Here is a 71,742-nt window from a genome sequence, read left to right as displayed (position 1 = left end):
AGTGGGCCAGTACTTAAGCCTTTGAACCTCAGCATAAATTTGAGAATCATTTTATCAAAGGTCTACAAAATAATAAGGTTGGGAGGCTTCCCTGGTGGCGCAGTAGTTAAGAATCCTCCTGCCAATGCAGGGGACATGGGTTTGAGCCCCGGTCCGGGAAGATCCCACATGCCACAAAGCAACTAAGCCCGTGCACCACAACTACTGAGCCTGCGCTCTAGAGCCTGCAAGCCACAACTGCTGAGCCCACGTGCTGCAACTACTGAAGCCCGCATGCCTAGAGCCCATGCTCCACAACAAGAGAAGCCACCTCACTGAGAAGCCCACGCACCACAACGAAGAGCAGCCCCCACTCACCACCAACTAGAGAAAGCCCGCGCACAGCAACGAACACCCAACGCAGCCAAAAATAAATAAAAATTAAATTAAATTAAAATTTAAGAAAATAAATAAAATAAAATTCTATTACTATTGGCCTTGAACTAGCAATTTTGGTAGCAATTCACTGCCACTAAGAATAAGCAAAAGAAGAATAAAAAATTAAATTTAATTTTAAAAAAAACCTAAGTGGTCAGCCATTCAAATAAACAGTAATGTGTTCCTATGAGTTACTCAACAGCTATTTTCCTATTAGGCTCTATGTTACATCCAAAACGCTATCACTTTGTAACAAAGAGAGGTCCATGTAATAAGACTTTCACACTGTAATCCCTAATCAATTCATCATGTTATATCCATTTCGTTTTATGAAAACATATATGTATCATGAGTAACCTTCTAGCCTTCTGGGGTCATATTTTCCTTAAGATCCAATGAAAGGAAATCAAGCCCCTTCTTTTATGATAGGAAGTTCAAGTCCCTCCTGTATGTTTGAGGATTCCCGTGAGGGACTTCTACGTTTTGGTTATTGTCACGTGTCACCTCTCACTGGTGACTGCTGTTCTACAGCTGCTCTCTGAGAACCACTGACCAGCTTATTGCTACAGCTTTCCCTGCTCACTTCTCTCAATTTTCCTTTGCTAACTAATGTTCATGCCAGACAGAAGGCTTTTAACAAATTTCACGGAAAGTATAAATTACAACACACATGAAGAAAATCTGAAATTATAGATTCATCATCAGAGCTCCGTCAGTTCATCAGCCAAGGGAGCTCCCTTTGGCCATTTGTTTTTCCCTTACATTCTCCTGGAACATCTATTCAGCTGAGTCCTTTCTTTTGTCTTCTAACTCTTTACCAGACCCAAGGAGACTACCAGGAAAAAATAAATTATTTGACTTCAAAATAATTCTCTGAATTCCACCCCCCTTCTCCAGAAGGTGGAGCTTCATCCTCTCCCTCCTGGAATGTGGGCTGCACTCAGCAACTATCTTCAAAGAATTTTGAGTATGGAAAGGGAAAGAGTAAAAACTCAAATCTAAGTCTCATGCACCCACTAGATACAAATGCAAAATTACATGGGAAACACAGATGGGGAAGCATACACTTGCTATATGATATTAAGAAATCACTGTTGAAATTTTTAGGTATAGTAATCATATCATGGTTATTGTTTTAATTTTTTAATAGATACAAATGCAAATTAAATGGGAAATACAGATGGGGAAGCATACACTTGCTATATGATATTAAGAAATCACTGTTGAAATTTTTGGGTATAGTATCATATCATGGTTATTGTTTTAATTTTTTTAAGAGTCATTACAGAGCTACATACTGAAATATTTACAAAAGAAATGACACACTGTTTGGGGACTACTACAGAATAATCTGTGAGGGAAGAGACCAGATGGGGGTACAGATGACATAAGAGTAGAGCAAACTGTTCAAGCTGGATGAAAGTCTATGGGGGTTCATTTTACTAGTCTTTTAACTTGTATTATGTCTTAAATTTTCTATAGAAAATTTAAATAAATTTCTGCTGAGATGTACCCTCCCTCAATGAGAACCATTTACATTATTAAACAGATTACTTTGTATCTCCATTTGACTTATTTGCATTCTGACTGCTTTTCTCACATTATTAAAAAATACAAGGGGCTTCCCTGGTGGCGCAGTGGTTGAGAGTCCGCCTGCCGATGCAGGGGCCACGGGTTCGTGCCCCGGTCCAGGAAGATCCCACATGCCGCGGAGCGGCTGGGCCCGTGAGCCATAGCCGCTGAGCCTGCGCGTCCGGAGCCTGTGCTCCGCAACAGGAGAGGCCACAGCAGTGAGAGGCCCGCGTACCGCAAAAAAAAAAAAAAAGAATATTATAATCGTAAAACCATGAGGCATTTTGATGATCTTACTAAAGCCAAAGTCTGTTCAAAGATGATTTGCTGTCACCTTTGACACAATCTGCTACCAACTTTAAATATTTATGGCAGGAAAAGCACATTTCAAAGTCTGCCTCACTGAGCAGCCTGCTACATATATAAATACAAAGGAAAAAAGGACAGGCATCAATATACCAATGGTGGTCTTCTCTTTACAGCGTGGTTATTTTCTACAGTATTCACTTGTTATTTTATAACCAGAAAAAAAAATTGACACACAAAACAAACAAAACAAATACATACAAAACGAAAAAGAAAGATTGTGCAAAACAAGCTAATGAGAAAGGAAGCCTAGAGGAAGCAAATCAGTGACCCCAAAACTACAGAAAAATCCAGTGTTATTCTAAAAAGATCTAAAAAGTATTCTTCGTTGTGAAGCAAAGATATTTCATTATCAAGCCTCAAATGAACCCATACAGAATATTCCTCGAGACTTTCTTGAGCCTATTCTAAATTTACTGAGTAGGCTTCTGATTACAAACTCATTTTCCCAGTGCCCTGATGCTGGAGAAAGGGCTGCCCCATACAGCACACGTTAACATGGTATTTTAGTCATTAGTAAAGGAAACCCCCATGAAAACTGATCAGCATTCAGAATTACACATCAGTTCCTAGTGTGTTTGTTGGGAATAAGTTCCTCCTTAAGGGACTGGTATAATGCTGATGTACTGATGAAACCAAATTTCTGGGCCCGGAACACGGACCCTAAAGCTTGAGCACCCAACTGAGATCCCGCTCCAGAGTCTCTGAGCTGATCAGTTGACCATCACCCCCAGTGATATCCACCTTTCACTCATGATCACCCTCCTTTAGTCTGCAATAAGGATTTGCTGTAAAAATCTTACAGTCATTCATTCACTCATTCACCAGCACTTACTAGGGCCCTATTAAGAAGAGCCTAGGGCATCCCTGGTGGCGCAGTGGTTGAGAGTCCGCCTGCCGATGCAGGGGACACGGGTTCGTGCCCTGGTCCAGGAAGATCCCACATGCCACAGAGCGGCTAGGCCCGTGAGCCATGGCCGCTGAGACTGCGCGTCCGGAGCCTGTGCTCCGCAACGGGAGAGGCCACAACAGTAAGAGGCCCGCTTACCGGAAAAGAAAAAAAAAAATGACTGGGCTATCATGTCAACCTATTTCACGGAAGACTGTAAAAGAATAAGAAGGCAGAAGGATATAACAAGGTACTTTAGAACTCCTAGATTAGTAGAGATGAGAGTGTGTATACGAAAAATAAATGAATGATTTAGAACAGAGAGAACACAACCAAGATGAGTGAAAATATAAAACTATACACAGTCTCTAGTAATGAATTCTACTGCTCAATATGAATTGTGAGCTGGTGAGATGGAATGCAAAGTGGAAAAAGTTCTTCCACAAAAACACAATAGGACTGGGTTCCAGGACAGCCTAGATTGGCCGTGAACCTAGATTAATCAAGAAGTACCCTTAACTCAGAATTCAGAAACATCTCTCCCCCAACCCACATGGCTAAATTTGGAGAGAAGCAGCAGGCAGCTAGACGCCCCTCAGGGATATTAATTTGTTAAATTTCCCTTGTCTGTAAACAAAACCAGCAATTCCTCATACCACTCTGATGCCGACATAACAGAAAACACCACCCTAAATTACCGGCTTCCTGCTATTCCAAATCAGAGAAACAAAGTAACTCACTTCTCCCAAGGGCACAAACAAGGGTCCCAGATTCAGCTCCTCCAAGCTGGCTCCCATTACTCCTTCGTCCTAAGACAGGATCATTCTGAAAATGAGTCATGGTCAATTACGCGTCCTTTTTTGTGGTAAAATATACATTACATAAAACGTACCATTTCCACCATTTTTAAGTGTAGAGTTCCGTGGCATTAAGTACATTCACATCATTGTGCAACCCAAATTCTGCAACTTATCCGGGGTCCCCAAGGATTCTTTAGGCTGTATGTTTTCATTTGCACAAGAATATAGTTTTGCTCCACACTCCACAACCTTCCCATTTTCTAGGGCTCATTCCTAATGAGAGACTCGTATTTTCCATACCATAGAATGCCAGTGAATTCCATTATAACCCAGGTGCAAAACTTAACCGATTAAATTATCCTTGAAGACCAAGTTAAGTCTCAGGCCCTATGCATTCAACTTGGCAAGCTGAAAGCAACTATTGCATCTGCCTGCCTTCTAGTGGAATGCAGACTTAAAATCCCTTCTTTTCTGCAGACTTTTTAACGTATATATTAACAACTTTATTGAGATACTGCTGACATACAGAAATGATATATTTAAGGTGTACAACTTAATGTTTATACATATATGTAGTGGAAAAATCACCATCAAACTAAGTAACTTATCCATCACCTCTATATACCTCTACATAGTTACCTGTGTGTATGCATGTTGATTTAAGACCTATTCTCTTAGAAAATTTCAAGTATTCCTCTACTCAATAGAAAATACTCAACTAGGGAGGAACTCTTCATTTATATCACCACCATCGCTATGGTTCTATCGGCAGCCATATAAGGCAGGGGGAGGGAGGGGTCAAAAGGTAAAAAGAAAAAAAAAAAGGAGTCATATAAAATTAAAGACTTCGCTCAAATAACTAAAACTCAATTAATTTTCACAGTAGATATACAGCATCTATCAATAGATATATAGCATAATAGCTTTTGCTTCATCAACAGATACAGAGCATAACAGCTTTTGCATGAACTTGCTACATACAGCTTATCCTTGCAACCACCAACTTTCCACCATCCTTGCCACTTATTAATTGTTCAAGATAGGCATTCGAGTGTACCTAGGACTTCCATAGACTATCACAAGGCAATCAATATGTCAAATTTTATTTAATGACAAAACTGCACTTGACCACTATAACTAGCTATTCCTTATTTTTTCTTTAAGGCCTATACATGTTAAGAACACCAGTTGTGCCAAAGGAAACTATCAATTTCCCCATGAACTTGTCAGCTCGTTTATTAATAAAGGGATATATTGTTTTGTAAATGAGGAAACACAGGTGTCTCAATTTCCATTCTTATCTCCCATGGCTAAGCTGCCAAAGAGGGTCTCTCTTGCCCACACGCTCAGTACAACGGCTAGATTATCATGAACACTCAAGGACTACTGACTGGAGATTATCATCACGGTCCTGGTTCATTCACCTCCCGAGTTTCATGCAGGGGAAGTACATCTGGATGATCCTAAGAACACAGCTTGCAGGATAATTACAGCACAGACAGAAGAACCACCAAATGAAGAGCCCCAGCAGCACGGGAGTGGCAAGCTCTGCTAAACAAACATACTGAGCATTTTTAAGGCTGTAGTTATATTTAAACCGATTTGCATTACAGTTCATTTCACAGAAATTACTTCCTAGACTCAGGACTCCCTTGTGAAATAGTTACCAGCACTACAAATTTAAATTTCTTATTTTGAAGCAGACCAATAAATAATGAACTAATCACTGAACCATCATGTCTTCATACAGACCTACATCAAACCAGACTGGCTTATCTCACAGGTTGCCAATTATTTTACTAAAAATTAACATATGCCCCATTAGGGGATAACAGAGAATTCTGCTACGTAACAAAGCTACAGAACACAGGATTAAAAAAGCAAGCTGGCCGTTCCTGTGACACAAGATTCAAAATGAACACCAGGAGTTAAGATTCTCGAGAGAACTAAATGGTAGGGCTCAAACAGTGAACCTGGTGAATAAACAGGCCAGCTGGGTGGGAGAATTCCCATGACATTAATAGTAGTATCTGCTTCCTCTGAACCGCTTTCTCAAGCCTAGAGTGTTCATATCTCTTCTTACATTAGAATTGATAACATTCCTCAGAGCCAAGTGAGGACAGAGACCATCTTGTCAAATTCTAGTTAGAAGCACTAAGACAGGTCAAAGTCACGCTGTTGGTGAGGTTTGTAACAGTCCTCAGCATCACAGTCATGGGCATTAAGTGAACACTGATTTAAGATAGAGGCCCAGGCACCATAGCTATGGACCAGAGCAGCCCTTCCCAGAGATCCTGGCCTGAGTCGACCCATCACCATCATGCATGAGCCATCATGACAAGGTACCCACTGTGTACCAAGCACTGAGCTCAGAACTATGTGTAGTATGTAATTTAATCCTGACAATTCTTTGAGTTAGGTAGTGCCATTCTCACTTTATAGATGAGGAAAGCAAGGCTTCGAAAAGTGAACTTGCCAAAGTCACTCAGTATGTCACGGAGCTCAGATATGGACCCAGAGTTTGACTCAAGAGCCCTGTTCTTAACTACTATAAAATCCTGTCTTCCAACCTGCTGTAGTTGGTACATGAGCTAAAACCCATGCCACTCTGAGAAGTCGAAAAAGCACTGGTCAGAAAAGTCAACAGACTTAACTTTTTCATCAGCTCATGCTTCCTACACTTGTGAATTTGAGCCTTCATTTACTCATTTAGAGAAGTACCACTAAAGCCTCTCTCCACTCATAGGTTGTTGTATAAGGTTAAACAACGAAGTCAACGAAATTATGAGGTAATTCTAATCTACAGTCCAGTGATTTCTGTCTGTAACTCTCACATTAGGATCACACTGCTATGTTGATATAATGGCATATGATCGAGTTAGGATGGAATCTGAGATCAGCACAGAAGTCTTTTAGTCCAGTGGTTCTCTAGGAGACGTGGGTCACCTGCAGGCCCTGCCCCATTCTGATTCCTTGTTTTAGGGGGCATCTCTGAAGGAGATTTGTTGTAGAGACAGATGATCCTAATGGACCCTCTGGCTGAGGACTAAACTATCTACTGTGCTCTAAAGTACATAAACTTAGGAGTTAAGATATTCAAACCAAAATCCTTTCTCAAATAATTGCTGACCATTAGACCTAGGGCAGCCAACTATTTACATTCTACAAACCTAGCACCGTGGCTGCCTTGCGGATAATATCTATTCAATAAGCCTTAAGTTATTACTACAGAATCACTGTCTGGTGGCTTACTTGAATTTCTTGAATATAGCAAAGAGTAGCTATTCCAGAGCTCTGATAGTTCAGTAACTATAACTAACAATGAGCCCAATTTGCTTCTCTGAGCCTATCTCCAGTTATTCTATTCTTGACTTGTAAAGCAAAAGAGAATAAGTTCGCTTCCTATTTAACATAAGGAACGTAACCCACTCCTAATGGCATTATGAGCATTTAAACATTAGGCATACCACCTACAAAAGAAAAATTAAAAAACATCATCTTCCAGTCATTAAACTACTAAAGAACAGATGGTACAAAAAGGGTTGCATTTCAATAGAACTAGCTTTATTTTTTTTTTTTAAACAAAAGAAATGGTCTAAAAGCAAATACAGATATGTACCAAGGGATGGATGTGATCTGGTACTTACAAAGGAGCTGCTGTGTCATAAATGAAAACAGCATGTTAGGAGAAAAATAATTTCCAGGTGCTGTGTGCTTGAATAATCGGGAGATGCAAGTGCACTGAAGGAAGGTGCTCTGCCCAAGCAGTCAGCGTGAGCCCAGGGGAAGAAAAAGGAAAACCACCAGAGGTCCTTCCAGAGAACTACATGGTGGCAGCATGAGAACTGGCATCAACTCACAGTCTTCTCATTTTCCCCATTTTCTATAATTTTCCTCTTCTTCTCATCTGTTTTTTTCTTGAAGATGTTATTTCGGTAAAACTGAAGTTCTCTGATGCTTTCACTAATGTCATCAAGTGCCCTACAAGCAAACATACCACGCAGAGTTGAAACGTCCGAAACCCAGAGGAGATGGTCACCATTTGGCAAAGCGTAACTTTTTATAAATAACTTAAGAACAATAAGAGCTACTGTAAATGCAACTATCTGACATCATCAAGAAGTGGAACATTTCAGCATAGCAAACTTAAGTGCTTTGTTTTTTAAAATATGATTTAAAAAAAAATTCTAAACTATAACAGATTAAAGTTTACCAAACTGTTCCATAAGATAGTGAGGTGTTCCACAGGGAAAAAAAAAAAAGAATTCCGGGGTCAAATCAATTTAGGAAAACCTAGATTAAACATTTCTTCTTTTGAAGTTTTTTGCAAAGCATTTAATGTACTGATGTGTTGTGAATTCCCCAGAGGAGGTTGTACTATATACACAGTATTTCTAAAACTTAATCGACCACCTGTGTGGAACGCATATTAACAGCTCATGGCATGGAGTTTGGGAAACACTGCACAATACTTAATGACGTCCTGCACAAAATATAATCACGTACTCGAACGTAACTCGTGACTCCAGCATCATAATGAACATCAATTATCAGACAGTATCTAACCACAAAAGAGGATCTACCTCCTCTCTTGTGGTGATTTGTGCTATAATCAGTGGCAGCCTGCCTCCATCTAACAGCCTTTCTTCTCCTCCAACACGCTGTTTCTCATCTGTCGTAGTCTGAGAAATCAGGTAACCAAGATTATTAGAACAGTGTGCAAGTAAATCAATCCGCTCTGATTGTCAAGGGCCTCTTCCAGAGACCAAACTGCACAAACTTTAGTGCAAGAGCTTTAAGACAGTTATTTCTGTGGTTAAGGCAACAATTTTGCTTTCTTCCCAGGTCTCCAATAACCGGCGGAGAGCTGAAGCTGTCAAAAATACAGCCTCTGGCTAAATCAAGGTACCCCACATCTTAGCCACAATACTGAAATCCAAAAAAAGATCTGAAAACCCAAGGTTCTTCTATAGCCCACTATGTGGCAAAACCCGACCAACCTTGATGTGAGGCTATTTATAGTCATTAGTTATGCCATTTGGTGCGAATATCTGTACATTTCACTGTAGAAACAGCAATGTGTTCGATTATGAGGTGCTTCCTCAGGCCTTGCTAGGGGTATTACTACCTTTCTAAACCCGGAAAAATCCTGAAATCCAAAACACATCAAGCCCCAACTGTTTCACAAGAGGTATCCCAGACCTGTGTTATTGTGCTGTAGTCCATGAAAGCCCTATGAAAAACATTAATGCCAGGCTCTTTAGAGCAGGGACTTGGTCTTCCTGTTTGGCTAGAACTGTACACGGTACACAGTAGGGGCTCGGTACATGGCTGAAACAAATGCCAGCTGCTACATCTCCCACCAGGTTTTATGTCCTTTCTCAGAGACTACAACACCAAAACGTGAAAGAGGACTCTAAATACACAAGTTCTTTAAATTCCTTGTGTACTTCAGCCTAAGGTTGCAGACATAGAAAGAAACAATCTGAAAAACTACGAAGTGTCTAAGTGAGGCTAACTGTGTTGCACAACTGTACACAAAGTGTTCTAATTTTAAATGACTACAAATCCATACGCTTGATGGGAAGAAAATTATACTGCTCATTACTAGAAAAATTAGACCACTTCACATACCTACAAACTAAGTTATCTACAAGTTTCAAAACAGCAATAAAGACATTAAGACCATACATATCTCACAATGGCATGTTAGAACACTGACCAGAATTCCTGATAATCTTAGCAAGAGAAGGTTATCTTTATGTAGTTGTCCTTTACTTTTCCCCCAAGGGAATAGAGACATTATTTCAAGCAGTCAGGAATTCGGGAGTTATGTGCGTGTCAGACGGCCAAGCACTTGGAAGGACCCAAACTTACCTGTGAGAAGCAGCCTTCTTTGGTGCAAATTCATATTCTTCTGGATACCAGCGTCTACATACAGCAAAAATGGAACTCTCAAAGGAAACTGTCTCAAATACACTGAATAATTACGTCCTTCAAGTAGCTTAATAACTTTGTAAAAGGCATTTGGGTTGTGACTATCGAGTTACCTCCCTGTCTGGGACTCCACCTTCCTCCCTTTCCTCTCTTCATACTATAGGTTCTCTTTGGGCAAGATCAACAATGTATAAGATAACTAAAGCTGCGCACTCCAGCCCAGTCCTCTCCTGCGCTTCTGTCATGGATATCCAACTGCCGACTGGACATCTCCACCTAAAATCCACCAGACACTTCCACCTCCACACACACATACGGTCATACTCATCGTCCTCAACATCTCCCTTCCCCCATCGGCCAAATCTACTCTTCCTCTTATTTTCCCTTTATCTCTGATCAGTTCCATCATCCACCTAACCACCCAAAATAGAAAGGCGAGGAATCACTTTATACCTCCCTCCTTTTCCTCATGCCCCCATTCAAGCGCTCAATGCCGTGCTACTGACCCTCTCAAATGCTCGGCCTCTGCTCTCTGCCGCCCACTGCCATTTCCCTATAGCTCCTTCTTCTCTCTCCAAGATGGTGCAGGGGTCTTGCTCATCTCCCACCTCTTTTCTTACCACCTTCTAATCAGAATGATCTAATCACATCACCTTTACCTTCCAGCTCCTGCCTATCTTCATACCTCTGCCCATTCTCTGGAAAGCTCACTCCTCACCCTAAATACCTGGAAAACGGCCACTTTTCCTTAAATCTCAACTTGAAAGCTATTTTCTCCGGGACGTTTTTGCTAACTCCCTATCTCCCTCGCTCCAGCTGTCTCTGCTCCTTCACTCGTGCCCGCAATATTCTACCCGCACTTTTCCCTAACAGACGTCATCACACAGTACGCTTCTCAGGTGTGTTTTTTACACATCTGTCAATTCACTGGACTCTAAGCACTTGAGGGCTCTGCATCTGTATGTTCCCAGCACATAGGCCAATACGTGGCGCAGAAACTGGGAGCTCAATAAATTTTCCAGATTAGTGAAATTTATACGGAAGATTTGTGATGTTCTTTCTCCCAATTCTCACCAGTTCAAGAGACAATGGGATGAGGAAGTTATACACCCACCTGGCCCCCTCAGTTCTACACCTTTATTCAATTACTCTACAAATTCTCAAGGAAGACATGCTAAATGAGGCAGTTGAATGGATCCTAAATACAGCCCTTACCTGCACAGCTCTTTAACAGTGCTCACGTCAATTATTCTATAATGAAGATGTTTCATGAACTGGGGCATGTATTTGTCAAGAAACTTCTTATCTGCATGAACTGAATTTCCTAGAAAGACACGAAGCATACCGCATCTGTGTATTTCTAGTAGTATACAAAAGGACATAAAAATTCATAAACTGTATTTAATTGGAGGTGATTGTTTTAAAGAATTCAAACAATTCCTCAAAGCATCTCAAAACTTCGAAATTAGGTTTGAGGGTATCTGATTAGATTACAAGTGCAGATTTCAGAGTATTTAGACAGTTTAACTCATAATAAATTTGTAAATGGCCTCTTTATGGACAAAAGGATGAATCTAGCATTCCACATACTTAAAATAACGCTCAAATCTGTAACTTCTTTAGATAATACCACATGCACAAATTTTCTCCCAATATCACAAAATCTACACCACTAACACTAAAAGTTTAACTGTAGGTAAACTCATAAGTAGATAAGCATTTATTTACATTTCAATTTCAATCAACCATAACCACATTCATGTTTCCACACAGTAATTTATATTAAAAACACTAAATTTTAAATAAGAACTTTAGAACAGACGCCAGCTGCATTGGCTAGGGGGAAAATTTATACAATACATGCTATAGTACTTAAAGTCAAAACTTTTTAATGACTATTTAAGGAAAATGTTAGTTATTATACCAGCTTACATATACAAATACAAACACACAACCACAGGACATTAGCCTCCCTTTGACAATGGCAGTCCTTTCAAAATCCTAGCAGAACTGGCCTAGTTTCTTTAAAAAGTCAATGTCACAAGGGGAAAAAAAGATAGGTGCGCATTTTAGATTAAGAGACTAAAGCGACATGATAACCAAATGAAATGCATGAGTCTTGACTGAATCCTGGTTAAAAAACAAATAGACATTTCAGATGTGGACTAGATATCAGATGATGTTACTGAATTGTTTTTAATCGTCTTAAATGTGACAATGATATTGTGGTTACTTAAGAAAATGTCCTTATTCTTAGGAAATGCTGGGTGAACTATTTAGGGATGAAGTGTCGTGATGCCTGCAATTTACTTTCAAGTGTCCAAAAAAATAGACAGATAAACATGGCACGAGGTGAACAACTACTAGATCCAACTTTTCTGTATATTTGAAATTTTTCCATAATAAAAATAGGTGGAAATTTTTTATTGAGTTAATAAAATCTCATTGTCAATCAATGTCAAAATCAATAAAATCTCATGTCAGGTTTCGGGGCATTTTCCCCGATATTCATGTATAAATTATCCAAGGAAATTTGAGCAACAAAAGTAAGATGGATAATCCCAATCAGGGTTAAGTGGAAGGCACGATGATCCTGGCTGATCGTTCTGGAACCGCAGTCTCTTGAACCACTACAATGGAAGACTATCTACAAGGCAGACATAGGACTGGATTTTACCTGCAAGTGGACAGAGCCCCGGAGGAGTCTGCTGTCGTACAAAGGACAGAAATTCATACTCTGCCTGCTGCAGTGTCATTGTACTCTCCTTCACTGCTTTGGTTAGACCAGACTGCAAGAGAGAATCCCCAGCCCCACCAAGACACATGAAGTCAGTTTTCAAAGGCATCCAGATAGGAAACTTCACTTCTAAAATGGGCAAATATAACCACAGATGGACCATTTACAGAGCTCAAGTTCACACTGAAACTGCCATCGCGGCACCGATTTTTTTCTTAAAGAATCCAAGTCAAATAAGCTATGTTCCTGATTGTTAATAGCATTTCCACACAGTCAGAAAAGATGGTGCTCAAAGTCCAAGGATATAACCTCTGGGAAGAAACAACTTAACAGGAGAGCGGCATTCTCCCTTCTCTGAAAGTTGATGTCTAACCTTATCCAAAAGACTGACTTGAGCAATACTTGATAATCCGCAATGTGCTCGTGACAGACTGAATGCAGAAGAGGAAAAAAGAGGACATTCAGGAGAAGATGGTCTCGAGAGGTCCCAAAGATGAAAAGTGAACAAGCAAGCAGTTTCCCAGGCTTGCCAAGCAATCTTCCTCTACCCCTTTTATGGTAATGTTACCTTCCCATGATGCTCCTTACACCAGTCTGACATGCTGTCCAGTAACTCATCTGGCTGTTTTATAATCAGGTTAGGACCCTGTGGATAGGAAAAGCTGTTAGTCATCCAGAATCAATGGGGATAAGCTTGGTTTCTGAGTTTAACTGCTTTAAGAATTACATATATATACTAGAAAAGGGAAGAAAGGTGAGGGACTTTGTTAACTCTAAAAGTGGTCCTCATTCATTCCAGCACTATTTATGACAGCAAAAAATAACGAACAAACACACACATAACACAGCCGAAAACTGAAAAGCCTATCAACAGAGGACACAGGTATCCACCAAGGGTCAGCAAACTATAGCCCCAGCCTGTGGCTTTTTTTTTCTTTTAATTGCCAGCAAGCTAAGAATGATTTTTACATTTGTAAATGGTTGTAAAACAAACAAATATGGGGCAGAGAGGTACGTGGCACTCTAAGCCTACAATATTTAATATTTGGTGTTTTTTAGAAAAGGTTTGCCAACCCCTATGAAAAGTGTCTATACTGCCAAGTGAAAAGAGCAAATTGCAGAACAGTGTATGCATGCTTATGAGTTCACTTATACTTGTTTTAAAAACAACACACATTGGGCTTCCCTGGTGGTGCAGTGGTTGAGAGTCCGCCTGCCGATGCAGGGGACACGGGTTCGTGCCCCAGTCCGGGAAGATCCCACATGCCGCGGAGCAGCTGGGCCCGTGAGCCATGGCCGCTGAGCCTGCGCGTCCGGAGCCTGTGCTCCGCAACGGGAGAGGCCACAATAGTGAGGGGCCCGCGTACCGCAAAAAAAAAAAACAAAAACAAAAAAAAAAAACACATTTGTATATGCATAGAAAATACTAAGAAAATACATAAAAGTTGGGAAGTGGGATGAGACAGGAGAAGAACAGCACAAAAAAACAACTTACTATACATAATATTTTGCATAAAGCTATACTGTTTACTTTTAACAGTATTTTCACATTAAAAAGTTCAAAAAGTAATTGGTGACACGTGAAAGATTAAAAAAAAAAAAGTGATGCTGTAATTCTCAGCTCCACTTAATAGAACATTCAACTGTGAGTCAGAATCCCAGCAGTAGCAGAAGCTCAACTTGTGGCATTAAAGCAAGTCACCTTTGGCTTAGTTTTACCTTCTGTACCATGGAGATAACAGCCCCCGCAACCCCTTCCCTCACGGGGATGTTAACAGGATAAAAGAAATTACAGATATGAAAGTTCTTTGAACTCTCTGGGGAAAAAAGATTCTCTAAATTCAAGGTATGGTTACTACTAAAGCGGTAAAAGTACTTTGCAATTAGTGAGAGGAATGGCAAGAATTTGACTAAAATATGCCTGACAACTACAACTAACAAGGAGTTTTAGCCAAACAAGAAAACTGGTGACGGCAATCTCCATGAAGAAGAAAAAATTTGCTCTGATAACCTATGTTGTTTTGGTTTTTTTTTTTACTGAAGTATAGCTGATTTCCAATGTTGTGTTAATTTCTGCTGTACAGCAGAGTGATTCAGTTTTACATACATATACATTCTTTTTTATATTCTTTCCCATTCTGGTTGATCTCAGGATATTGAATATAGTTCCCCGTGCAATACAGTAGGACCTTGCTGTTTTGATAACATATTTTTTAAAAAACCGAAAACCTCATATTGCAAAACACAATTCTAACAAACCACGATGGAAAAAGCCAACGACTATCAACTTAAGGCTATTTAACTTACTCTAGATTCCAGTTTGGCACACTAAGCTACTTACAGAAAAATTTCCAGGTGGGATGTCTGTTCTTCTAGCATAAAACATTTTCCTCAGACTCGTATACAAGAATAAAACATATATTCCACAGAACTGACACTTCAGTGCTAACTGCCCCTAAGCAATTTTTTCTTTTTAAACATCCTTATCCTCAAAAGAATAAAGATGCAGACACAGAGAATGGACTTGAGGACATGGGGAGGGGGAAGGGTAAGCTGGGACGAACTGAGAGAGTGGCATGGACATATATACACCACCAAATGTAAAATCGATAGCTAGTGGGAAGCAGCCGCATAGCACAGGGAGATCAGCTGGGTGCTTTGTGACCACCTAGAGGGGTGGGATAGGGAGGGTGGGAGGGAGATGCAAGAGGGAGGAGATGTGGGGATATATGTTTATGTATAGCTGATTCACTTTGTTATAAAGCAGAAACTAACACACCATTGTAAAGCAATTATTCTCCAATAAAGATGTTAAAAAAAAAATCCTTATCCTCATTAGACTGGGTCTATTTACAAATGCCACCCTCATGTGCAGCTGTGTGACTACAGACCCCGATTTCCTCCAGGGTACATATCAACTAACTGGTCCATTAAACTGTCAGTATTTCACATTGTATCAACAGTCTAAGGGAAAAACTCTTCTTCAGACAAGGGTAAGCAGGGCTGGTAAATAAACACACTTCTCTTCACTATTCATATCTAGGAAATTCCAAGTGACAGGAAAAAACAACCAAACCTAAAACTCAAGGTTTATATAAAAGTTATTTTGTTTGTTTTGTTTTGGAAAAAAAAGAGGTAGTTGCTACAGTGAGATACAAAGTCTCACGATTCCCCTCCAGCTGATGTATCAGGAGGTACTCCAAGATGTATGCCTGGTACTCCATGAAAGTAGCAATTCATCTAAAATGGTTCCTCCCCTCTCTTACCTAACCAGGAAAATAAGTAGAAGTCTTAACTGTAGACTTGTGAAATTTATCCAGTGCCAGTAGCACATCGATCCGACCCTCTGGAAACTTACTTTAACAAAACTGTCTTTCCCCAAAACATCCCTGCTGTGTTCCTATTCTAGAGTTTCTCACCACCTCCAAATACTGCTGACAGTTAGTCAGGGCCCAGGATTTCACCCTCTACCAATCAGACGTTCTCATATGCTTATTAAATGCTTTGGGAGTGGCCAAAAGGCAACAGGTGTGTTTTATTTGTTCTGCTTAATGTTTCAGTTAAAAGCAGCATGTTAAAACCTTAATCATGCCCAATATGTCAACAGGAGGATAGTTTATGATTCTGTATCAACAGAAACTCTAAAATCTTAATATAGATCTAGACGAATCACAGGTCCTAGCTGAAAACGTAGAAACTGGATATATGGAGTTATAAGCTAAGCTATATATAAGCTAAGATGATGATATAAAGAAGTCAACTTTGGCATGAGTCACCAATCCTGGTGGGACCACAGTCGAGTGTCTTATTGGTTGGGAGCACTTTGCTCAGACTGCTTGGGTCAAACTCCTGGCTCTCCCAATCACTAGCCAGGTGGCCTTGGGCAAATTACCCAACAACTGTCTGCCAACGCGTCTCTCTATACATAGTGAGTATAACAGTACCTACCTTATAGGTGCTGTGAGGATTAACAGTGAATACATGTAAAGCACTTAGAACTGTGCCTGGCACACAGTAAGCTCTTAGCAAATGATAGCATTTATAGTTCCTAATTTTGGGCAGTACTATAGAAAAATACTAGGCTCTGAGATGGATTACTTTGGTTCTAGTACCAAGCCCACCATGACCTAGAATATTATTTTGGACCTTAATCTACAGGGACCTCAGTTTTCTTATTTTTTAAATAAAGAGATGGGGGGGTGTGCACCAATCTTTAGATTTCCAAAGTACACTCTAAACAGTATGGTTGTATTACAAGGCATAACCTACTTCAGCCAAAATGTTGAGATCAGAGTCAGTTATCAGACAGGCCATCTCAATAATCTGGTCCTTCTCAATGTCCAATCCTGTCATCTGCAATAAAAAATACATCACACATACAAAACCGTCTTTCTGGCCTACTGTATCCAAGTTTATTTAACAGGACATCCCTCAATCACATTCAATTTATATCCCACAGCCAGGATAAAAGAGACAATGATGCTCCTTGAGCAAGTCCTCAAGGCACTCATTATGAGTTATTTATTCAATAAACATTTACCAAGGGCCTGCTACATGCCAGGCATCACAGTCCTACTCTGGGGCCGATGCAAAGTAAGCAAAATTGAGTGCTGACAGCGTTCAATTTTGGAAGAGTTAGATAACTAACATTACTACATCTCTGCAGAGTTTACAAAGTTTTTATGTTAATTGCACCACTTGATCTTCATCACAATCTAGTGTTATGATCCCCATTTCATATATGAGAAAACTGAGGCTCAAGGGAGAGGGGAGTCCTTGGCTGAGTATGGAAAACCTAAAGGGATCAGAACTGGGTTGTAGTCCCAACCCCGACCTTCACTAACTGCGCGACCTTGAATGAGCTGAGTCCTCTCTCTGGGCCTCAGTTTTCTCCTTTAGGGAACGTGGGGTAAGGCTGAGTCATCCCCGGGGTCCCGTCTAGCTCTAACAACCTAGGGTTCTGGGAGACTGGGGAACTGGGGTCTAGCACAGCCGCTGTGCGCACCCCTACCCCCGTGACCCTGAGTCCATCAGAGGGTTAGGGAGGTCCACATCTGGGCGGAATTGGGGGCTAGGGCAAGCCATATGGATGACTCCACCCTCTGGAAAAGAAACCCCACAGTCCGGCACAGTCCCCAACACCCGCAGGACTCCTGCCCCCCCCCCCCCGACCTGCCCCGCGCCGTCCACAGCCGGGAGGCGCTCACCTGCCACACCTGAGACCCAGACACTGCCACTCTCCCCGGACAGGCTCGTCTACTCTGTCCCACGCGCGAAACCTCACTCGCCTCCCCTCACGCCCCACCGCCCTGACTTACCTCCAGGTCTACCCAGACCATCCGCTGAGCCATGCTCTCCCCCACCGCCATGGCTGCGCCAGCTTCACGGACACCCCACGCCCCGAACGGCCCTCGAGTCCCACCCACACCTCGCAACAGCCTGGAACCCAGGGAGCCGCCTAGCATCACCCGGCACAAGCCGCCACGGCCCCAGCCTCTCAGCCGGCGCTGGCGCAGGCGCGATGGTCACTAAACGTCGCAAACCCGCGGGGAGGTGCAGGAGCAAAAACCTCAAGTCCCAGCATCCAGTGCGCCGGCTGGCCCTGAACAGTCCGGCTTAGCTGCCGAATGGGATGATGGGACTTAGAGTCTTGCCTGCTGTTGCGCCTGATATCCCCGCCCCCGCCACGTGTTTTCGGATGTTACTGGACGCGCATGTTTTTCAGAACTAAGTTTATTCGTTTTCAGGAGTTATTTCCTGAATTTGGATTAGTTGTAAATCGCCTAGTTGAGGAAGAACTCTCTTAGTTTGTTAAGTCGAAAGAGACCTGGTTACCTTTTTTTTTTTAATGTATCTTTTTTTCTTTTTTTCCCCCTTCTTTTTAATTACTTGCAACTCCACACACTGGGTATTTTTCTCATTTACATGAAACAGCAGGGCGGTGTGCTTTTTTTGAGTCCAGAAGACGATTTCCACTATCAACAAGTCCTTTAGAAATCCTTAAATGAGATCTTATCCAAGAGATCACTTAGCACGCTGTAGGTGCTGACTAAAAAGTCCCTTTCCTTCATAGGCAAAGGGTTACTTCTTATTCCTTACACGGGGGCTTGCCGTGGTCTGTGTTTCAGTTCAGCTGTTAGATGTCAGTGGTAATGACTTCCTAGTCCACCCTTACAAGTTTTCAAGGTTAAATCTCGTCCGTGTATAACGAATCTATGCAGCAAATTAAATTAAAATGAACTAAAAACAGCTTTGCTCGCTCTGCAATCTGCTTTGGTTTTGATCAAAGTATTTTTAATCTCCACTAACAGCTATAGTTTCCATTATTTCCACGAGTAGAGATGGCCACCAACAAGATCTTTCGACCCTGGAGTATCAAATTGCATTGAGTCTCTTAAATCTTTGGCTATTCAGTGGCAAGTCGAGGTGCTGAGTGCGACATTGTCACAAACATTTGGTCTCAGCCTGGAATTACACCCTCTGTGTATTTTTCTGAAAGCCGTATTGCCACTAATTACAGAGCTGGTGGTCCACCGTATAGTAATTCATACCTCTTGAGCTGGTTTTGTGAGAGAGAAACTTTGTTGCCTAGTAAGAGCTGTAAGAATAATGCAGTGTCCTGGATTTCACCTTCAACTTCTCAGGTATACCCAGCCCACCACCTTCCAGGTCACAGAGGAAATCTCTTCTAAGTGTCATCAAATCGTGTGCAGTTTTATGTATACACACACACACACACACACACACACACACACACACACACACAATGGTATATATTCTAACTGCACTGCCTGATGAGTCACATTGTTTTGCTTTAGCTTTTTACTCACTTGTAGCCTACTTTATAAGAAATAGTCTACAAAAAGTAAAAAAAAAAATTAATAAAAATAAAATAAAAAAAGAAGTAGTCTACATTTCTTTTGTAGTTTTTTCTTTGTTTTAAACTTGATTCATAGAAAGTAGAATCAGTTGAAGTATATAAACTTTTATCAATTGTGCTTTTTATCCTCTGGAAGCATTGATAAATTTTCAAAGAACACCTTTTGTTTTCAAAGTTACTACTGGAACATGGATCAGTTTTATCACAATTTACAACTTAGGAAATGCTATTTACATTAAAGAACTTGTATCCTGAAAACATGCTCGTAATTTAAAAATATTGGGGAGTTAAAATTATGTGTGGACTTCTTTGAAACAAGTTTTCATAGTAATGTACTTTCATTTTAACATAAAGACACACTTTAAATGAATGGTATTATAATGTAAGGAGATTTATAGTTTATTGGATTTTGTGTATAATAACATTTGATTGGTAATCTTAAAGGTTATTGTCCCAAAGCAGAACAATGTACGCATCAAATTCACAAATCGAAACCATGTAAATAAGAGGGAGGGCAGGGAGTTCGCTGGTTAGGTTTCTGGGCTTTCACTGCCATGGCCCTGTTTCAATCCCTGGGCAGGGAACTGAGATCCTGCAAGCCGCGTGGCCAAAAGGAAAAGAGGGAGGGCAGACAGAAGAACATGGGGCTCTAGAATCTGAAAGCAGCCTTGTCCCACAGTGGACTCATTTCGTTCCCTTTTCCTTTCACAACAGAATTTATCTTAAAGCCACACCACTCTGCTCAGAGACTTTGCTTTTTCAATTCTGTCATGAACCTATAAAAACTGCTTTTGTTAATTAACAAGGGTAAAATGCCGATAAATCTTGTTCTCTAAAATCATAGGCTATGAGAAACTTTGCTGTTTGAAGTCATTTCAGAGAGAACAGCTCCTCTTAAAGAATCTGGGCCATGTGTGTCACTTTGATACAGAGAAACTACCTCGATTTCCAACCCAGGGGCAGAGATTCAGATAAGAGGTTTCCAGACACAGCATTCCACATTTATCTTAAATTTATAGTTTCTAAGGAAACAGGACCTGAGTCAGCTTTTCAACACTGCTGGTAGTCAGACTGTGATGTTTCTGGTCCCTCTGGGCTTAAGGTCACAAGGGTGGAGGTAAGCACAGCAGCTCCGCTAGACCCCCACTTGCCCAGCCTCAAGGGCCCCAGGTTGTTAGAGCTAGATGGGACTCTGGCGATGATTCAGCCTTACCCCACATTCCATAAAGGAGAAAACTGAGGCCCAGGGTGAGAGAGGATTCAGCTCATTCAAGGTCATGCTGTTAGTAAGGATCTGAGTTGGGACTACAACTCAGTTCTGATCTGTTTCTAACAAGACATGGCCAAGGCTACACAAAGCCTCCCCTTATTTAAAGATCACTACTTCTTTTTTAAGCGTTTGTGTTGTTTTTTTTTTACTTTGTGTGTGTGTGTGGTAAAATATACATACATAAAATTTCCCATTTTAGCCATAATTAAGTCTGCAGTTCAGTGGCATTAAATGCATTCATATTGTTGTGCAACCATCACCACCATCCTTCTCCAGAACTTTTTCATCTTCCCAAACTGAAAATTCCATACCATTAAATACTAATTCCCTGTTTCCACCCATGCCCCTCTCAGCCACAGGCCACCACCATTTCACTTTCTGCCTCTGTTAATTTGACTGTTCTAGGTACCTCATATAAGGGGTATCATACAATATTTGTCCTTTTGTGTCTGGCTTATTTCACTTATCATAATGTCCTGAAAATTCATCCAAGTTGTAGCATGTGTCACAATGTCCTTCCTTTTGAAGATCAAATAATATTCCATTGTATATATTTACCACATCTTGTTTATCCACTCATCACTCAATGGACACTTGGGTTGCTTCCACCCTTCGACTACTGTGAATATTTACATGGATTTTAATTTTATTTTTTTATTGCTGCTTTCTTACCCGGACTTCCCCAGCCCTGCTTTGATTCTCTCACCTCCTGGGCAGAGATTACTGTGATAATCAAAACAGAGGTAACCCCTACTTCCCCTGGTTCTTCTTTAGAATCATCCAAGCCCTAGTTTCATTTATTTATTTATTAATGTTTTATTTATTTTATTTTATTTATTTTTGGCTGCGTTGGGTCTTCGTTGCTGTGCGCGGGCTTTCTTCTAGTTGCAGCGAGCGGAGGCTGCTCTTTGTTGCGGTGCATGGGCTTCTCACTGCGGTGGCTTCTCTTGTTGTGGATCACGGGCTCTAGGCGCATGGGCTTCGGTAGTTGTGGCGGTGAGCTCAGTAGTTGTGGCGCATGGGCTCTAGAACACAGGCACTGTAGTTGTGGTGCACGGGCTTAGTTGCTCCGCGGGATGTGGGATCTTCCCAGACCAGGGCTCGAACCTGTGTCCCCTGCATTGGCAGGCGGATTCTTAACCACTGCGCCACCAGGGAATCCCCAAGCCCTATTTTTAAAAGTCTTTCCCTACTCCCTCTTAGGAGAGACCCCTGGTTCCTCATGTTGATTGTGACAGCAAGTTCATAAACCTAATGTTGTTACAACCTTGTCCCCAGTGAGCTTTATCTGATATGCTTTATCACCATCCTATTAAACTTGACTTTAATTTCCAGGATACAATAATTTTTATACTTGTAGAGGACTAGCACAGAGCCATATAGTAATGGTAGTAATACTAGTTAGTAGTCATTCTGGCTGTTTCTCTTTGCATCCGAGCAAAGGTTAAACAAAACCCACCATCACCACCATTATTTCTTTTTGCCTTTCTCCCTTCCTATTTCATGTTATCAGTTTCTCCAGGTTTGGGGTTGGTTTTCCCCATGAGCTTTGTAGGCAGTGGGTCCTGGAGGCTATTGGACAACAGAGACTCTTTGGTGAGGGAAGGTCTGGTATCCTTAGGGGCAGCCCTGGCTGGTTGCCCAGCAGCAGTGCAACTGGGGACCAAAGAGGGTGCTCTGTGGTCCCCCCACCAAGGCCAGTCTCCTTACCCTGCTCCTGAGCCAGCCCTTCCTGATTAGCATGAGTAATCTGATCCTTGCTGGTTATCTAGGGTTTCCTCACACTCCCTGAAAAGTACCTTCTGAGATGTTTTGGCCTCATCCTCCCAAGTGCCATAAAAGTTAATAGATTTTTCATAGATATTTTGAACTCTAAAAAGAAAAAGAACCAACCTGTAAACTGTCCTACAGTTTTTAAATGTCCTATAAAGCATTTTTAAATAGGCAGTAAATACCTCATGAACACCTGTTTGGTGATAGTATCTCTTCTTTTCCTGCTTTGTGATACTTTGTCTTGAGAAATGTTGACATCATGTTCACTGCTGATAACTGATAACTGTTGTTTACTTCCTTCTGGTGATATTGGGGAGGAATAAAGGATGCTAAATCTTTTGCCTTTTACACTCTATCACTGTAAAAAGTTCAAGCCAAATATAAAATATGCCTTGTAGGTCTTCCCTGGTGGCACAGTGGTTAAGAATCCGCCCGCCAATACAGGGGAAACGGGTTCGAGCCCTGGTCCGGGAAGATCCCACATTCCGCGGAGCAACTAAGCCCATGCGTCACAACTACTGAGCCTGTGCTCTAGAGCCCACAAGCCACAACTACTGAAGCCCGCGTGCCTACAGCCCTGCTCCGCAACAAGAGAAGCCACCGCAATGAGAAGCCGAAGCACCGCAACGAAGAGTAGCCCCCGCTCGCCGCAACTAGAGAAAGCCCGTGCACAGCAACAAACACCCAACACAGCCAAAAATAAATTAATTCATAAAAAAAAAAATTACGCCTTGTACAAAATGGACACTCTATAGGTTTTCATGAAATTTGATGTTCGTCTTACCTCAATGTAGTCCAATAAACATTTTCTATGATACATGATATTTAATACTGAATACTTAGTATGTATCAAACACTGTGCTAGAATGCCAAAGGAAAAATACATTTATTAAGCTGACATTATACCAGAGACTAGAAGTATTTAAAATATTAATGGTTCATTTTAGGTTTAGAGTTGTATTTTTCTTGTTGTTGTTTTAATAAATTTATTTATTTATTTATTTTTGGCTGCTTTGGGTCTTCGTTCCTGTGCACGGGCTTTCTCTAGTTGCAGCGAGCGGGGGCTACTTTTTGTTATGGTGCGTGGGCTTCTCACTGCAGTGGCTTCTCTTGTTGCAGAGCATGGGCTCTAGGTGAGTGGGCTTCAGTAGTTGTGGCACGTGGGCTCAGTAGTTGTGGCTTGCGGGCTCTAGAGCACAGGCTCAGTAGTTGTGGTGCACGGGCTTAGTTGCTCCGTGGCTTGTGGGATCTTCCTGGACCAGGACTCGAACCTGTGTCCCCTGCATTGGCAGGTGGATTCTTAACCGCTGCATCACCAGGGAAGTCCCTGTTTTTTAGTTTTTGTTGTTGTTGTTTTTGCAGATAAGGAAACAGCTTTAATTTTTCCATCTGTAAAATGGATGGTATGAAGACTAAATAAACACATAGAGAATATCTAATACATTATACAGTAGGTGCTCATTTAATGTATTTTTGTACAAAAATCAGGAGATACAAAATTTGATACAAGGGAGATCATGCCAATGCTTTAAAGAATTAGAGAGTCATACTGGGATATAGGGGAGAAGGATTCATTTTGACCAAAGAGGTGCAGGATGGAAATTGGATTAGATCCTGAAAGAAGAGAACTTTGACAACACATATTATGGGTAAGAAAATCCCAGAGAGATAGAACATTTTGGATCTAAGCAACTAGAATGGTTAGCCTTTATAGTGAGAGAGAAACCAGTTGAAGAGAACAAATTACAGAAAGAACAAGTAAGAGTTGATGAGTTCCGTTCTGGAAAGGTTGAAGTTTCACTTTGGACAGGTTCGAGTTGCAATTCAAGGGACACAACTAAGTAGAGATATCTAGCAGGCTGCTGGGACAAGGGCAGGGATAGAGACATGCACTTGGAGGTCATCTACATAGAGGGAGTAGCTGAAGGCTAGGGGAGAGGAGAGTGCAAGTTGTCTGCAAAATACCTTAGGCCCAGGCCAACCTTGAGGATTTTAAGTTTTTGCAAATTTAAGAATCTAATTAGCATGTAAGGAGGATCCTCAGCTTGATTTGTGTATGTTGGCACCTATTGAATAAACTGGTGTAGCAAACCTACCAGAAGTTTGTTTCTTGGAAGGGTAAGGAGTATCCTGGGAGAGAAATCAGCTAACAGAAAAAGCAACCAGAAACAAAGAGCACAGTGCAGCACAAAAGCTGACAAAGTAAGAGGAAGAAAAAGAAGAATTCTGACAGAACAGCAACTATCAGTAGTAGATTTGTCTCCTGGCTTATTCCCTACTTGATTCATGTCTAAAGAACAGAGAGGTATTCTAAAATAGCTTTTTCAATGAAAAGCACATTAATAATGGTATCACACAACCCTACTTGAGTTCTCTGCTAGCACACACACACACACAAAAAGCAAAACTGAAGCAAGACAGTTATAGAGATGGGGAGCAGAGAGGAATGTTTCTTCTCACTCCTGATATTTCCTTCCATGTGGAGGAAGTACCACTGGCATAACAGTTCTGGCCTCTTGTACCCGGCCTCTCTTATTTCTCCATAAAAAGTGGGGTAAAGTTTCAAGATTTAGGACAGATGTTAGACATGCACAGCCCAGCACAACAAAGGCAGTATTTTGGGAGTGGGTGGACCTGTTTAGGAAGCCTTGAAATACCTGGGTAGGAGATTTTGCAGAGAGCTGAGGTCCCGCGTTTCTCAGGCAGAGAGCAACAGAAAGTTGTTTCCTTCTGTCAGTGTGACCTCATTTGCACCCACACAACAGTTGAGATTTAACCACCTCCCTGTGGTACCAGTTGACCTGGTGATCTCTGTCTTGATAAAAAGCTTAAATCAAGTAGTAATTGTCATTGCAGCCAAACAAACAATTCTATAATTTTGAATAGTCCAGTGTCAATGCCACATGACTGGACAAAAGACTATGAATATGAATATTCAGTGTGGGCCATGTATAATGAAAAAGAGAATAGGCTGTGGAACCATACTAGCTGAATTCAAACCCAACCTCAGCTCATTTCTATCCATACATCCTTAAACAAGTTGACTCTAATCTCTCTGAGATTCATTTTCCTCCTTAAAATAGTAATAGCAGGACTTCATTTGAAGAATTACTACAAAAGTTTGAGGTAACATGCATAAAGGCAGCACAATGCCTTGCCCATGGTGGGTGCTTAATAAATAGTGTAAATAAATCATTGTATTATTACTTAATAAGCCCACTCCACTCACCATTTACAAGCATGGATCATTTCTGATCATGTAGGCAGTGTTTGAGAAAACAGACTGTGGCAGAGACTGATCGTTATCTAGCAAATATGCAGCTATCTTTAGAAGCATCTTCATTAATAACATGTTTCTTGGTTTTAACAGGGCACTTTGCCGTCCTTGTGGCTGGGTATAGACATGTGACTAAGTTCTGGCAAATGATATTATGGAATTTCCAAAAGATTTCTTCAGGGAATTGATATAAGTTGGAGGTGTTATTTTACCCTTCCTGGTTACCTGGAATTTTGATGTGGTGGTGAAGGCCCAGGTTCTCTCTTGGAACATGACGTGATCTTGAGCATGGAACTAGTGGTGAGGATGGTGAAATAGAAAGATGGGAGCCACCTTGGTCTCTCTGTGCATGGTAACTTAAGGGAACTTCCATACTAACTAGAAACTTGGTATAGGTGAAAGAAAAACCCCTATTATGTTAAGCCACTATTTTTGAACTTTTGTTTTTTTGTAACCTAATGTAATCCCTGACTCTTAAAGAAGAAGTGGTGGGTAACGAAAGGAATTTAGAAAGACAGATAACTGTTGGTCAAAATGATAGAAAGAGGTTCAAGAAAATGCAGCATTACAGATGCTGAATAAAATTATTTTAAGGTAGGACCAAAAAAAAGATTAATGTAAAATTTTCTCTGCCATTTGAGCCATTACCCCTGCCCCTTTAGTGTGCACTATGCATCTGCATTATACATTAACCAGATCTCCTTAGAAGACACAGGAATGTCTACTAGCCAAAAAAAAAAAAAGGAAAGAAGCAATTTTCTCCTAGTGAAACCATGCACCTCAGACTGGGACTTGAACCGATGAGGCCAGGACTTGAACCCAGCCAAAACCCCATGGTCTTCCAACTGAGATCATACACTTGGTTTCAGGACTTAATGAAGCTCAGGTTCCTGATATCTCATCGCAGAAGGAATTCAGCGAGAGACAAAGTGATAGGTGAGAAGTGAATTTATTTAGAGAGAAACACTCCACAGAGTGTAGTCCATCTCAGAAGGCAAGAGTGGCATCAGGGTATGGGGTTGTCAGTTTTCATAGGGGTGGGTAATTTCATAGGTTAATGAGTGGGAGGAGTATTCCAGCTATTTCAGGAAGGGGCAGGGAATTCCAGGAATTGAGCCACCGTCCACTTTTTTATCCTTATGGTCGGCCTTAGAACTGTCATGGGACCTGTGGGTGTGTCATTTAGCTTGCTGATGTGTTACAATGAGCATGTACTGAGGCTCCAGGTCTAGTTGAAGTTGACTTGTCTGTCATCTTGGACCCATTTGGTTCTACGCAGTTTATGTCATGTCCTCAGACTATGTCATTCTTTCAAAGGTTGTGCCCTGCCCCCTTCCCTCCTGTTTCATTAGTGCCAGCAAGGTAATGTTACCAAATCGAAGCTTGTTGAGGCAAGGAATAAGACTTTATTCGGAAAGTCGGGCATCCAAGAAGATGGTGGACCAGTGTCCTAGAGCACCATCTTATCAGGGTCTGGATGTTAGTTTCTTTTATAGAGCAGAGATGGGGAGGAGGTGAGGAAGTAAAGTAAAAAGGCCATAAGTCTTGCAAAATACTCCTGGTTTTGGCCAGCCTCAGGGAGAGCATGTGTTATTTCTTCTTTTCTGCAGCCATTTACAGGTGAGCAGGGTCAGGGTGTTTCTCTGTGAGCTGAACAAAGGCACTTTAGTTTAACATTCAGGCAGAGGAGCAGGGTTCCCTGAGGCAGGCCATTATGTATGCCTATAGATATAGACAGAATAAAAGCAATGGAAAGCAAAGGTCAAAGTAAAAGAAACGGATCCAACATGGAGTCAGATTTTGTTCTTCCCTGTTACAGTAACTCCTTAGGTGATAACATTCCTTCCTTAATCCTATAAGGGATCACAATGATCACTACTCACCTTTTTGGACTATGTAAACTGTCAATATATTACTTTGACATATAGCCCTTTGATGTATATCCGTTTGTCTCAAAAACTTATATGACTGTGCTTTGACCTCTAACAGGTGGAACAGTCCTCAGAGCTTTCTGAAAGACTGTATCCTGGGTTATAATGCTCAGGTTGGCTCAAATAAAACTATTTCTTTCTTAGAATGACTCTTGATTAATTTTTTTCATTGACACAGAAAATAAAGGAAGAAAATTTTGAATGAAGGTGTGAAGCCATTGGTATCAATCTCGGGATGAGGTCTGCAAGATGTCATTGTATTTGGTCATTAGAGCACAAAATTCTGCTGCAAACTTGAGAAACAAGTAAGAGAATCTGAAAGTTGAGAAAGTAGGTAATAAAGGCCCTTTCTTGATATCTTGTAGAGAATGGAAGAGAAGTAGTAACAGAGAAAATGGGTTTGTTTAAAGAGTACAAGCTGATAGGAAAAAGGTCAAGAAGTTAAAGGGAAAGAGGTGGAGAAAGGCGTGAAGCTGAGAAAAGGATACAGGCAAAAGATTCTGGGAGAACAAAACATAAAAGCACAGTTGTTGAGATGAGCCTTAGAATGATCATTTTAACAAATGAAATCCTCTCCTTTGAATGAACACTGTTTTTCAAAATAATTCAATTGTCCTGACAAGATTTTTCAAACATAAGTGCTGACAACAGTAATTTTATTTCTACATGGTAAATCAAGTACCATCTTCAAACCCTTGCATTGAATTTTAAATACCCATAACAACACAGTATTTAATTTTGAAAGGGGAGAAATTTTGCAATAACAATAGCAACAACAACAAAACTTCATGTGGAAATATAATTGTTGGGAATATTGTATCATTAGCTTAAATCAAATGGCCCTTCCATTTTTTAAAATTGTCATTAACAACAAATAAACTAATATATCAGAAGTATGTTCATGAAATCAGACCCTCTTCAGAGCTTATCATTTACTTTTGAATTTTAGTCATCTTGTGCCACAACTAAAAATTTTAATGACCTATTTGTTTCATCTAATTGCACACATTTGATTTTCTTTTACAAAAATTATCAAAGTGATACTGCTAAATTTAAGCATTGCTTTTGTTAGGGGAACCATTGACTGAAACCGCCTGCCCTGGCCAGGCACAATAGTAACCACTTGCATGAGTCATCTTACAACAGGATGTCCTGGTAAGGAATGAGGAACTAACAAGCTACCACCAACCAGAAGAATTCAGGAAAGGTCAAAAAGAGAGAGGAGACGCCAGTCCGTATGTCCTACCACCCTCCCAGAATTCTTCTCACTGGAATCTATCTTGATTAAGCCATGTGCGCACCACCAGGAAGGATCCTGAGGTGGAATGATTGGCCAGAGACAGCCTGGAAACGAATCCCATTACCATAAAACCCGAGACTGAGAGCAACGTGGCAGAGCAGTTCTCCTGGGTTCCCTGACCCTGCTGCTCTCCGCCTGGGCGCCCCTTTCCAATAAAGCCTCTTGCTTTGTCAGCACATGTGTCTCCTTGGACAATTCATTTCTGAGTGTTGGACAAAAGCCCACTCTTGGGCTGTGGAAGGGATCCCTCTTTCTGAAACACTTTAACTGCAATCTCTACAAATTCCTCAGTACTATCTTGTTCCTGGCATTTATTGTATCTATTTTGCTTCCTATAAAAACAATAAGACATATGTACTGTATGTACCTCACATTAGAGAACACTTTGATTACTAATCCCAAATATCCTAAACAGAAAGACATCTTCCATTTCCTAGCAACTAATTTTGCACTGACCTTAAACTAGCCTTTGCATTCCATTCTAAAGGGAAAAGAAATAGACTAAAAAATTAATATATTATTTTCACTTGTATTGGCCACATCTAAACTGTTGTTTCTGTAACAGGGAAGAGCTAAATCGGACTCCATGCTCGATCTGTTTCTTTGACTTTAACCTTTGCTTTTCGTTGAGAATCCGCCTGCCAACGCAGGGGACACAGGTTCGAGCCCTGATCTGGGAAGATCCCACATGCCGCGGAGCAACTAAGCCCATGTGCCACAACTACTGAGCCTGTGCTCTAGAGCCTGCGAGCTGCAACTACTGAGCCCATGTGCTGCAACTACTGAAGCCCGCGTGCCTAGAGCCCATGCTGCACAACAAGAGAAGCCACCACAATAAGAAGCCCGCGCACTACAATGAAGAATAGCCCCCTCTCACTGCAATTAGAGAAAGCCCATGTGCAGCAATGAAGACCCAACACAGCCAAAAATAAATAAATAAAATATATAAATTTATTAAAAAAGAAAAAGAAGTAACTCCTTAAAAAGAGAGAGAGTCATGGACATATACACACTAACAAACGTAGTAAGGTAGATAGCTAGTGGGAAGCAGCCGCATGGCACAGGGATATTGGCTCGGTGCTTTGTGACAGCCTGGAGGGGTGGGATAGGGAGGGTGGGAGGGAGGGAGACGCAACAGGGAAGACATATGGGAACATATGTTTATGTATGACTGATTCACTTTGTTATAAAGCAGAAACTAACACACCATTGTAAAGCAATTATACCCCAATAAAGATGTTAAAAAAAAAAAAAAAGAGAAGGGATAATATTTTAAAATATTAATGGCAATCCGAAACTAAAATCCACGTGATTGTGATAAAGCATTGGAGTTGGTCTGTATGCTGGTAGTGAGAGAGAAGCACCAAGGAGAGTGGCAGTATACTAAGGGTGTTTTCTTGGTGGGGTGCAGGGGAGTCAGAGATAATACTGTTGTGGTGGTGTTGCACAGTGTCATCTAAGCTGGAACTATGGTCCCCAGAATTCCGGTACATGTCTAGTTTCCATTTAGCTTTCGCATTGTATAGTCAAGAATTTGACTGGCCTTTGGTCCTGGTTTCTGGGAGGGAATCTCTAGATTCTCAGAATTTCCCAAGGGATAGGTGTGTCTTTGTTATTCATGGCTGTCGAGCCCCTAGATAGTTCCCGGACGGGGCTGGCCATACTGGAAAGATCAACCATGTGGTTAGAGGGTTAGGGCTCTGAGCCAAGTCATACCAATTCTACCAATTCAACCTCCATGGGGTGGGGGGCGAAGGTTGGGGGTTGGAGATTGACTTCAATCACATGGCCAAGAATTCAAGCCATCATGCTCGGGTAATAGAATCCCAATAAAACTCTGGACTCGAAGCTTGGCTAAGCCTCCTGGCTGGTAATACACGTTGATATGCCAGGAGTGTGACGCTTCCTGACTGCCTGGGGAGAGGACACAGAAACTTCCCATTTGAGACCCTCCCAAGGCCTACCCTATGTGTCTCTCCTTTTTTGTCTGGTTTTGATTTGCAGCCTTTTGCTATCATAAGACTGTGGCCATAAGTATAGCTCTTTCTTGAGTTCTGTGAGTCATTCTAGTGACTTATCAAACCTGAGGGGGTAGTGGGAACCCCCAAATTTGTAGCCAGTTGTTCAGAAGTGCAGGTGGCCTGGGAATCCAGGAGTCGCAGCTTGTGTCTGAAGTGAGGGCAGTCTCACAGAGGACTAAGCCCTCAACCTGTGAAGGTTAGCCTAACTCCAAGAAGTCAGTCTCAGAATTACAATGCAGTTCACAACAAGAGAAATGTGCTGGAGATCCAGAAGCCATAAGGGAAGCAGCAGCCATATATTCCACACTGTGGAAGCTTGGTGGAGGGTGCCGGGCACTGTGGTACCTCATGCATGTTGTTGCTGATCTCCTGGCTCACCTTGTTGGTGTGGGGCAGCACCCAGCCTGCAGGCTTCAGGTCATACAAGTCATCTAAGGTAGAGAACGACAGACAGATACAGGCTCCATTATTTTCCCCCCCAGCAGTTTCCAGTTTGTCCCTGCTCCTGTTCTTGTTCAGCTTTCCTTCCCAACTGCTGGGCTGGCTAACTTATAATGACTTCAGGCCAGTACCAGAGGCAGGCAACAAATTGTTCCACCAGCAATCACAATTGCGTCAACTTGAATCCCTATAATAAGTTCCTTATTCATTAATGCTCTTACTTCTGCCTCTCTGATTTTACCTTGACTGCCACAGCTGTTTCAGTCTATCCACTGATAGAAAATTATAATTTTAAATGTGATTGTTGAGAACTTAAGAAGAAGCACTACAGGAATAGAAAAACTAGTGTTGTCAATCCTGACTTCATGCTACAAGCTTTAAAAAAAAATGCTGATAACCACTCTCCTCCCCGGAGATTCTGGGGTAAAGTTTAGATGTTAAATTGTTTTCTGAAAGGTTCCTAGGTGATCCTAGTATGCATCCAGGGTTATGAAATGCTGCACTAGAAGGAAGAAAAAAAGCAAAGGAAAGGTAATCAATCTTACACACACACAAGGAAGTATAACAGAAATAAATCAAAACATATCTTAATACGAGAGCCACTCCTAAAATCATGAAGTATTAAAAATTAACTAATAGACTGACATAGCAGGCAAATATTAATAAAAATAAAGATGTGATATAGTAATATAATAGATAGAATTCATAGTTAATAGCATGAAAATGGATCAAGGATATTTACATTGATAAAAGTTATAGTACGTGTAAAGAAATGTCGTGTTTCTCTTTCTATCTGGCATAGCTTCAGGATACATAAAACAAAAACTGGGAGACCTACTCAGAGAAAATAACAAATTAAAATCATCTCTTTTAGAATTTAAAGATCAAGAAGAAAAAAAACATACAAGGTTTGAAAAACATAATTAACAGGACTTACCTACCATATTAGAAGCATGTTTAACTTTAACCCTACACAACTGATGTTCTCTATTCTTCCTGTAATAAACATCAAAGTCCCTGACATGCTGAAGGCTGGAGGCTAGTAAGCTACTCCTGTATGTCCACCCATGCTTGTTCTTTTTTTTATCAGATCGTGTTACCTCCCTGCTCTCTGGTACTTCATCACTGTCTGGTATTCTTTTTTTTTTTTTTTGAATTTTTGAATTTTATTTTTTTTTTATACAGCAGGTTCTTATTAGTCATCAATTTTATACACATCAGTGTATACATGTCAATCCCAATCGCCCAATTCATCACATCACCATCCCCACACCCCTGCCGCTTTCCCCCCTTGGTGTCCATATGTTTGTTCTCTACATCTGTGTCTCAATTTCTGCCCTGCAAACAGGTTCATCTGTAGCATTTTTCTAGATTCCACATATATGTTTTAATATATGGTATTTTTTTCTTTCTGACTTACTTCACCCTGTATGACAGTCTCTAGATACATCCACGTCTCAACAAATGAACCAATTTCGTTCTTTTTTATGGCTGAGTAATATTCCATTGTATATATGTACCACATCTTCTTCATCCATTCGTCTGTCGATGAGCATTTAGGTTGCTTCCATAACCTGGCTATTGTAAATAGTGCTGCAATGAACATTAGGGTGCATGTGTCTTTTTGAATTATGGTTTTCTCTGGGTATATGCCCAGTAGTGGGATTGCTGGATCATGTAGTAGTTCTATTTTTAGTTTTTTAAGGAACCTCCATACTGTTCTCCATAGTGGCTGTATCAATTTACATTCCCACCAACAGTGCAAGAGGGTTCCCTTTTCTCCACACCCTCTCCAGCATTGAGCTGTTCCAATCTGTTGAGTTGTTCCAATCCTGCTTATGCTAGCTTTTTTTTTTTTTTTGGTCTGCGTTGGGTCTTCGTTGCTGTGCATGGGCTTCTTCTGGTTGCGGTGAGCGCAGGCTATTCTTCATTGCAGGGGCAGGCTCCTCATTGCAGTAGCTTCTCTTGTTGTGGAGCATGGGCTCTAGGCGCACGGGCTTCAGTAGTTGTGGCTCGCGGGCTCAGTAGTTCTGGCTCATGGGCTCTAGAGCTCAGGCTCAGTAGTTGTTGCTCACGGGCTTAGTTGCTCCTCGACATGTGGGATCTTCCTGGACCAGGGCCCAAACCCATGTCCCCTGCATTGGCAGGTGGATTCTTAACCACTGCACCACCAGGGAAGTCCTATGCTAGGACTATGTTCTTAATTTAAATATTATATAAACCAATAAAATATGAATGTGAAAAATAGTAGTTGTTTCTAGAAAACTAAGTTGAATACTTTGAAAAGATCCAGTAAGGATATATCATTATAAAAACTTCCTGTCAGATTAAGTGTGTGCAAGACAACTGTAAAAAAAACAAAAAAAAGGATGTGAATTCTAGAAAACTTGAATACTTCACAAGTGTTTTTCAGACATCTATGGAACCATCATGAGAGCTGGGAAAAGAAACATCAAGCAGGCATCACTTTGAGCAGGATGAAACTGACAGGCAGGAGGGTCAGCCAGGAACGATGGATGTGGTTTCAGATTCTCTCAGCAGCCCCTGGAGAGCTGGGCCTGGGCTGTGGGTTCAGTCCTGCTAGCTCACTGCCAGGCAACCTAGAAAAATCCTGTGATCATCCATCTAGTGAACTGGTTTGTCTCTCTACAAGTTTTTATCACACAGGCCACATTTTCTGTTCACAAGGCTATAAAATTAGAGGTCACAATAGAAGCATGGAGAAAAAAGTCATTTAGAAATAACTAAATAGAATCTAAGTAATTCAAGTTAGAGGGGAAAAAAATCAAACATAAAAATACAGACCATTTAAAATGAAGAATGGTCACTGCACTATATATCAAATCCCATGGATTAACTTACACTTCCAGTCAAGAGGGAGTTACAAAGATTAGAATTGCCTTTCTGCCTGAAACAATCAATACACAAGCAAAGACAATGGACGTCAGGTACAAAGGACAGAGATCCCTGAGAAACAGGAGATGAGTGGGGTGAGCTCTATGATGGCTGCAGCTTCCTGCCTTGAGAAAATTTTCAGGCTGCAGTGTAGTAGGGGGGCAGACAGGCAGAGCTTGGCAAACTCCAAGTTGAGGAGGTAAAGCTGAGTGTTCAGGGAAACTAAGGTCACTAAGGTCCATTACACAGTACTGAAGAGGATTAAGTTGTACTGAGAGAAAACTAGTGATCTGCAGAAAGTTTCCTCCAGTATTCATGGGAGTACTGACCAGCATACAGGTTTGAAGAAAGTACCCAAGCCTGGGGAAAGAATTGTCCCACAGAAGTATAAGTAATACTACCCAACACTCACGTAAGACCAGGAACGGTATCTGCTATCACTGGCCAGACTGAAAAACTTCCTAATTCATGAGGTACCTAGTAGAGCATTAAAAAGCATCTTGCCTCAGTAATGGGGTGAATTAACCCTAGACATAATATTTCTCAAATCCTGCCTAACAAATCTTAAAAGCAAGTCCTGAAGTGATGCAACTGTTAACAACTAACTATGTCCCAGAATAAAACTCAAGAATATTTATAGAAATACAAAATACCAAGCATGCAACATGGTAAATTTCACCAATGCCTAGCATTCAATCAAAATTACAAGGCAAGCAAAGAAGCAGGAAAATACATCCAATAAGGAGACAGTAAATCAAAAGGTATTAGAATTAGCAGACAAGAATATTAAAAATTGCTATAACTTTATTCCATATGTTGAAAATTTTAAGTAAATCAGTGAAGATATTAAAAGATCCAAATCATGTGTTAACTAACTGCATGGGGGGAATCCTTTCACAATGTGTGTGTGTGTGTGTGTGTGTGTGTGTGTGTGTGTGTGTGTGTGTATAATCATGTTGTACATTTTAAATATCTTATAGTTTTATCAATTGTACCTCAATAAAGCTTACAAAAAAAAATGAGAAAAATAGAGATCCAAATCAAACTTCTAGAGAGAAAAACTACAATGTCTAAGATGAAGAGTATATTTGAACTAATTGCTGATTAGACGCTGAAGAAAAAAAGATTAGTGGACTTGAAGACATAGCAACAGAAACTATCCAACATGAAACACACAGAGAAAAAATAATCTAAAAAAGAAGCAGCATATCAGTGAGCTATGGGACTATATCAAGCAGCCTAATTAGAGTTTCCAAAGAAGAAAAAAATGGGGACACAAAAGAATTTTTTAAATAATGGCCAAAATTTTTCCAAATTTAATGAAAACTGTAAACCCACAGATCTATGAAGCTCAATGAACCCCAAAGCAAAAGAAACATGAAAAAAAACTACGTTAAGGCACATTATAATCAAATGGCTCAAAACCAGCTAGAGAAAATGGACACATTATGTATATATAATGTGTGTATGTTCACAAATGACTCCAAAAGCACCACCAGTCTTTTGATTTTGGGGTTACAAATATAATTCAGTGAGTAGGGGAATTCACAAATAAAGCCGCAAGTAATGAAGATCTAGTGTATAGCAATACAATGGAATATCATTTGGCCATAAAAAGGACTGAAATGCTACAACATGGATGAATCTTGAAAACATGATAACTGTGAGAAGCCAGACACAAAAGGACAAATATGAATCTGCTTAGATGTCCAGAATAGGCAAATCCTTTTTTGAGTGTTTTATAGATGACATTTATCAGTTTGAGAAAGTTCCTTTTCATTATTACCTTAACTGTTTTATCATGAAGTGTGCTGAATTTCTTTAAATGCTTTTTTTTGTGTCTATTGAGATGATTCTGAGTTTTTTATTTATCTTTTATTCTGTTGATAGGGTGTGGTATATTAACTGATTTTAGGATGCTAATCCAATCTTACATTGCTAAGATAAATCCTTCTAGGCCATGTTATATAATCCATTTATTTACCTCTGGTTGTTTTGTTTGCTATTTTATTAAGGATTTTTGTGTCTATATTTATAAGATATATTGCTCTGTGGTTTGATTTTTCTTATTATATGTTTTTCTGGTTCTTGTGATGAGAGTAATACTGGCCTCATAGAATGAGTTGTGAAGTGTTTCCTATTCTTCTATTCTTTGGAAGAGTTTGAGAAAAATTAGTATTCTTTATTAAATATTTGGTAGAATTTATCAGTGAAGCCAGCTGGGTCTGGGTTTTCTTTTTGGGGTAGTTTTTGAGTACTAATTCAATTTCTTTGTTATGTCTATTCGGATTTTCTATTTCCTCTTGAGTCAGTTTCAGTAGTTTGCATCTTTCTAAAAACTTGTCCCATTATCTAAGTTATCTAATTTGTTGGCATGCAGTTGTTCATAGTAGTCCCTTATGAAAGAGTCCTTCTTTCATACATGACAGCAGATTTCTTATAGGAAAAAATGCAAGAGGACATTTTAAAAATATAGGCATACTTCATTTTATTGCACTTCACTTTATTGCCCTTTACAGATATTGCTTTTTTTTTTTTTTACAAACAGAAGGTTTCTGGCAACCCTGTGTCAAGCAAGTCTATTGGCACCATTTTCCCAACAGTTGCTCACTTCATATGACTCTGTGTCAAATTTTGGTAATTCCCGCAAGACTTCAAACTTTTAAATGATTATTATATTTGTTATCATGATCTGTAATTAGTGATCTTTGATGTTACTATTGTCATTGTTTTGGGGTGCCACAAATTGTGCCTATATAAAATGGCAAACTTAACCGATAAGTGTGTGGGTTCCAAATGTCCCCTAACCTCTCTCTCTCCCCCGTCAGGCTTCCCTATTCCCCAAGACATAACAATATTGAAATTAGGTCAATTTATAACCCTACAATGGCCTCTAAGTGTTCAAGTGAAAGGAAGAGTCAAACATCTCTCACTTTAAATCAAAAGCTACAAATGATTAAGCTTAGTGAGGAAGGCATGTCTAAAGCTGAGATAGGCTGAAAGCAAGGCCTCTTGCGCCAAACAGTTAAACAAGTTGTGAATACAAAGGAAAAGTTCTTAAAGGAAATTAAAAGTGCTCCTCCACTGAAAACATGAATGACAAGAAAGCAAAACAGCCTTATTGCTGATATGGAGAAAGTTTTAGTGGTCTGGATCGAAGATTCAAACCAGCCACAACATTCCCTTAAGTCAAAGCCTAATCCAGAGCAAGGCCCTAACTCTCTTCAATTCTATGAAGGCTGAGAGAGGTGAGGAAGCTACAGAAGAAAAGTTTGAAGCCAGGAGAGGTTGGTTCATGAGGTTTAAGGAAAGAAGCCGTCTCCATAATATAAAATTACAAGGTGAAGCAGCAAGTGCTGATGTGGAAGCTACAGCAAGTTATCCAGAGGATCTATAGCTAAGTTAATTAATAAAGGTGTCTACATGAAACAGCAGATTTTCAATGTAGATGAAACAGCCTTATATTGGAAGAAGATCCCATCTAGGACTTTCATAACTAGAGAGAAGTCAATGCCTGGCTTTGAAACTTCAAAACACAGGCTGACTCTCTTGTTAGGGAATAATGCAGTTGGTGACCTGAAATTGAAGCCAATACTCATTCACCATTCCAAAAATCCTAAGGGCCTTAAGAATTATGCTAAATCTACTCTGCCTGTGCTCTATAAGTGGAACAACAAAGCCTGGATGACAGCTCACCTATTTACAACACGCCTTACTGAATATTTTAAGTCCACTGTTGAGACCTACTGTTCAGGAAAAAAAGATTTTTCAAAATGTTACTGCTCATTGACAACGCAACTGGTCACCCAAGAGCTCTGATGGAGATGGACAAGATTAATGTTGTTTTCATGCCTGCTAACACAACATCCATTTAACACAATATCCATTCTGCAGCCCATGGATCAAGGAGTAATTATGACTTCCAAGTCTTATTATTTAAGAACTACATTTCGGGGCTTCCCTGGCAGTCCAGTGGTTAAGACTCCACGCTTCCACTGCAAGGGGCACCACTTCGATCCCTGGTGGGGGAACTAAGATCCCGCATGCCATGGGGCACGGCCAAAAAAAACAACAACAACCAAACAAACAAGAAATACATTTCATAAGGTTATAGCTGCCATAGACACCGTGATTCCTCAGATGGATCTGGGCAAAGTAAATTGAAAACCTGGAAAAGCTTCATCATTCTAGATGCCATTAAGAACATTCATGATTCAGAGGAAGAGGTCAAAATATCAACATTAACAGGAGTTTGGAAGAAGCTGATTCCAACCTGAATGAATGAGGGGTTCAAGACTTCAGTGCAGGAAGTAACTGCAGATGTGGTGGAAATAGGAAGAGAACTAGAATTAGAAGTGGAGCCCGAAGATGTGACGACATTGCTGTGATTTCATGATAAAACTTCCACAGATCAGGAGTTGCTTCTTATGGATGAGCAAAGAAAGTGGTTTCTTGAGATGGAATCTACTCCAGGTGAAGATGCTGTGAAGATTAATGAAATGACAACAAAGGATTTAGAATATTACATAAAATTATTTGATAAAGCAGGAGCAGGGTTTCAAAGGATTGGCTCCAATTCTGAAAGAAATTTCACTGTGGGTAAAAATGCTATCAAACAGCATCGCACGCTGCAGAAAAATCATTCGTGAAAGGAAGAGTCAATCAGTGCAGCAAAACTTCATTGCTGTCTTATTTTTAGAAACTGTCACAGCCATTCCAACCTTCAGCAACCACCACCCTGATCAGTCAGCAGCCATCAGCATCGAAGCAAGACCCTCCACCAGCAAAAAGATTATAAATCGCTGAAGGCTCAGATGATTAGCATTTTTTAGCAATAAAGGATTTTTAAATTAAGGTATGTACACTGGGGTTTTTTAGACATAATGCTATTGTACACAATAGAATACAGTATAATATAAACATAACTTCTGTATGCATTGGGAAACAAAATATTTGTCACTCACTTACTGTGATATTCAGTTTCTAGTGGTGGCCTGGAACGGAACCCACAATATCTCCAAGGTATGCCTGTATTAAAAGGGGAAAAGAAAAAACTGTCAACTTAGAATTCTATACCCAGACAAATTATATTTCAAAAACAAATGTGAAAGAGGCGTTTTCAGACATGGACAAGCTAAAAGAGTTCATCACCAGCAAGACTGCACTATAAGAACTATCAAAACAGGTTCTTCAAGCAGGCGAATACCAAATGGATAAACGGAGCTACACAAAAGGATGAAGAGCTCCAGAAACGGTAACTTTGGGAAAATGCGTTAAGATTTTTTTCTTATTTAAATCTTCTTAAAAGAAAATCTATGTTTTAATACCAACAGTAACCACAAAAAAAACCCCAAAGAACAAACAAAAACAATTCTGCGTGGGGTACGTGCATACACACACACACACACACACACACACACACACACACACACACATAAATATAAAGTGTATAACAGTACAGTCTAGCAAGCTTGAACAGGGTGTGGGAGGGAAGGTGAAATATATCAGGCGCTAAAACTGGACTATGACTCGAGAGAGAGAGGTTTACAAAAATTATGAGAAATACTAGGTACAACTCTATATCCATTAATTTGGAAAGACAGAGGAAATGTTGATTTTTAATAAAGATATAAATTCAGCTGGCCCACAATGAATGGCCGCCGCGGCTGCCGCTGCTGCTGAAGCGGAGGCCGCGGGGGCCGTAGCTCCGGCGCAGGAGGGCGCGCCCCGGGCCCAGGCCCGGCCCCAGCCGCCGCTGAGGAGCTGGCCGGGTGCCCCCGGAGCGCGGCCACGGCTTAGCCGCCGCCGCCATGGCCCAGACGCTGCAGATGCAGATCCCGAACTTCGGCCACAGCATTCTGGAGTGCCTCAAGGAGCAGCGGCTGCAGGGCCCATACTGTGATGTCTCGGTGGTGGTCAAGGGCCCTGCCTTCAAGGCCCACCGGGCCGTGCTGGCCGCCAGCAGCTCCTACTTCCGGGGCCTGTCCTACAGCAGCCCGGAGTGCGGTGGTGGAGCTGCCGGCGGCTCTGCAGCCCCAGTCCTTCCAGCAGAGCCTCAGCTTCCGCTACATGGGCCGGCTGAGCATGAACATGGGCGACCAGTTCCTGCTCATGTACACATCGGGCTTCCTGCAGATCCAGGAGATCATGGAGCAGGGCACAGAGTTCTTCCTCAAGGTGAGCTCACCCCGCTGTGACTCCCAGGGCCTGCACGCCGAGGAGGGCCCCTCGTCCGAGCCCCAGAGCCCTGTGGCGCAGACGTCGAGCTGGCCGGCCTGCGGCACCCCACTGCCCCTCGTGTCTCGCGTCAAGACGGAACAGCAGGAGTCGGACTCTGTGCAGTGCACGCCCGTGGCCAAGCGGCTGTGGGACAGCAGCCAGAAGGAGGCCGGCGGTGGCTGCAGTGGCAACGGCAGCCGCAAGATGGCCAAGTTCTCCGCGCCGGGCCTGGTCGCCAACCGGCAGCCCCAGCAGGCCCAGGCGGTGGCGGCGGCACAGCGCGCCAGAGTGGCTGGGGGCAGGGGGCGGGGAGCCGGCGGGGGGCGTGGCGGCAGCGGCAGGCGGAGTGGTGAGTGGGCCCAGCACGTCGGAGCGGACCAGCCCGGGCATCTCAAGCGCTTACACCAGCGACAGCCGCGGCTCTTACCACGAGAAGGAGGAGGAGGACGTGGGCGAGGAGGGCACAGACGAGCAGTACCGGCAGATGTGCTATATGTCCGCCATGTACCGCATGATGAATGTAGGCCAGACCGCCGAGAAGGTGGAGGAGGCCCTCCCTGAGCAGGTAGCCCCCGAGTCCCGGAATCACATCCGAGTGCGGCAAGACCTGGCGTCTCTCCCTGCTGAGCTCATCAACCAGATCGGCAGCCGCTGCCACACCCCAGGCTCTATGATGAGGGTGACCCCTCTGAGAAGCTGGAGCTGGTAACAGGCACCAGCGTGTACGTCACCCGGGCGCAGCTCATGAACTGCCACGTCAGCGCGGGAACGCGGCACAAGGTGCTGCTGTGGCGTCTCCTGGCCTCCTTCTTTGACCGGAACACGCTGGCCAACAGCTGTGGCACCAGCGTCCGCTCTTCCAGGAACAGCTCCAGCAGCAGACCACTGGATGGTCGCGTCCCCCACGCTGTCAAGTACTACTGCCAGAACTTTGCTCCCAGCTTCAACGAGAGCGAGATGAACGCCATCGCAGCCGACATGTGCACCAACGCCCGCCGAGTGTGAGGAAGAGCTGGACCCCCAAGGTCAAGCTGCTTATGGCCGAGGGTGACGCCTACACCACCTTCGTCAGCTACACGGGCAAGATAGAGCCGGACAAGAGGGGTGTGGAGCACGGCTTCAAGACGGCCAGCCATGACGGCGAGGCCGGCCCCTCGGCTGAGGAAGCCGTCCAGTACCCCCCCACCGGACTCTCCCGCGGGGCCGTCACACTCCCCCTCCTGTCACACCCGCCCGCCATCTTGGGCACGAGCTACTGTCTGTCCTTCCCCAGGACCCGCGGGGGGCACTGCATGCTCCGGCCCCTCTGCCCACCCCCCACCCCCCGTCCCACCCCCTGACCCCAGTCCGATCAGGGATCCGGGCTGGGAGAGGACGGCAGGTGGTGCGAGATCTGCGTTGCCTTCTCTAGCACACACGCTCGTGCACAGTCGGGCGGCTCTTGCTCCCCCTCTTCTAACCCCGAGCAACTGTCTCCCCACTCACCAGGCCAGGCACAGGGAGGGGTTGGCCTGGGGGGCTTGGGAAGACCCCCTTCCCAGGCGCTGGGCCACCTAGCCGGAGCATTCCTCAGCCTCTGCCCCCCTGCAGCCCCTTGGGACTCACAGGGGCCCCGGGTTCTCAGGACCCCTCCCGCCACCACCTCCCAGTGCTTCCACGTTCCAAAAGCACCTTCCTGCCTCCCTCGTCTGGCCCTGCGCCTGGGGGCTGGGGTAGGCGCGGCCATGAGGACTGCCCGTTTTACAGCTGAGGAAACTGGGGCTCAGAGAAACTCCATGACCGACCTAAGGTGGCGGGCGGTGGCAGGCCCAGCGCCCTTCTCTTCCCCCACCTGTGCTCAGCCTCTCTTGCCGCCACCAGCCCCCTGGGGCCTGAGAGGGGCAGGTCCTGAGAGGGGGGCCCTTGGGGGCAGACTGAGGGTCTCTGAGGATAGAAGGAGAGGTTTCCGGGGCTCGTAGAAGCGTGTGGGTGTGCGTGTGTGTGTGTGTGCGGGCGTGCGTGTGTAGAAGTTTTCCTTTTAAACAGATGAAGACGTGAGAGGCAGTAGGACCAGGGGTGGAACCCAGGGGAGCAGGCTGGGGAGCTGCTGCCTTTCCCTCCCTTCCCCACCCCACCCCCGACCCCCCAAGGCAGGGCTCCCAGCCCCCAGCCCCTGTACATACTTTTTAAAACATGTTTTTAGCTAATGAAATATTGAAGTATAAGATTCCTATTATTTTTCAAACCAACGGGACCGTGTCTGATGTCCCCTTCGGTCCTCGGGGCTGTGGAAGGCAGGACGGAGTGGGGAGCCGGGGGCAGGCTGAATGTGCGCGTGTGTGTGGAGTGGGGGCGCGCGTTGACGAGGGGGGCCCCCCAGGCCCCGCTCTGCCTGGGCTCCCGTGGGTCTGGCCGGCTCACACTCAACCCCAGGGCCTCCCCCCAAGGGCTACATTGCAAGGTCCGGTTGGCTGAGTCCAGCTCCTGGCAGGGCCGGGTCCGCTTCATGGTTACAGATCGTTTGCCGAATCTTCTTTTACCATTCCTCTCTTTCTATCCTTGCCTAGCTCCGTGAGTGGTTTTGTGGATTTTTTGAGTTCTACGTGTAAACTTGGAGGGTTCTTTTTGTTTTTTAACCGCCCCCCCCCGCACCCCTCCCCACACACGCTGGATGTCATTTCTTCGCAGTTCACATTTTTGTCTCCAGCCCCGGTTCTCAAGGCCTCTGTCTCCGAGCAGTCTGACTAGCCCATTGCTCCCAGCAGCCTCTCTCTCTCCAAAGGCAAGGGGATTACAGGAGGTGGGGTGGGGGCCAGCTGGACCACTGGGATCTGACTTGGAGGCCTGTGCCCCCCCCCCCCAGGAGCCCCTGCCAGCCTGCGGGGAGCGGGTCCTTCCTGACATCTGCTTGCTGCGAGGGGCAGGGTCAGTCCAGCGGGGCCCTGGCGCTCTGCTTTCCTGGCCCAGCCCCAGTACCTTAGCCCTCAGCCGGCCCGAGTGCGTGGGGCGGGGGGGTGGGGGTCGACAGCCCCAGCTAAAGCACGAGCACCTTAGTCGCACCTCCCCTGCCCCCTCATCCTGGCCTCGACACCCCACCCCAGAGTAGATCCTAAAGCACAACATCCTGGCACTTGGCAAGCTGCCGGCCGACCAAGGCCGAGGGTGGGCTGGGGCTCCAGCCAGACCCCAAAGGAAGCAGGAGTCCCCGGGCGCTCCCCTCCTTCCAGGCCTCAGCGGGGACCAGCTGTGTGGGACTGGGGTCTTCTCCCTCCCCACCCCCTTGTCCTGGGCAGGCCCCTGTCCAGCCCCTCCTGGCCTTGTCCTCGGGTGGGGCTTGCCCCCTCCCTCCTCCGAGCCCCTGCAGCACGGGGTTGGGTGGCAGAGCGCTCTTGTTTCAGGGACTCCAGGAGGTGCCCCTGGCTCCCTGGACTGTGTGTATAGGTCTGGGGAGGGGCGGGGGAGAGGGGCGGGGCAGGGGCGCAGGGGAGGAAACTCCTCACCAGGAGAGCCAAAGACAGGGTTGTGCCTTACCCCAGGAGCCACCCCTGCGCCCTCCCGCCCTGCCTCCCCCTCTTGGGCGACCTGCTGCTTTTCCTGCTTTCCCTTCCCCTGGCCCTGCCCTGCCCTGAGCTGCATGGACCCCCACCCCCGGGCAGCCAGGATGGAACATGAATGGAGAATCACTGACCAATGCAAAAAAGACTCTGGGGGCCCCCCTCCACGTCCCCCGGCCGCCCATTCACCCATGTCTCTTTCACGAAGCACAGATCACCCGCCTCGTCCGCGTGGAGTGCCAACACCCTCCCTGCCCTGGGCCCAGCCCCTCCTCCGGCCCATAAGTGAGATTAAACATTAACTACTGTAAGAAGAGGAGCCGCCCTGGGAAATGTGAACCATGAGAATATCAGTGATACTGATGAGAATAAACTAAATGCCTTTGTAACAAAAAAACAAAAAAAGATATAAATTCATTCTACAAAACTAACAGAACCACAATTCCAAAACCCAACTAAGGTAAACAATTATTTTAAGAAAACCTTAATGAATACAGATCCAATAACTTCTTAACAACCTGAAAAACAAACATAATTCTAGAGTGTATCAAAGGCACAGTATGTTGTGATACAATTTTTATAACAGGATGCAATGATGGTTCAGGGTGCGGAAATCTATACCAAAGACGTTTTCAGTGTTGAAGCCTCCTTTTTTCAATTATTTGACAAACGTTCCTTCATTTATTCAGCAAAAATTTACCATGTATTATATATATGCCAGGCACTGAATACTAGGAATTCAGTGGTGAAAAAATGAGGTCCTGGACTTCATGGAGACATCTAGAGAGATACAAATAAAAATAAAATTTTAATACAATAAAAAGGCTGTAAGAGAAATACAGGGAATACTATAGGAATACATTAATTAGCACGCAAACATTAGGGTGCTGTTGGAATAACCCTGTTGCAATGATGATTGCCCATTCTAGGATGGTGGCAGTGGATACAGATAAGATGAGCCTACACAACGTAATCAGAAAGTGGTATAAAATTTTCTGATGATTGACTAGATGGAGAAGGGTGGAGTCAGAGATTCTTTGGGGGGATCTTAATGTATTATGTATTAAAGGGTAAAGAAAGGGTCAAGTAAGTTCAAAAAATACTGTTAGGTATAAACATTACTGCAGCACTTGTCAGCTTTATGGCATCTTCTCATTAAGAGAGAGTCACAGTGTTAGATAGTACATAATGTTTACCATACATTTGACCACAGAACCCTGTTATTTTTGCAGAACACCTTGTGAGAGTACTGTTTCATGGAACACACTCTGGGAGAAACTGCTTTCCATAAAAACAATCTCTTCCTTTCTACTCCTGCAGCTCTCAATACCTCGGTGAATTGTCTCACCAGCTATATTCAATTCTTTGTGGCTGTCTTGTTCTATCTCTTTACACAGTACATATACTTAGTCTGGTTACTTTCAACTGGATGAGGGTGAAGTGAAAGATTCACTGGAACCTCAGAAGGGGTGTCCCAAAAACCATTAAAAAAGAAAAAAATTATTCTGGACCAGGGTCACCTGTGAATCAACAGGAACAGATCTGAGCCACAGATAAGTTGCAATAAAGCAGTATTAATCTTTGTTAATATCTACAAACGCTACTGAGTAAATTTTCATATAGGTCAGACACCTGAAAATAACAGGCTCGTTGGAAACAAATCCTTCTACTATGAAACTGCTTAAGCAAACAGAAACTTGATTTGAACGCTCTGTGCTGAGTAATTGGATAGCTAGCTCCATTTACCTGGACTCAGAAAAGCTGCATGCATTTAGAAACAGAGAAAACCAAATGTACAAACTCCTAGAGACTAGGGAGAGTAACTAAATTAGTTTACAGTGCTCAGAAACATAAACCATGTGTTACTGAAAATCTGATTCTAAAAAAGAAGTTTGATATGTTCAAAAGGTATATTTCAGGATACTCTAACACCACGCAATCACTGAATAAAAGTATGCTGCTAGCTTTTTGTGTACAATATTAGTGATGTCAAAAAAAAAAGACACACCCCTCCTTTTTGTTTTCAATATATTAAAAAGCAACATAGTACAAATGTTGTAGTTAATATTAAAAAGAATCCAAATTTTTCAAGGAATTAATTTTTATAAACAAGTTCTACAATGAAAGGGAAACGGCATATTGATACATAAAAGTTTTGTTAAACAAGATTTTAAAAATTTTAAATCAAAGTGTTTTAGACTAAATTCTTTCAAATGTTCAAACAAAAAAGAACCCTGTACAATCTCCATAATAAAATGTGTCCTTGCACTTTGAAAATGTTAAAAGTTTAGAAATTTGAGTGATAAGAGGCAGCACTTAAAGGTTTCATGAACCTTTTTTCCCAAAAAAGAATACTTTCAGTAAAACATTTCACTATTTTATCTGACTATGCATTTACATTTTTGTTCTTCCAGAAAAAGATTTACATTAACACTGTATTTTTACTGTAAAAAAAATACATTTAGAGATATTTAACTTCCTGAGTGACTTCAGTCATACATCGAACATTTTTTTTTTTTTTTTTTTTTTGCGGTACGCGGGCCTCTCACTGTTGCTGCCTCTCCTGTTGCGGAGCACAGGCTCTGGACGCGCAGGCTCAGCGGTCATAGCTCACGGGCCCAGCCGCTCCGCGGCATGTGGGATCTTCCCGGACCGGGGCACGAACCCCTGTCCCCTGCATCGGCAGGCGGACTCTCAACCACTGCGCCACCAGGGAAGCCCATTGAACATGTTTTAATGAGCAAATTCTAAAATTTTACAATGAAATAGCATGTGTAGATGTATACTTGTATGCTCACTTACAGTAAAACTCAAGATCATGTCACAGAACTTACACTTAAGTTCTCTAAGTTAAATAATATGATTTATCCCCAAATTTGACCAAAAGGTTTTCTCAAATGTTAGTAAAATGAATCACTGAATTTACATTTTCTCGTTTAGTAACAAAATACTGAGTCATTTCAGACTATCAACTTGAATGTTTTCCATTATATACACCAAAAATCTGATTCCCTAACAAGAAATTTCTTGTAATACAAAAAGGTAACAGATAATTAAAATATTTGCTTCATAATACAACTAATCCAAATAATACATCCCTTCCTCAATTGTCTAAAATGATTAGGAATTGTGCACTTTCTTTAGCATAAAACCCTTTCCTCTTCTTAAAACCCTGAGGTGAAAGGTTATTAATGTAATAAAACTAGAACCACAATTCTCATTTCTGTATTGGACTGCAATTAGGTTTTAAAAATTTTATAAAGAAATGTGCCAACTTGTAAACCTGCTCTATAGACTTTTTTAAAGAAAACATTCCCAGAAACAACTTAACAAAAAGGGCCTAGAATGACACTATGAAAACATCCTTTTAACACTTGTTAGTGTCGAGATGAGCGCCATTTTCCATCTCTACCACTGTCTCTTCTGTTATCATAGTCATGGCTCCAGCCATCGGGATTTCTCTCTTCATAGAAGAAATCATCTCTGCTTCCTCTGTAATGATGGTCGGACCCATGATCAGTGTAACGCTGTTCACGGCTATAATGTCTATCCACTGCATAGGTATGAGAATTCTGTCTGACTTTTCGCTGTGATAATGGTGTATCTTGGCGCCACTGGGAGGTTGAAGACCGGTTAAAAGTGTGATTATGTGACTGAACTGATGGGGAAAATCCTGATTGATCCAGATGTGGAGAACCAAATTTCCCTCCATATGACATCTGTCTCAAGACACTGTTCATCTGAGCGAAGAGAAAAAGAAGGAAATGTGTTAACCACAAATATTCCTAGATAGCAAAGGCAACAGATATCAAGCCATGGTCAAACGAACACAATAATGGAAAAGCAAAATCATTCTTGCCTAGCTGAATCTTAAGGTAAACACAACTAAAGTAGTACAATAGCTTCATTCATTCCAATGTATACCTACAAGATATCTGTACTACTACTCCTTGTCCTCCAGAATATAATTTAGAAGGGAAGAAGTAATACAAAACGACTATAATGTAAATCACTGTATGATGAACACATTAAAAGCAAAAGCTCAGTATCTTTAGGAAGGATTTAATGAAGGCGACCTATGATCTGAGTATTAAAAGTATGGATGTAATTTTTTTTTTTTTTGGCCATGCCGCACGGCTTGCAGGATCTTAGTTCCCCAACCAGGGATCGAACTCACACCCTTGGCAGTGAAAGCGTGTAGTCCTAACTACTGGACCACCAGGGAATTCCCTGGATGGAGTTTTTTTAAGGAAAATATTTTAAGGGGGAGGTATGTCAAGGAAAGAAGACTGCACAAACAAAAATAACAGGGAAACACAGAATAGTTCATAGAATAGCAAGTAATTCTGGCTAAGACAGGTTATAGATCTCATGAGCCATGACTAATGGACGGTAAAGCTAGAAAGGTTTATTGGAATCAGATAATGGGAGCAAAAACACAAGGCTAGGGCTTCCCTGGTGGCGCAGTGGTTAAGAATCCGCCTTCCAATGCAGGGGACACGGGTTCGAGCCCTGGTCCGGGAAGATCCCACATGCTGCGGACCAACTGAGCCCATGCGCCGCCATAACTACTGAGTCTTCACTCTAGAGCCTGTCCTCCGCAACAAGAGAAGCCACTGCAATGAGAAGCCCGCTAGCCGCAACTAGAGAAAGCCTGCACGCAGCAACGAGGACCCAATGCAGCCAAAAATAAATAAATAAAATACGAAATTTATATTAAAAAAATCACCAGGAAGATAAGCAAAACAGAGTTATAATAGTAATTTTGAAATGGTGTGTGAGAGGACTAGTTAGAAGAAAATAGATACAAGTACTAAGTGACTAGACGAGTGGTTCCCAAATTCTGCCTGTGGACAGACATTAGCTAATGATGATTTTTTTTAATGGTCTACAGCAAAATAAGAAAAATATATAATATGTTTATAAAAGTTGATATCTCTTTATATTGGTCTCTCAATTTTATTTTATTTCACTTATATTTTTATTCTGCAGACCTGTGCAATACAAAAGCCTAGGGACCACAATTCAAGATTGTGATTTAGGCAAAGAAAATAAAAAGGAAGAAACAAATGTAAGAAAAAGAAAAGAATGAAGGATCTGAGACTGATCAAAGACAAAGATGCAATAGCAAAAGATACTTAAGATTTTATCATTGGTGATATTATTACACAAAAAAATGGCATGTTCACAAGGGAGGTGGACTAGAAGACTGTAGTATATTAACGTATTAAGTATTAAAAACAGTACGTGATGAGAAGTTACTCGGCACAGGTTGCAAGAACATCAGAGAATGAGTATCCAATATTTGCAACACACACACACATCACACCAACAATGGTTAAAGAAAAATACAAATGTGACAAGCAGTTCTTCTTTTTATCTTCAATCTTTTAAATATATATTTCAGCCAGTGAAAACTAAAATGAGTGATCTACAAAGATCATGCTAGTCTAACTAAAATTTAAGAAATGAACTTAAGAATTAAGAATGAATGTTTTAACTAAGTACGAGTTTTTTAGCAACTCGAGTTGAACAATCAGCTTACCACTGCTTGTCTCTGAAAATTTTCTGAAGAAGAAAAAGATCTTTGAATTATTGGTGTTGATGGAGTCATGTTATCCACTGTCCTTTCGTACCTGTGAAAAGTAAGAAAACCAACATATAATCATTCATTCAGTAAATGTTTACTACATACCAATCCTGAGCAAGACACAGTCTTCAAAGACAGGAATGAACAAGACCAACAAGGTATCTGTTCTCATGGAGCTGGGGTAAGGATTCAGACAAGACAATTTCACATGGTTATAAAGACATAGTAAGAAATGACTAAACAGCAAGTTGAGGTGAGAGAGATAGGCGGTTCTATTTTAGCTTGACTGGTCAGGACTGGCCTTTCTAAAAAGGAGACATTTGAAGTTACAGCTGAACAAGATTACCTGGAGGCAACACACTCCAGCTGAGGGAAGGACTAGTGCAGGGGGAAGCAAACTATAGCCTGTGTGCCAAACTCAGTTTGTGTAAACAAAGTTTTACTAGAACTTAGCCAGGCTCTTTTGTTTTGGTATTATCTGTGTGGTGCTACAATGGCAGAAGAAACTAGTCCTTTATAGAAAAAAAAATTGTGTCAATTTATAGAAAAAAAATTGTCAATACCTGGGCCAGTAATGCAAAGGCCTAGACCGAGAACTAAAATGAAAAGGATTTGATCAATTAGACATAACAGGTGAGGGAACCAGAAGAACTAAAAGATAAAAATCTAGATTTTTGGCTTGAGCAATTAGGTAGACCTTTACTGAGATAAGAAGAAAGAATAATAGGTTTGGGGGAGTAAGGAGTTCTGTAACATAAAAAGAATATTAATCTTAAGGACTTAAACCTTATTCCTCACTTCCTATAGAGGTAACTTGCTCTACAGAAAAACTCAGAAAGGTTTTAATTTTATTTTAAAATATGCCTTTGGAATCAAATCACCAAGATTTGGAATTAAATCACCAAGAATCAAATCATCAAGATTTATCTTACAGTTTAGATCTTTTTATTTTGGGTTTTCTTCTCTTTTTTAAGCAGAACTGATTTTATTTGTATGCTGTAAAGAAAGCTACTTTTTTTAAAAAGAACTTTTATTCTTTATATATATGTATATAAAAATATATATATAAAATAAACCCGTGCCCCCTGCAGTAGAAGTGCGGACTCTTAACCACTGGGCCGCCAGGGAAGTGCCGTATTTGGGTTTCTCAAATCGGATTACGTACCTGTATGCTAAGGGGGTAAAAAGTATAATTTTACTTACAGAGAGTATAAAAATCAGGTACACTCTAGTGTTTGATTAAAACTACAGTATTTACTTGCATATTTCTTTCCCCAAGAATTTCTAAGAAGGGTTAAAAACTCTTTTTTTTCCCTCCACCTAAGATACCTTTCAAGAGTCCATAAAAGTGGTTAGAGATGCTTCGAATTCCAACTACACTGAAAAGCATTTAAACACAATTAACTTCAGCTGGCAAGAAAAGACTCTAAGAGGGTACCCTTTTCACATTACTGCTCTCTTACAATTTTCACCTTCCAAACTCTTTTCATATCCGCCCACTTCTCTCCAGCTCTTGGCACCACCCTAATCCAAAGCAGCAACCTCACTCCCATAGCTTCCTTGCTACTAACACCAATACCTTGCTACCAACAGCTTCCTAGTCACCCTTGTCCCCTTCAATCCATTCTCTCCCAGTACAACCAACTAACTCATTAAAATACAAACCTGTTCCTCTTACTACCCTACTGAAAACGTTTCAATGTCTTCCTACTGTTCTTAGGGTGAAATTCCAAAATCCTAATTATGACCTGTAAGAAAGACCCTGTATCTTCTGCCTCTATCTACTTCAACAGTATCATCTACTACTCTCCATTTTCTATTCATTATGATCTAGGTACACTGCCCTCTTTCAAGTCCTCATTCACTTACCTCTCCTTGTTAAAACTTTCTAGAAACTTTCTACTCGTATCATGGTGGGTGTGCTCAATCACATTGCCTGGGTTTGAAAACAAGCCCACTGCTTATGAGCAGTTCACGCTTGAGCAAGTTAACCCCCAACCTTCATTTTCTTCATACATAAGGTAGAGATAATAATAATCCTTGCCTCATAAATCTACCGTGAGGAATAAATGAGATCATAGGTGCAAAGGACTTGGTGAAGAACCCGACAGGTGACAGGTATTTGTTAACTCTTTCTTGAATGAAGCCATAAATTGATAAATAGCTCTATGGACATACCGGGAAGAAACCGTCCCTGGCAAAATATCAGCCTCCCCAAAGAAAATTATTAGTAAATATAAATATGGTACCTCTTCCAATCCTCAGTAGCTAAGAGGTATTTCAGAGATCATTCAAATCAACTTCTTTTCCTTACAAATGGAAAGACAGGGACATAGACTAGCTCAAGATTACACAATTGGTAGAGACAGATCCAGAATCCAATTCTATGAACTCTTAGTCCAGTAGTCTGTTTACTAACAGGTATTTTTAAACTGCAAGCAACAACCATTTAGTGGTCATAAAACTAATGTGATTTTTTGAAAAATAAAATAAAATAGAAAATAGAGGATACTACAAGTAGTAAGGCTAAGTAATGTTTTGAGAAATTTCGTCTCAGTTATATACATGTATGAGGGTGTGGGTATGTCTTTACAAATGAACATAAATACAGTTATGTACGTATCTATTTTAAGGGAACTATATATAAGGGGCCTATAGTCCCCTTAAAATAGATACATATATAACTATAATCCAACATAGCAAATATAGCAGAAGAATAAAGAGGTAGGAGCATAAAGAAAGAAACCAATCACTCATTATGCATTTTGAAGTCACTGCCTAAAAAAATTCCTGATAAATGATTTTAAAAATAGGTGAGAAATATTACCTGCTAGGAGATGTGGAAGTAGGGCTTGAACTTCCAACATGATGCTGGGGATATGACGAACTGACCTCCTGTGAGGCATGGCTACTTCCTGAAATGAAACAATTTGAGAAATTCTTATTGATAAAAAACTTAATTTGAAATTTTGTATCCCTCAGCCCAATCACTCCAAAAAAGGTAGACATAGGCTAAAAGTGAAAACCTCAAATTTCAGTAAATTGCTTTATAGTTCATCAGAGTGAAAATTGTTAAGTGTTTAATACCAAATATACCCAAAGCAAAGGGTTCCAAATAACGTACTTTCCAATGTATAAATACCCAATCTGGCCATAGTATTCTGATCCCCACACTAAATTGTGAGAATGACTGCAAGGAAAGTTTCATCCTTACATGATCACACATCAGAATTTGTAAAAGTAAATTACAAAGCAGTCAGGAAAAGTATTTTCAGGAAATAATCCTTGTGCTTTTAGAGTGTGAACCCAAACTCAGTCATTTTAATAATAAGGTTTATGTTCTTTTCACAAACCCAAACTGAAATGTTAACTCTCATTTTAAAATTACAGCTTTCAAAATCCATACTGTCAATGTTACCCATTTTCAGGGATATATAAAGTTTACTATTCATAAAGCTTAAAGCATTTTCATCCAAAAATAGGTTCTTTAAATAATAAAATTAAAAACAAAGCGGCAAACAACCTCTCTCCTAAACATCATCAGTGAATAGTTACCTGATCTAAACTGAATTTTGATGGGCCTTCCAAAAAGTTTGATTCCGTTAAGTAGATTCATGGCATAAGGAACAGATACTTCATGTTTGAAATTCACAAACGCAAACTGCTTTGGTTTACCATCCTTATCTTTTGGAATTTTCACTTTTATTACTGGCCCAGCCTACAGACAAAAAAAGTTTTCAGAATTTCAGTAAGGCAGTTTCAGGAAAATAATCAAATTTTACAAAGTTTAAAAAATTCAAAAATGTAACCAGGGACTCTAATTTTAAAAATGGATACACTCGGATTTCCATCTCGGTTAAAGATCCTATAGATATGACCGAAAATTAGATTAACTTACTTGGAGGGAGGGAGCCCATAAGGAACCGGAAACCCAATCACCGACTGAATTTACATTTCACAGCACTTTATGACTTTAACAAGGCCACCAACATCCATCATTATCCCACTGCGTGGAAATTAACCTTTATCAAGAGAAAGTAGTTTTCTTGGACTAAAAATTCACTTTTGTATCGACTAATCAAACATTACCAGTTGTTGAAAGACAGAACTGGAGGGAACAGGTTTAACGCATCTTGATACAGATTTTAATACATAAACACTACAGTGCCGCTCTCCTACAGAGTATTTATGAGTCTGTCTTTGCTGCAACTTCGTAAGAAACTTAAGTGGAAAACGGATACTAAGAAAGAAATTGAAATAAAATTTACAAGCGGAAGATGAGAAAAGCAGGAAGAGGAAAAGCACAGCTCAACGAAGGACCCACGCGTACGAGGTCGCTTAAGAGCACTGACTCTTTACCACGTGAATGCCCGACAGAGGACCCTCCACCACCTTTAGTCGTTACTTCGGCCTGAACTAACCAGGATCCTTCTAATAAAGCGACACGTAGCGAGCGCCTCCCTTTCTAAGCGCGACCCCCACCTCCAGCCCGCCCACCTGTCCGGTGCCGGGACGAACCGTGCCGCTTAAGCCAGGAAAGCGGGGATGGCCATTGGGCCGGGCCCTACCCGGGCCGGAAAACGAAAGGGAAAGGCTGATCCCAGCCGCTTACCTGGTGGAAAAGCTCGAAAAGGAGCTCTTCTGTCACTTTCGTTTCAAGGTTGCCCACAAAGAGAGTACGATCCGCTTCCGCTGCCGCCGCCCCCATCTCAGCATCGCCCCCTCCCGAAAAAGGCCGAAGGCTCACCGCCGACGCACCCACTGCGCACTCTCAGAAACCCCACGTCCTCGCGCTCCCAGGCGTCACAGACGTAAACGTCAATCACGTCGGCTCTCAGCGGCGTCAACGTGCGTTGACGGACTGCGCATGCTCAGGAGGAGAGCGCTGGGTTAAAGTGGGTCTTTGATCTGCAGACGCTCAGGTGATGGCTTCCGATGAAGTCGGTCTCAGTGTTGGAGACCGGCTGGACTGATCAGTGGAGCCGCGAAGAGTCTGCCTTGACCGTGGGACGTAACACAAATACTGCGGGCAGTGTTTGAAGATGGCCCTGAACTATGTGTCCCTGTCTGCCGGCGATCGAAGAGGCCTGGTGGCCTACCGCTCTTCCCACGGCGACCTCAGCTCGTCGGCCTTAGCGTTGGCGATGGTCTCTGGAGACAGCTTCCTCGTTACCAGTCCCGAGGAGATTCTTCCAGAACCTATTCTTCGGTCCACTGTGCGGCTGAACTTCCGGACCGAGAGCCGTCGGGCGCCTGGTGGCGGCAGGAGCCCGTCCCGCTTTACAGAGGGAAGGGAGCAGGAGGCGCGGAGCCGAAGCCGCCAAGCCAGATTCTCACCTTACCCGGGCCGTGCGGTTAAACTCGACCTCCTAAGAAGTGTCCTGCAACAGCGTCTGGTGGCACTTGGAGGTGTTAGCGCAGCCCGTCTTTCAGCTTAAAATGAATACCTCTTCTCCGCCCCTCAGCTTGTGAACAAGGCTTCTCTAAAATACTTTTTTGGTGCAACCGAAGTCTTATTTTTAGAGGACGTCTTTTCAGTTTAATATAAAAATGCGTGGTAGTCCTGTTACTCTAGCCTAGCGCAAAGTAAAATGTTTACAGTTACTTGATTCAGATGGTTTTAAACAGCCATGATGATCAGATCGGAAGGGAGGAGCAGCAGAGATTTTTTTTGAGGTAGTCACAAAGGATGGGATCATCCTTCCCAGAGGTCAGTAATCCTTTTATCCTCCCAACAATGGATCCAAATTTGTCTTGCTTTCCACAGGTCTTACACCTCCTCCCTGGCAGATTCTCCTACTTTGAGACTTATAATTCCGAGTTTCCTTACATGCCTACCCTTCTACCTCAGATTATTCCCTCTGCCTTTACTTCTGTTGGTTTATTACTGTGGCATATCCTCCCACCTATGGCCCAACACTTCTATCATCTTGTCCTTAAAACTTCTTCCATTCCCCTCCTCCACTTTTTCTTAAGGAATATCTACAAACTTCAGTCTCTACTAAAACAACAAAAGCAAAACCTAAACCTTGCTCCTCTCTCAAATTATTAAACCAATTTACATTTCTTTATTTGCCAAAAGTTCCAAATGAATTTTTACACTTATATTTGTCACTTTATTGCTCACATTCAATCCCACCTTCCTTAATCTGAATCTTGTCCCAAACTATACAAAAATTGGAAACCTTCATCTTACAGTTTCCTCTTAGGAAGCTGCTCATCTGTTCACTCTAGCATCTTCCTTAAACTTTCTCGTTTGTCTTTTGCCATTCCACTATTAAATAGTATTTGAAGATCTCCTCAGTGCTAAGCACTGTGGATGAACTTTACATAGCCCTGCTATCAAGGAGATCAAGGAGTGTACTCAAGATGGAGAGGCTAATAATCACCACGCTGGACTGTTCATTAGGTGCAGTGATGAAAATAAACCTTGGTTGCCATGGCTCTCCGTAATACTGCACTATCCTGGTTCTTCCCTTATCTGGCTGATCGCTCCTTATCTGCTCATAATTTTGTCTTAACCATACATTCTCCAAGGTTTAAAGGGTGGTATTGGGAGAAATCTAGTGGGTTTTGTAAGTGGCAACTCTTTATGTAAGCAGGCAGTGTAGCTTTTTCCCAGCGGACTGGGGTCTGTAATTACGTTCAGATAAGCAAAATTACCACACACCAAACAATTGAATTGTGAGAACTGCATTTTAAGAATATTGACAAACCAGAGAGCTTCTGTAAGAGTGATCAATAGAGTGAGAGGTCTGGAAACCAGGTCATAAGAAAATCGTTTGAAAAGATAGTAGCTATGCGTAATATGTGCAAGGCAATGTGCTAGAGGCGATTATTCATTGTTTATTCAGATATTTATTGAGCACTTACTCTGTGCCTGCTAGTAACTGTGCCTGCTAGTAACTATGTTAGGCACTTAGAATAAAGTGGTGAACAAGATAGATACGGTCTCTGCTCTTATGGAGCTTTATGTATGTCATCTAGTTCTCACAACAGCCCATAACAAAAGTATTATGCTTTCATTTTTTTGCCAAGAAACCAAGGCACAAAGAGATGAAGTAAACTTTCCAAGGTCATACAGCTAGATAGAGCCTTGTAGCCATTCAACCCAGGTTGCTCATTTGAATCACGAAACACCAAAAATGACTTGAGTGACTTTTCTCAATTCTCGCAAAGATAGTAGCTAACTAATGCTATTCTATCAATAGATATCTGAAAAGAAGTTAATTCATAATATATGGATTCCTTAGGCTGGGTGTGGTTGAGAAAGAATCCCAAACCTACATGCTAAGAATTTTAGATTGGGAAAGAATAATAAAATTAAGGCTGACGGTAAGAAGGATTTTCATAAAACTTAGAGATGCCTGATGGTGGAAAATACCACCTCACAGGGTAATAACTCTCCAAAGTTCACGTAGAGGCTAAATTCTGTCAAGTATGAAATAAGACTTCTTATTTTATAAGATGAAAAGTTATAAATGACTTCTTCAGTTCTTTCCCATTTAACCTTTAATTCTATACCTTAAATCATGAACTTGATTAAAATTGAAAATGGAGAATTGGGGGGGTGAGAAGTGAAAAATGAGGTATACATTTTTGTATAGGATGTATACATCCAATACATAGGATGACCATATTTACTGTGTAAACCAGGGCACTTGAGAGGGGAAGGCGGGCTATCAATTAATTATGCTTAGGCAATAGGCATAAATAGGGGCTGCCCTAGGCAGCCACGTTGGATCATATCACCCTAGGAGATGGTACAACATTAAATACACCTTTGAAGCCATATTCCTTAGCTTCAGGGAAAGAAGGCTGAGATTTGTAAACAAAGGAGCAAAAGTTTGGCATAAACGTGCACAAAATCACACAAGAGGAAGAGGATCCAGTGGGAGTGACTTGATTTCTGTTTGTTCTCACATAGGGTCATCAGGAGTAGGGCTTTGATTGAATAATAAACAGTGTATATGTGCCAGAAAGAAAATGATATGAAAAAAATTTGTTTGTTAAGAGGAGAACCTTGTTCACATTAATGCTCCATCGTTTTATTTTTTTTGGCTGCAGCACGCGGCATGTGGGATCTTAGTGCCCCGGACTGGGATCGAGCCCTCGCCCCCTACAGTGAGAGTACGGGATCTTAACCACTGGGCCGCCAGGGAAGTCCCGATGCTCCATAATTTTAAATCTGAGCCGATGGATGTCTAAATTCTCCTTGTTCTTAACATCTGCACTGGTGTCCAAGTTACAGCATCTGCCTAGAGTCACAAAGACTATTGTGGAAACAAGGACCAACATAAACCTCTTTAAATGAAACAACTAAGTTTTCCCAAGAGTAGTCCATGTTATTAAAAATCCATGTTAGTGTACAAAATTACTTTTAATTTAATATCACTGCTTAAGTATAGCATGTTGTCATTCTAAAATAGATGAATTTTCTAAGACAAAAAATAGTCCCCCAAATTAATACTTCCATAAGTTTTTAAAAAGCCATGGTAACTTCCTTTTTGTTCTAATTGGCCATTTTTTTTATATCATACTAAGCAACTGACTAGTATGTGTCAAAGGGAAGTCCTATTAGTATATTTACTTCCTCTATTCATCAGCTCTAAAACTCTTAAAAAGAATGCCCATTTGGGGTATAGAAAAAAAGGAGGCCAAGGAGATTTTCCCTTAATAGCCAGATTTGGTGCTAAGCCTAATTGTAAGAGGGGTAACTCAGCAGGAAGAAAAGAAAGAAAAGGAGGAAAGTCCTATGGGAGGGAAGAGTAGGTAGACTTAATGGTGAGGCTCAACTGTATTTCGAACAAAATTGTGTCGTTTATTCCTTTGATGAACCTGTCTAGATCCCACTTAGGTGCAGCTTTTGTCTTCCTAATTTCCATGAAAAGTACTCTCATTTTCCTAGCCAACCAAATGTGTAAGTTTGAGTATCTACGACTTCATACCACCTATTTCCTATCTTTATCGCCTGTGTCAATTCGATTGCAAAGTCCTGCTCATTTTATCTTCACAATGTATTTATGTTATGTTTCCATATATACTTTCATCACCTGGACTGTATTTACCTGGACATCTATCCCGTTTTGTTTGCTTCTGTCTCTCTGCATCCTAAATATATATAGCTCCAGATCAATAAGCCCAAAGCATAGCTCTCTGATCGCATAGTTAAACTATAACTTTACAGTACCATAAACTCTTCCAGTGTTTCCCATAGTATATTCCATAGAACCTCTACTAGAAATACAAGATACTCTTTGGAAAAAAGACGAGGTCGATAAAATTGACAAATGCATGTTTTATCACCTTCTTAGGGTGCCATAATGTGTAATAACATGTTAAAGGGTCTGATAATTCCTTTAGAAAAGGAAACCTGTGTAACTTCATTTTAACCAATGATTCACAAATGTATTTGTCCATAAATTAAAAAGTTTTGCATACTACCTATCTTCCTGAGGAGCCTCAGTTCTACAGAAACAATTAGAAATGCTGCGTACCTAAGAAGCTCCATTGGCTCCCCACGTCAGGTATTAGAAATGGATTTTTATATGGTGTGGCAGAATTTAATAAGTTTCCAGATTGTTATGAGTTATGCAAGTGGGTTGGTTTCCTCACTCATGATTTGACAAAGTTCAACCCCATCTTTATTCCACATGGTTTCTGGTACCTGTCTATGTCCTTGGTGGTTGGGTGGGAGGATGGAGGCAAGCGTGCAGCTGCAGATTCCCAGCCACTGAGGATCAAGGCTGGCTTTGTTACTAAGGAAAGGCGTTAGGAACTTCCCCTGATGAATACGGGTAGGTGCAGTTATTAAGTATGCTAATAGTATAATGTTAAAAAAATCATTGTTTACTTGGCTTTTATTTCAGTGGAATATCTGAAGGCAACCCTACTTCAAAATACACTTCTTCTGAATCAGAGGGGAAAAATAATTGTCTTCATCTTCCCAGAGACCTGAAAGTAACTGAAGCAGTGCAGCTTTAAAAACTGCACACTCTATAAACAGACTTTTAAGGCTTTCCATAATCTGACCAAGCTACATTGCCAGCCTTCTTTCATGTTCTTAATTCCCCGGGGTGGCTGCTGCTCTTTTCTGCCTCTGTGTCTATGCCTATCCTAGACCTTTTAACTAAGTTGCTTGTCCTTCTCATTTTCTGCCAGTTAAATTTTTATCCATCCAGATTGGTTAAAGTTTTTACTGTTGCAAAAAATGGACTGTATTGACTCACAGAACTGGTAAAGTGTGGTGACTTCTGATATTCTGTCTACCCAACAACTAGTTATCCTTCATCTGTAGGAGCACCTTGGTTTTTCCTTTCCTTGGAAACTGCTGCCTCATCCTCTGTTCATGTATTTGGGGTGAGGCTTCACACCTAACTCCAGGGATAGAGGTATAATCTATTTCTTACCTCCCCTACTACATTGTCTGAGGGCAGACAACTTGCCTAAATTTATCTTTGTATTTATTCGTACCTATTAAGTGCCCAAAGAGTAGATATTTCATAAATGCCTGTTAAATGAATGAATGAACTTCACAGATAGGCTATTTCTCCTTGGAATCAAAATCGCAAAATGGAACATTCCAGGAAGGCAAGTGCAGGAATAAGAGTAATTGTGATAAGATAAAATAAGCTTTCTTCAATTAAAAAAAAAAAAGCCATGCCTTTGTAGCTTACCTGGTTTTATCTTGTTAGACTGAGAACTACACTCTTTTCACTTTCTGTATTTTAATTGGAGGCCAAATGTGAATATTATTCTGACCTATAACTATACCATTTATTTAACCATTCTCCAAGAGCTGAGTATTTAGTATTGTTCAAATTTTTCACTATATTAAATAAACACCTCAGTTTATAAGTAAAAAAGTAATAAGTTTTGTTTAAAAGTGTGCTTTGATTTGAAATCAACCTGCCTCTAGGAACATAACCTAATACAAGATGTGGACAAATATTTATGCACATAAATATTTAATGTATTAATTTTTTCCCTACCTATAATTTTTTTAATTAATTAATTTTAAAATTTATTTATTTTTGGCTGCGTTGGGTCTTTTTTGCTGCGTGTGGGCTTTCTCTAGTTGCTACGAACAGGGGACTACTCTTCGTTGCCATGCGGGCTTCTCATTGCAGTGGCTTCTATTGTTGTGGAGCACAGGTTCTAGGCGCATGGGCTCAGTAGTTGTGGCTCGCGGGCTCTCGAGCACAGGCTCAGTAGTTGTGGCACACGGGCTTAGTTGCTCCGTGGCATGTGGGATCTTCCTGGACCAGGGCTCGAACCCATGTCCCCCTGCACTGGCAGGCAGATTCTTAACCACTGCACCACCAGGGAAGCCCCCCTACCTATAATTTTTAAAATAGGGAAACTATGTGTCCAAAATAGATGACAGGTAAAGGAAAAAAAAGAAAAAAAAAAGAGTGCTTACTACATGCCAGGTCGCTACTGATTATTTCCACAAGGATTATTTTATTTAATCCTCACAGTCATTCTATGACAGGGATTGGCAAACTTTCTATAAAAAGCCAGGTAGTAAATATTTTAGACTTTGTAATCCAAGAGGCAAAATTGAGGCTATTATGTAGGTATTTATGTAACAAGAAAAATTTCTGCAAAATTTGTATTGATGAATTTCAAAATATAATAATTGATACAATTTTTTGTAATGCTAATGTAACCGGGGAGGACCCTATGGGGCCTTCCCAGGACAGACTCCTCCCCTATATCCTCTGCTTTAGATCCTCTCTGAAGTACCTAGATAATAGTAACTGATGCACACTTCCTGAGTTGTTTTACAGATGCTAAAACCACCAACAAATGGAAGAAATTAACTACTTGATGATCCTGAGCCCCAGACCTACTGGAACCTGAGGATTGATAACCTTAACCCCTGTGACACAGCCCTGTTACCTCACCATCAACCAATCAGAGCATTGTGCATGAGCTGACCACATACCCTGTGACCACCGCCTCCCTCACCTGGCCTTTAAAAATGCTTTGCTGAAACCCTTTGGGAAGTTTGGGGTTTTAGAGCACAAGCCACCATCCTGCTTGTATTAGCGCATTTACGATAAACGCTGCACTTTCCTTCACCACAATCCAGCGTCAGTAGATTGGCTTTACTGCGCACAGGCGAGTGGACCCAAGTTTGGTTCAGTAACACTAATACTGTTAAGGAGAAGATGGAATTCTTTTTGCTTAACTGGAATTCAAAGTTGGTATTCCCTATCATCAAAATCAATAGCAAATGCTCATCTGAAAATGCTGATTTTTAATGAATTTTTTGTATTTTATCTTTGAAAATACCTTTGAAATTTTCTTTTCATGGGTACTGCCAAATACTGATATCGGTCCATGAACATATGGTTTTAATTGAGTATATTCATTGCTTGGAAGGCATTTATACAATTCTATTAAATTCTGATATTTGCCTTTAAGCATGTCATTACATTGTAGATTAATTGCTTTTAATTGAAGTTTAGGTGGAAACTCCTCAACTGCACAGTTAAATGGACTTTGAAATACGGGCATTTTCTTTGCACTTAGATCTAGGTCCCAAAAGACTGTTGGACAGTAGTCTGAACTCAGAAAATATATCTACTGCAAATTTGTTTGGATATGGAGATCTTACTTCTTAACTTATTAACAGCATAGTAAAGTATATAAACCAGCTTGAGATTGCATGTGATTCAAACAAGGTTAGTTGTTGAAATGAGTCTACCACAGTATAGGTATGGTGTAGAAATGCTGTTTGGCTTTACAGCTTTACGTTTAATTCATTGAGAAACATTATCAAGCCTGTAGCAAAAGCTAATTTCCAAAGCCATTTACAGTTCGATAACAGTGGTCTAGGGCAGTTCTTCTAACCACTTAAAAATGTACAATCCAGGGCTTCCCTGGTGGCGCAGTGGTTGAGAGTCCGCCTGCCGATGCAGGGGACGCGGGTTCGTGCCCCGATCTGGGAAGATCCCACATGCCGCGGAGCGGCTGGGCCCGTTGAGCCATGGCCGCTGAGCCTGCGCGTCCGGAGCCTGTGCTCCGCAACGGGAGAGGCCACAACAGTGAGAGGCCCACGTACCACAAAAAAAAAAAAAAATGTACAATCCATTCTTAGCTGGAAGGTTCTATAAAAATTGGCAAAGGGCTGGGTTTGATCTTTGAGCCTTAGTTTGCAGAGAATTTTAGTAACTGCCCAAGGGCACAAAACTGTTTAGTGGTAGAGTGGAGATTCAAGTTTGACCAGGCAGCCTGGCCTCAGAGCCCATACTCTTGGTGACTATGCTATACTACTTGTGCTAAGGTAGCCAGCTAGCAGCTGGTGGCCAAATCCAGAGGGAAGTTTTCTTTAGCTAGCAGTTTGGGCGTTTTTTCCCCTTTAAAATATGCAATAATATGTACAAGACAGTGTAAGTAAAATGCAACCAATACCCATGTGAATGAAAAACGTTGCCTATCATATCAGTAAACAAAGGATGTTACGGCCATCAGGTCACTGCAGCCACACTGAACAGTGAGCCCTAAGGGAACTCAGGGTGGAGACAACCCAGCTGCCTACTGCCAAGTCTTTAGCCATTGCAGCCCCCTAACGGTGCACCCAGAGGAGCCTCAGGATGGGAAAGCACGGGACACTGGCCCTAGATAGCCAAGGTGCATATCAAAGGAATGTTTTCAGTGAGCCCAGACTCTTACATCTTCCCATACATAGAAAAGTGCTAAATTCACTAACTTGAGATATCTGGTTTTCTTTAATTAACAATAATCTTTTGATGTTCTGACTACCTGGTCTTTATTGCAAAACTCCTATGTATCCTCGCTCCTCCCTTACCTCTTCAGAGCAGTCCCTCAGAGCTATCTATCTGAGAGGCTGCCTCTGGGGCTTGAAGTCCTCAGAAAGTCTGCCAAATGAAACAATTCTCAACTTTTAGGATGTGCATTTTTTTCGGTCAACACCTGGGTGCTTACTACCCAACTTTAAATATTACCCTGCTCTTAAAAATCTCTTCTGTTTATCTCGCTTTGATAACCTTGTGCTCACATCACTTCCTCCCACCTGACATAATCACTGTCCTGAATTTGGCGTTTTGCATTCCCTGCTTTACTTTTTAGAACTACTTTCATTACATGTGCATGTCTAGTGTATCTCTAAGTGTAACACAGAATTGTTTTACCTGTTTTAAAACAATATAAATGGTATTATACTGTACATATTCTTCTGTGGCTTGCTTATTTTCTCCACTTGATTTTGCTGTCATATATTTAAAAATAAAACTAAATTTGAATACCTTTGGTGGGATATATGTTTTCAGTTACCCCCTATGTCTTATACCCTTACATTTCACATTTTAGTTACCTACCTGGCCCCTTATACCATTTGAGCTTGCAACCTCTGATTTAAGATGGCATTCCATTTATCCGTTCAAATATGAAGTTTTAGATAACATAGGAATTTATTTGTGTAATGACATTTATGTTATATATGACAAAAGCTGGATGTAAAATTGTATATATGATATGCTCTAACCTATATAAACAAAATATATAGAGAAAAGACTAGGAATAATTGTGCCAAAATGTGATTTTTGGGTGATGACATTTTGTATAATATATGCTGATTCTGTTTTTCTGAATTTACAAAATAATTGTTAATTTTTATCAAAAAATTGTTTAAATTTAAATAATCTGTAAAGTATTTTAATAAAGACATTATTAGTCTCTTTATTGTTTAATCATGTTAACTTCAATTAGGTTATGTTCATATTTTTAACTACAAGACATCAATCAATTCCTGCATTGTTCTCCTGGTGGATCATTTCAACATAATCATGGATGATAACCAGGTACAAGGGATACTCTAGGGTAATGAACAACTGTATTAGCTCTGCTGAATCATTTGTCTTAAACCATATCAAACAAAGATTGCGTTAACAGAAAGGATAGCCTACGTGGTATTTCTAAAAAAACAGTTCAATAGGTAAGAATTTGCTTCGCTTTCTCCTATGAAAGGAAGAGTGTCCGCCAATGTAAGAACATGAATATCTGATCCATAGAGAAGAATACGAAGCCAGATAAAACTGACAAGTGAGATCCATTAGCTCTCCTTGCTCTGGCTCCAAGCTGACCAAGCAAACATCTGTGTAGCATGTCTTTAGGAAGAGAATGTATTAATCAGCCCACCTGAGCTTTACAAGGTCCTGTGATTATTGGCACTCTGCTTTACGCGTTTACTTTTTGTGGGTTTGGTTAGCATGAAACAGCCCAGAGAATCTAATTACATTTGGAGACCCTTACACAGATTTCCTTGATTATGAAGCTGAAGATTAGATCCTAGAACGTGAGGTCCATATCAATGTGCTGCTGTTTCTAGGAAGTCTTATCTAGACAGTCCTCTGGGTCAGCATCTCTTAGATCACAGTCCCTTCACACTCCCTTCTGTGCTTCACAGCTTCAATCTGATGATAATACTCAGTTCTATCTCCATTTTTCAAACTATTAACAAGCCTGTATGTCCAAAGCAAAGACTTGGCAATCACAGGTGCCAATTTAAGTATATTCCAATAAAATCCTACCATTTACCTCTTATTAACTGAGTAAATGAACACAACGAGGTATTTTTTGCCTGGGTTATCTGGTTATACCTGACCTCTGACAGTATTTCACATATAAAGTATTATTCATAGCCTACTTCCTTTCGGGTAAAGCAAAAGATGTTGCCATAGCACAAAGAATTTTCAGATTGTTGTGGGGGAATTCTGTAAATCTTGCCAAATTAGGGCATACCAGCAATTTTGAAAATAATCCAATATGTTGATGTGGGAAGACTGTGCATATAAATTCTTTAATTATCTCTCCTTTTGGCTTAATTTTAGCTCCGTGGTGTGAGAGTGGCTCTGCATTTTGTACCGCTGCCACAATATTGGATGGCAGTTCCACTTGGCTCCTTTCTCGGCCTGAGTTCAGAGCAATACAGCAGTTATGTGATGTGGACACAGTTTCTATGCTAACGCCATCCATTTTAATAAATAAAGGTCTAGCCCACTGAGCCTAGTTGAATACAGCTGTTGCATTGATCTCTTCGGATGCTACAGCCGTTGAGTTCATTTCCTTAATCACATTTTCCATACGGGTAAAAGCATGAAACTGCTTGGTATCTTCCAGAATGCATGCATTCTAATTTCAGAATTTAATCAAATGTAACTGGCTTCCTGACAGAGTAAACAGAGCAAAATACTGCATCCAGACCAGCTGCCGAGCTAGCAGCCTGAATTTATTTTTCCTTTGCTTTGCTAAATGCATCTCGAATTTTAGAAAACATAGTCCAGGTTCAGGAAATTTAGCGTTTTTGAACCAAGACCCGTCACCTCTAATATTCTTCCGTAAATACATCCATTAAATTTCAAAAGTCAGGTAGCTGAGTTAATCCTTTCTCACATGTTTATGGCCAGAGAAGAAAACATGTTCCTCTTTTCTACTGAACACAGGGACTGTGTACATAGACCCTTGTCATTTGGGCTAATCTAATAGTATAGAGTACCTGTAAATATCTATACATTTTTTTCTGATTATTACTTCTGTACTTCACATTTGAGTCTTATTATCTAACCCATATCTAAAATCTTTCTAGATATTTTCTATGCCACTTTTTATATATCATTCCATATATAAATGTCAAAACTTTATTTTAGTCTAGACTCAGTGTAGCAACCAGGACACGTAGAAATGAACGAGTTAGCTGGGTAGACTACCTATTTGTCAAACCACTTGGCTTGTGAAAAAGGGCTTGAGGAGGTACAGAATACATTACCAATTCCTTTGTTATTGATAATTCTAATTTTTCCCTCTGCAAAACAGACTCCTTTGTTGCATGTGTGTCTTTTATTGACCGCACACATTTTATTTATATTTATGTTTCAATTTCATTTATCCTTTAATACCAGGAATGGCCTTTGGAGGGGGTGCCTGTATGGACTGAGAACTTTATCATTCACTCAGGAGATACTTAGAAATACACATGGCCTCAATTCAAACAGATACCAGTTTCCACAAGTAGTTTATTTACACCCTAAATTCCTGAAGTCCCTGGAATTCCTCCCTCCTCCCCCAGCCCGGTTCAGTTCACATCCCCAGCTCCTTTTCCAGACTAACTCCCAGTCCCATACCAACATTTAGTTCAGCTATCCCTTCCTCCCAGAAGCCTTTCTTGTTCTCTTGTCTTCTTCACGTTCTTTCTTGGTTTCAAATACCATCCCTATGCTAAGGACCCCCAGATTTAAATCTCCAGCCCAGCTCTCTTCTGAGTTTCAGACATTTGTGTATAGTTGTTTACTCAATATCTCCACTTAGATGGCATCTTAAACAAAATATGCCCAAACCACACTTATCACCCTTCCTTCAAAAAACCCCAACTGGGCACTAATGTTGAATTAGTTATCTACTGCTGTGAAAAAGACTACCGCAAAATCTAACGGCTTAAAACAACAATAAACACTGATGATCTCACAGTTGCAATGGGTCAAGGATTTGGGGTTAGCTTGAATTAGTTATCTACTGCTGTGAAAAAGACTACCGCAAAATCGAATGGCTTAAAACAACAATAAACACTGATGATCTCACGGTTGCAATGGGTCAAGGATTTGGGGTTAGCTTAGCTGGGTGATTCTGGCTCAAAGTCTCTCATGAATTTGCAGTCAAGATGTTGGCCAGGGAAGCAGTCATCTGAGGGTTGAATGGGGATGGAAGATCCCCTTCCAAGATGGCTCACTCATATGACTGGCAAGTTGATGCTGTCTTTTGGTGGGAGACATCAGTTCCTCCCCACACAGGCCTTCCTCTGGGTACCATAGAGAGCCTGGCTTCCTCCAGAGCAAGGTGATCCAAAAGAGAACAAGGAGAAAGCTGTTATATCCATCATGACTTAGCCTCATAAGGCAAACACCATCAGGTTCTCAGTATTCTATTGGTCACCCACGCTAGCCACGATTCAGTGTGGAAGGGTACTACACAAGGGTGTGAATACCAGGAGACAAGGATCAACAGGGCCATCTTCGAGGCAGGTTACCACCACTGTCTAATCCACTGCTCATATCAGAAACCTGAGAGTCATCTTTGACACCTTCTCTCTCTACCACCTTCAGTCAATACCAAGTCTACCTCATCTATGCTTTGAATCTCTTCTCCTGTTATCACTATGTTGTTTTCATGTGATCAGATCCCACTGAGACTACAACATCTCACTGCATGAAGCCAAGTGCTGAAGGGGAAAGTGGGAGAGAGTTTGATCTCTTCTGTAATGCCACTTTTTTTTTTTTTTTTTCCTATGCCACATGGCTTGTGGTATTTTAGTTACCCAACAGGGATCGAACTCAGGCCCTCAGCAGTGAAAGCGTGGAGTCCTAACCACTGGACCGCCAGGGAATTGCCTGTAATGCCGCTTTATATTTTATAATGGAAGCAGTCCTGGACCATAATTCAAGAAACCACAGTGTTGTTTGTCTAAATGGTACTACTCCCTCCAAATTCTTTACCTACAGGATGTTGGAAAATGAGGGAAATTAATAATTATTGAGTGCTGGACACTTAACATGTGTTATATCTTTTAATTATGACACCAAGCCCCCAAGAAACGGCTTTTTAGCTCCATTTTACATAGCAGGAAACTGAATCATGAAGTAATTAGCCCATGCTGTCACAGCTAGTGAGTGGCCAAGCCCTGGCTCCAGACCCAGGTCTATCCACTGTGGATCTTGTTTCAGGTTCTGCTTTCCCAGAATTTCTCCTTCAAGGCACCTACCTAAAGTCAAAGCAGGAGCCTGTCTGATTAGTGTGGTCTTTTGATAAGGAAGTTTCTATCTTGATATAGAATAAGGTGAAAGTATGAGTTAGAAATAGGCTTTTAGATCTTCCTTTCCCCTCTAAAGAGGTAAATAACATCTGCCTCAAAGAAAGGTCAAGTGATCATAGGCTAGGAGGAGAAACTGGTCTTTAGGAGAATCAAGGCCTACAGCAGGGGGAGAATTTAAAGAAAGATCAGAAGCCAACATGAGTGTGTCAAATTGAAAGTTGGAGGGAAAGAAAAAGATTTCTGCTTCCAAAACCAGTCTAAAGCATTCAGACTGTGCCTTGTTTGGTATAAATTCGTCAGTAGGTAGATGGCATGTGAATCAAAGGTGAAGTTTTTTAGAGGGAGCAACAATGGTGACGTGCCCGGATCAGAAACATGCTGGTCTTTTACTGCATTCAGAGGTCTGCATTCTTTTTTCTCTTTAGCTCTTTCACACTGCTGGGGCTACTGGAAAAGAGTCTGTCATTTGTACAGCTCGGTGACAAACAGGAAGACCTGACGAAGAGACAGTGAAACAGGGAAAATAAGACAGAGAATCCTCTGAAGCAAAACTCTGTTTCTCGGGAGGTTAAGTTGCAGTTCACAAAGGGGGTTTCAGAAGTTGGACCCAGTTAATGTTCTTGACTTGTGTCCTCCTCAGCTCTGGGGACCAAGTGTGATAAGATGGCAAGAGCCTGCCTGGGCTTTAGGGTGGGAGAGAAGTGGGTTCCACTCCCATTTCTGTCATTTGTAGCTGGGAGTTCTGTGTGCCCCTCCCCCAAGGGCTCAAAGCCTCCATTGTGATTCATCAGCTCAGGTGATAATGAAACACGTGGGGCCCCTCTCCCAGGGCTTGTTGCATATTCCAAAAAGAGAATTCCTGGGAAGTACAAAGAAATGAGTCTTTAATCTCTGACAGTTGAAATGCCAAGTACCTTGGCCCAAGACTGGGCAGAAAAGACACTCTTTTTAGGTAGACAGTGGGCCCAGCAGCCTCGGTCAGATGCAGTTGCCCAGGGCAGCTGTGCAAGTTCTGTTTTGTTCCCGTAGGTCCCCCTGTGGACTGGCTCATTCCGTCCTCAAACATCTGCTTGCTGTCATGTTAGGAAATCTGCACCTGCTTTCTCAGGGATGTTGGGAGGGTTCGTGAAGGGCTGTAACGAAGGGAACTGGTAGATTCTCAAGATAGATGTGGTTTAATTGCTTAAATTGTGTCTGTGAGTAAGCTCAGGTGTGGAGAGCTGACAACTGCCCAGGGCATCAGCCCAGGTTCTTGGCAGTAAAGGGCAGGCCCAGGTGAGGTCTGGTTTGCTGAGGCCACTTTGCTGAATGATGGACGTGAACTCCGGCCATCCTCATATGAGGCTGAGTGTGCGCAGAAGCAGAAAGAGGGGATGTGGCCCCTCAGGCTTTGTGGCCACTACCTCCAAGACTCCAAGAGAGATTTGGTGTTAACAGGAAGACAGGATCCGATATGCGACACCCAGACAGCAACATTGTGTCTGTTACCCTTGTTTAATTTGCTCTGTGTAGGAAGATTAGACTGGATAATCCAGTTTGGCAGTTTTTCTGAGTTTGGGGTACTTTCAGTTTTTCAGAATTCTTCTGCTGATGGCTCATTCAATTATGTGGCCACCGTAATCTGTTTGTAAATCACTTGAGTTCACAAGGGGATGTCACATCCTCTATTTTCTTTGGCTTTTGACAGTTCTGTGAGATCTACACAGCTTGGATAAGGTTAAACTTTAGGGATCCCCAAAGTGCAATAGCTCAAGCAAGACACCTATTTCTTCCTCACATAAACAGACTAGCTCAGCAGGCTGCTTGCCTCCCTGCAATTATTCTGGGCCCTGGGTCCTCTCCATCTTGTTTCTTTGTCTAGTTTTGAGTGGGCACCTTATCTGGGGTGCAGCCAATGGAAAGGGGAAAGCATACGACCTTGCCTGGTCTGGTCTCAAGGCACCACGGTGGCTGGGAATGGGACACATCACTCCTGTCGCACATTACTGGAGAGAACGTAGTCACATCTGCACAGAAGGTGGTGAAAGGCCAACTAGAAGCTCAACCTTGTACCTTCCATTACTCTGTGAAAAGGGAGAAATGAAAGACAGAAGGCTGTGTCATCCTTCCATAAGATTGGTATTAGTTCCTTTTTCTACAGACAAGGAAACAGATTGAGAGAGAGAAACTTCCTCAAAGGCGTGCAACTGGTTAAAGGCAGCACTGGAGCAATAATATTGGTAGTTTTGGGCTCCTCAGTTCTTTTCTTTATCCCTACCGCTCTCCCAGGACAGTGGGACAGATCATTTGAAATTAGCGCTGCCCCAAAAAGCTAGGGCGTGTAATTAACATCAATATATGCAGCCATCGGGGTAAATGCTAGCTAGTGACAGAACTGTATCCAACTCCTCTGCCTTCCTTCCTGACTCTCAAGCACAAAGACCCTGAGGTCATAAGTGCTCTGCCTGCTGGGATCTCAGCCCCCCGAGAGTGGATGTGAGCGGATCTAGAGAATCAGACAGTGTCTTTACCCGCCTTCTCAGGTTAGCTACCTTTGCCACAAAGGTTTTTCTGTGGCCATTCCTGTTCCACTGGCTTCTGTTAGTCCAGAGCACCTCATGCTCTGGATTGCTGGCTTCCCCAATACGCTCAGTCTGTGGAGAGTGTGAATTCAATGGGCAATAGAGACCCAGATTGAAGCAATCCACTCGGCCATCTCCTGCATTGGTTCACACAGCCATCACCCACCCAGCCACCTGCCTCCTGCCGGGATGCCTACAGGAAATCAGTGATGTTGTGTAGTGTGACTCAGCTCTCTCCAAGCATCACCAGCCTGTGGGCTCAAGCTTGGCTTTCCTTAGGTTTCATACATAAATCTTGTAATTCTTGGCTTTGATGACTCATAAAAGTAATTCTGGTGGGTTTTTTAAATAAATTTATTTATTTATTTATTTTTGGCTGCATTGGGTCTTTGTTGCTGTGTGCAGGCTTTCTCTAGTTGTGGTGAGCGGGGGCTACTCTTCCTTGTAGTGCGCGGGCTTCTCATTGCGGTGGCTTCTCTTGTTGTGGAGCATGGGCTCTAG

At 41.7% G+C, this 71,742-nt stretch overlaps 3 protein-coding genes and 1 pseudogene across 5 annotated transcripts; 2 read left to right on the top strand and 2 right to left on the bottom strand.

The window, feature by feature from the left end:
* Positions 1–6,970: 6,970 nt before the first annotated feature.
* REXO2 (RNA exonuclease 2) lies at positions 6,971–18,752 on the bottom strand. The gene is made up of 7 exons (XM_079930148.1): positions 18,037–18,752; positions 16,988–17,071; positions 13,287–13,364; positions 12,659–12,770; positions 11,197–11,305; positions 9,922–9,975; positions 6,971–8,025 (listed from the first exon to the last, which is right to left on the bottom strand). Exons 1-7 carry the CDS (start codon positions 18,181–18,183, stop codon positions 7,896–7,898), a joined length of 714 nt encoding a protein of 237 aa, XP_079786274.1. The 5' UTR covers positions 18,184–18,752; the 3' UTR covers positions 6,971–7,895.
* A 21,238-nt stretch (positions 18,753–39,990) lies between these two features.
* LOC307190439 (nucleus accumbens-associated protein 1-like) lies at positions 39,991–42,065 on the top strand (annotated as a pseudogene). Its single transcript has one exon. The product of its transcript is annotated as a nucleus accumbens-associated protein 1-like (transcript).
* A 4,220-nt stretch (positions 42,066–46,285) lies between these two features.
* Positions 46,286–54,584, bottom strand: RBM7 (RNA binding motif protein 7). Its single transcript, XM_079929997.1, has 5 exons — positions 54,461–54,584; positions 53,404–53,566; positions 52,676–52,763; positions 49,804–49,894; positions 46,286–47,998 (listed from the first exon to the last, which is right to left on the bottom strand). The coding sequence occupies exons 1-5, from the start codon at positions 54,554–54,556 to the stop codon at positions 47,636–47,638; spliced, it is 801 nt and encodes a 266-aa protein (XP_079786123.1). The 5' UTR covers positions 54,557–54,584; the 3' UTR covers positions 46,286–47,635.
* Positions 54,585–54,709: 125 nt separating this feature from the next.
* LOC307190590 (uncharacterized protein C11orf71 homolog) lies at positions 54,710–60,825 on the top strand. 2 transcript variants are annotated; one of them, XM_079929843.1, is made up of 2 exons: positions 54,710–55,558; positions 59,718–60,825. In XM_079929843.1, exon 1 carries the CDS (start codon positions 54,891–54,893, stop codon positions 55,284–55,286), a length of 396 nt encoding a protein of 131 aa, XP_079785969.1. In that variant the 5' UTR covers positions 54,710–54,890; the 3' UTR covers positions 55,287–55,558; positions 59,718–60,825. The 2 variants fall into 2 exon arrangements, with proteins under 2 accessions (XP_079785969.1, XP_079785968.1); XM_079929842.1 differs by having other exon boundaries at positions 57,916–60,825.
* Positions 60,826–71,742: the final 10,917 nt, after the last annotated feature.

Source organism: Stenella coeruleoalba (assembly GCF_951394435.1).
Source record: "Stenella coeruleoalba genome assembly, chromosome: 8".
NCBI classification, from domain to species: Eukaryota; Metazoa; Chordata; class Mammalia; order Artiodactyla; family Delphinidae; genus Stenella; species Stenella coeruleoalba.
The sequence above is the reverse complement of the archived record's forward strand: the minus strand, read 5'-3'. Positions and strand labels throughout refer to the sequence as shown.

Coding starts and splice junctions, on each gene's coding strand:
- RBM7 (XM_079929997.1), bottom strand. CDS start 54,556: ATGGGGGCGGCGGCAGCGGAAGCGGATCGTACTCTCTTTGTGGGCAAC. Junction 52,764..53,403: donor CAAAATTCAGTTTAGATCAG/GTAACTATTCAC, acceptor GTTTCATTTCAG/GAAGTAGCCATGCCTCACAG. Junction 49,895..52,675: donor ACTTCCACATCTCCTAGCAG/GTAATATTTCTC, acceptor TACTTTTCACAG/GTACGAAAGGACAGTGGATA.
- LOC307190590 (XM_079929843.1), top strand. CDS start 54,891: ATGGCCCTGAACTATGTGTCCCTGTCTGCCGGCGATCGAAGAGGCCTG.
- REXO2 (XM_079930148.1), bottom strand. CDS start 18,183: ATGCTAGGCGGCTCCCTGGGTTCCAGGCTGTTGCGAGGTGTGGGTGGG. Junction 9,976..11,196: donor ACTGTTAAAGAGCTGTGCAG/GTAAGGGCTGTA, acceptor TGCTGTATGTAG/ACGCTGGTATCCAGAAGAAT. Junction 8,026..9,921: donor AAGAAGGCTGCTTCTCACAG/GTAAGTTTGGGT, acceptor GTTTGCTTGTAG/GGCACTTGATGACATTAGTG.